This window comes from Triticum aestivum, chromosome 6B (assembly GCF_018294505.1).
Source record: "Triticum aestivum cultivar Chinese Spring chromosome 6B, IWGSC CS RefSeq v2.1, whole genome shotgun sequence".
Lineage (NCBI taxonomy): Eukaryota > Viridiplantae > Streptophyta > Magnoliopsida > Poales > Poaceae > Triticum > Triticum aestivum.
Window position 1 is genome coordinate 78,863,359 of NC_057810.1, and position 72,089 is coordinate 78,935,447.

At 44.4% G+C, this 72,089-nt stretch overlaps 1 protein-coding gene across 1 annotated transcript; it reads right to left on the reverse strand.

Annotated features, from left to right (window-relative positions):
* Positions 1 to 30,151: 30,151 nt before the first annotated feature.
* On the reverse strand, positions 30,152 to 30,733 carry LOC123138858 (GDSL esterase/lipase At4g16230-like). The gene is made up of 2 exons (XM_044558713.1): positions 30,582 to 30,733; positions 30,152 to 30,375 (listed from the first exon to the last, which is right to left on the reverse strand). The coding sequence occupies exons 1-2, from the start codon at positions 30,655 to 30,657 to the stop codon at positions 30,152 to 30,154; spliced, it is 300 nt and encodes a 99-aa protein (XP_044414648.1). The 5' UTR covers positions 30,658 to 30,733.
* Positions 30,734 to 72,089: the final 41,356 nt, after the last annotated feature.

A 72,089-nucleotide genomic window follows, 5' to 3' on the forward strand; every position in this document is an offset into this window, starting at 1 on the left:
AATGTCACCTAGATACTCCATTGTCACCTCAAGTATCCATGGGCATGATTATACGATATGCATCACATAATCTCAGATTCATCCAACCAACATAAAAGTACTTCAAAGAGTGCCCCAAAGCTACTACCGGAGAGTCAAGAACGTGTGCCAACCTCTATGCATAGGTTCCCAATGTCACGAAACCCGCAAGTTGATCACCAAAACATACATCAAGTGGCACCTGATATCCCATTGTCACCACAGATAATCACGGCAAGACATACATCAAGTGTTCTCATAAAAGACTCAATCCGATAAGATAACTTCAAAGGGGAAACTCAATTCATCACAAGACAGTAGAGGGGGAGAAACATTTGAAGATCCAACTACAATAGCAAAGCTCGGGATACATCAAGATCGTGCCATAGAGGGCACACGAAGGAGAACACGAGAGAGAGAAAGAGAGATCAAACACATAGCTACTGGTACATACCCTCAACCCCGAGGGTGAACTACTCCCTCCTCGTCATGGATAGCACCGGGATGATGAAGATGGCCTCCGGTGATGGGATCCCCCTCCGGCAGGGTGCCGGAACAGGGTCCCGATTGGGTTTTGGTGGCTACAGAGGCTTGCGGCGGCGGAACTCCCGATCTAGGTTCTGTTCTGGAAGTTTTAGGGTACAAGAGTATATATGGGTGCAGGGGGTACGTTGGAGGAGCTACGTGGGCCCCACGAGGCAGGGGGACGCGCCCAGGGGGGGGACCACCCTCGTGAGCAGCCCGTATCTCCCCTAACGTGCACTCCAAGTTCCCTGGGTTGCTTTCCTTCCAAAAATAACTTCTCCAGTTGATTTCGTTCCATTTTGACTCCATTTGATATTCCTTTTCCTCGAAACACTGAAATAGGCATAAAACAGCAAATCTGGGCAGGGCCTCCGGTTAATATGTTAGTCCCAAAAATAATATAAAAGTGGATAATAAAGCCCAGTATTGCATAAAACAGAAGATAAAGTAGCATGGAGCAATCAAAAATTATAGATACGTTGGAGACGTATCAAGCATCCCCAAGCTTAATTTCTACTCGTCCTCGAGTAGGTAAATGATAAAAAAGAATTTTTGATGCGGAGTGATACTTTGGCATAATTTCAATGTAAATCTTCTTAATTGTGGTATGAATATTCAGATCCGAAATATTCAAGACAAAAGTTCATATTGACATAAAAGTAATAATACTTCAAGCATACTAATCAAAGCAATCATGTCTTCTCAAAATAGCATGGTCAAAAGAAAGTTATCCCTACAAAATCATATAGTCTGGCTAAGCTCTATCTTCATCACACAAAGTATTTAATCATGCACAACCCCGATGACGAGCCAAGCAATTGTTTCATACATTAATAATCTCAAACTTTTTCAACTTTCACGCAATACATGAGCGTAAGCCATGGACATAGCACTATAGGTGGAATGAATGGTGGTTGTGGAGAAGACAAAAAAGGAGAAGATGGTCTCACATCAACTAGGCGTATCAATGGGCTATGGAGATGCCCATCAATAGATATCAATGTGAGTGAGTAGGGATTGTCATGCAACGGATGCACTAGAGCTATAAGTATATGAAAGCTCAACAAAAGAGACTAAGTGGGTGTGCATCCAACTTGCTTGCTCACGAAGACCTAGGGCACTTTTGAGGAAGCCCATCATTGGAATATACAAGCCAAGTTCTATAATGAAAAATTCCCACTAGTGTATGAAAGTGACAACATATGAGACTCTCTATCATGAAGATCATGGTGCTACTTTGAAGCACAAGTGTGGTAAAAGGATAGTAGCATTGTCCCTTCTCTCTTTTTCTCTCATTTTTTTTGGTGGGCTTCTTTGGCCTCTCTTTTTTATTTTGGCTTATTTTGCCTCTTTTATTTATTTTATTTTCATAAAGTCCGGAGTCTTATCCCGACTTATGGGGGAATCATAGTCTCCATCATCCTTTCCTCACTGGGATAATGCTCTAATAATGATGATCATCCCACTTTTATTTTTCTTACAACTCAACAATTACAACTCAATTCTTAGAACAAGATATGACTCTATATGAATGCCTCCGGCGGTATACTGGGATATGCAATGAATCATGAGCGACATGTATGAAAATTATGAAGGTGGCCTTGCCACAAATACAATGTGAACTTCATGTTCATGCAAAAAGCAATATGACAAAAGTGGGTGTATGAAAGTTGCATGGCAATATATCTCGGAATGGCTATGGAAATGCCATGATAGGTAGGTATGGTGGCTGTTTTGAGGAAGGTATATTGTGGGTGTATGATACCGGCAAAAAGTGTGTGGTATTAGAGATGGTAGCAATGGTGGAAGGGTGATAGTGTGTATAATCCATGGACTCAACATTAATCAAAAGAACTCATGCACTTGTTGCAAAAATTTAGAAGTCATCAAAAACCAAAACACTAAACGCATACTCCTAGGGGGATAGATTGGTAGGAAAAGACCATCTCTCGTCCCCGACTTCCACTCATAAGGAAGACAATCAATAAATAAAATCGTGCTCCGACTTCATCACAAAGCGGTTCACCATACGTGCATGCTACGGGAATCACAAACTTCAACACAAGCATTCTTTAAATTCGTAATCACCCCAGCTAGCATTGCTTTGATATTATCACCTCAATATTTCAACACAATTATCAAGCATCGAACTTATCTTAGTATTCAACGCACTCAAAAGAAAGTTTCACATATCTTGAATACCAAGCATATTAACATTAAGCAAATTACCATGCTATTAACGACTCTCAAAATAATCTAAGTGAAGCATGATAGTTCAATAGTTTCTTCAAAACAAATCCACCACCGTGCTCTAAAAGATATAAGTGAAGTACTAGAGCAAAAATTATCACACTCAAAAGATATAAGTGAAGCACTATGAGCAATAACAAAAACTACTCTGAAAGATATCAGTGAAGATCAATGAGTAGCTAAATAATTATGCAACTAAATGAAGGTTCTCTCTCATTAAAGAATTAAGATCTTGATACTTTATTCAAACAGCAAGCAAAGCTAAACAAAACTACAATGCAAGGATAGCACAACTCATGTGAAGAAGCAAAAACTTAGGCTCAACCGATACTAACTGATAGTTGTTGAAGAAGAAAGGTGGGATGCCTACCGGGGCATCCCCAAGCTTAGATGCTTTAGACTTCTTTGAAATATTATCTTGGGGTGCCTTGGGCAGCCCCAAGCTTGAGATTTTATGTCTCCTTAATTCCTCTCATATCATGGTTTCTCTTCTTTTTATGAAAAGCTTCATTCACAACAAACTCAACAAGAACTCGTGAGATAGGTTAGTATAAACCAATGCAAAACCATAACATCTTCTACTGTAACAAATCACTAACATTATTATTCAACATTGCATACTAAATGCCTCTGCATATTTAATACTCCTATCCTCAAATAGAATCATTAAACAAGCAAACATACGCCAACAATGCAAACATAACAGCAATCTGCCAAAACAGTACAGTCTGTAAAGAAAGCAAGAGTAACAATACTTCCCAGACTCCAAAAATTATGAACTAAAATTCCCACTGTAATAAATTTATCAGAGCTTAATATGCAAAAAGATTCAATGTTAGACCATCCTCTGACTTTTCTGAGCAATTTTTGCAACAGCGGTAAACTTTCTGTTTTCAAACAGGAACATGTATACAAGCAAAATAAGCATGGCAAAGGCTATCCTTGACTTTTTTTATTGAACCTAAAGATGCAAAACATTATTCTAACTAACAGCAAGCAAAAACTAGCAAAATAAAATGACGCTGCAAGAAAAACACATAGCTGTGGTGAATAAAAATATAGCTCCAAGTAAAGTTACTGATGAACGAAGACAAAAGAGGGGATGCCTTCTGAGGCATCCCCAAGCTTAGTTGCTTGGTTGTCCTTGAATATTACCTTGGGGTGCCTTGGGCATCCCCAAGCTTAGGCTCTTTCCACTCCTTATTCCATAGTCCATCGAATCTTTACCCAAAACTTGAAAACTTCAACCACACAAAACTCAAACAAAACTCGTAAGCTCCGTTAGTATAAGAAAATAAAACCACCACTTAGGTACTGTAATGAACTCATTCTAAATTAATATTGTTGTGAAACCTACTGTATTCAAACTTTTCTATGGTTCATACCACTTAATACTAGCCATAGATGCATCAAAATAAGCAAACAACACAATGAAAACAAAATCTGTCGAAAACAGAATAGTCTGTAGTAATCTGTGTCAAACATATACTTCTGGAACCTCACAAATTCTGAAATAAATTTTTGACCTGAGGAATTTGTCTATTTATCATCTGCAAAAAGAATCAACCTAAAAGCACTCTCCAGTAAAAATGGCAGCTATTCTCGTGAGTGCTAAAGTTTTTGTTTTTTACAGCAAGATCATAAAGACTTCACCCAAGTCTTCCCAAAGGCTCTACTTGGCACTTTATTGAAACAAAAGATATAAAACATGATTACTACAGTAGCATAATCATGTGTACACACAAAAACAGTAAGGATAAATATTGGGTTGTCTCCCAACAAGCACTTTTCTTTAATGCATTTCTAGCTAGGCATGATGATGACAATGATGCTCACATAAAAGATAAAAATTGATTCATAAAAGGAGCATCATGAAGCATATGAATAGCACATTTAAGTCTAACCCACTTCCTATGCATAGGGATTTTGTGAGCAAACAACTTATGGGAACAATAATAAACTAGCATAGGAAGGTAACACAAGCATAACTTCAAGAATTTAAGCACATAGGGAGGAAACTTGATATTATTGCAATTCCTACAAGCATATGTTCCTCCCTCATAATAATTTTCAGTAGCATCATGAATGAATTCAACAATATAACCAGCACCTAAAGCATTCTTTTCATGATCTACAAGCATAGAAAATTTACTACTCTCCACATAAGCAAGATTCTTCTCGTGAATAATAGTGGGAGCTAACTCAACAAAATAACTATCATATGATTGAAAATTAAGATCAAGATGACAATTTTCATGGTTATCATTATTCTTTAAAGCATATGTGTCATATAAATAATCATCATAAATAGGAGGCATGCTTTCATCATAGTAATTTTGCTCATCAAAGCTTGGGGGACAAAAAATATCATCTTCATCAAGCATAGCTTCCCCAAGCTTGTGGCTTTGCATATCATTAGCATCATGGGTATTCAGGGAATTCGTACTAACAACATTGCAATCATGCTCATATTTCATGCCAAGCATTCTATGTAATTCTTCTTCTAGCACTTGATCACAATTTTCCTTTCCATCATACTCACGAAAGATATTAAAAAGATGAACCGTATGAGACAAACTTAACTCCATTTTTTTGTAGTTTTATTTTACAAAATAAACTAGTGATAAAACAAGAAACAAAAAGATTCGATTGCAACATCTAAAGATATACCTTCAAGTGCTAACCTCCCCGGCAACGGCGCCAGAAAAGAGCTTTATGTCTACTACACAACCTTCTTCTTGTAGACATTGTTGGGCCTACAAGTGCACAGGTTTGTAGGATAGTAGCAAATTTCCCTCAAGTGGATGACCTAAGGTTTATCAATCCGTAGGAGGCGTAGGATGAAGATGGTCTCTCTCAAACAATCCTACAACCAAAGAGCAAAGAGTCTCTTGTGTCCCCAACACACCCAATACAATGGTAAATTGTATAGGTGCACTAGTTCGGCGAAGAGATGAAGATACAAGTGCAAAATAGATAGTAGATAAAGGTTTTTGTAATCTGAAATAATAAAAACAGGAAGGTAACAAGTGGTAAAAGTGAGCGTAAACGATATTGCAATGATAGGAAACAAGGCCTAGGGTTCATACTTTCACTAGTGCAAGTTCTCTCAACAATAATAACATAGATAGATCATATAACAAGCCCTCAACATGCAACAAATAGTCACTCCGAAGCCACTAATAGCGGAGAACAAACATAGAGATTATGGTAGGGTACGAAACCACCTCAAAGTTATTCTTTCGGATCGATCTATAAAAGAGTTCTACTAGAATAACACCTTAAGACACAAATCAACCAAAACCCTAATGTCACCTAGATACTCCATTGTCACCTCAAGTATCCGTGGGCATGATTATACGATATGCATCAGATAATCTCAGATTCATCTAACCAACATAAAAGTACTTCAAAGAGTGCCCCAAAGCTACTACCGGAGAGTCAAGAATGTGTGCCAACCCCTATGCATAGGTTCCCAATATCACGAAACCCGCAAGTTGATCACCAAAACATACATCAAGTGGCACATGATATCCCATTGTCACCATAGATAATCACAGCAAGACATACATCAAGTGTTCTCATAAAAGACTCAATCCGATAAGATAACTTCAAAGGGGAAACTCAATTCATCACAAGAGAGTAGAGGGGGAGAAACATCATAAGATCCAACTACAATAGCAAAGCTTGGGATACATCAAGATCGTGCCATAGAGGGAACACGAGAGAGAACACGAGAGAGAGAGAGAGATCAAACACATAGCTACTGGTACATACCCTCAGTCCCGAGCGTGAACTACTCCCTCCTCATCATGGATAGCGCCAGGATGATGAAGATGGCCTCCAGTGATGGGATCCCCCTCCGGCAGGGTGCCGGAACAGGGTCCCGATTGGTTTTTGGTGGCTACAGAGGCTTGCAGCGACGGAACTCCCGATCCAGGTTCTGTTCTGGAAGTTTTAGGGTACAAGAGTATATATGGGTGCAGGGGGTACGTCGGAGGAGCTACGGGGGCCCCACGAGGCAGGGGGCGCGCCCCCCACACTCGTGGGCAGCCCATATCCCCCCTGACATGCACTCCAAGTTCCCTGGGTTGCTTTCCTTCCAAAAATAACTTCTCCAGTTGATTTCGTTCCGTTTTGACTCCGTCTGATATTCCTTTTTCTCAAAACACTAAAATAGGCATAAAACAGCAAATCTGGGCTAGGCCTCCGGTTAATAGGTTAGTCCCAAAAATAATATAGAAGTGGATAATAAAGCCCAATATTGCCTAAAACAGAAGATAAAGTAGCATGGAGTAATAAAAAATTATAGATACGTTGGAGACGTATCAGCAATTTTTATGAAAGTCTTCTAAGAGGGGTGTTTTGAAGACAAAAAATAGAATTGAACCTATAGATATGCAGCGGAAGGTAGACTACACTAGACAAGCCATAGTCAAGTAAGCAATGAAGTGAAAGCACAAAGACTATAAGCAGCTAGGTAGTATGGATCGAGATGGAAGATAGTATGAAGCCAAACAGACTATGGTCTTCACATGGTGAAGTCAATCAGATCAAGCAAGTAAACAAAGACTTCACGAAGATAAACTATAAGTAAGGTGAGAGAGGTAGGATAGAACCAGTTGCTCGGAGAGGACAAGAGATTTGTTGGACCAGTTCCAGTTGCTGTGACAACTATACGTCTGGTTAGGGAGGCTGAGATTCAACTCAGAAGACCGCGTCTTCACCTTATTCCCCTTGAGCTAAGAACACTTAGTCCCCGCCCATTGAAAGGGATCGAGAAGAGGTGTCTAGAGGGGGGTGATTAGACACTAAGTAACAAAAGTTGCAGTTTTAAATTTCCTTAAGTTGAAGTGGAGTTTTGGCACAAGTTTAACAATCTCAATACATATCAAGCATGCATGCAAAGAGTTTATGAGCAGCGTAAAGTAAAGCATGCGACTTGCAAGAATGTAAGGGGATGGGATTGGAGTGTGCAAACGCAATTTGGAGACACAAATATTTTTGAGCCGTGGTTCCGATAGGTGGTGCTATTGTACATCCACGTTGATGGAGACTTCAACACACGAAGGGTAACGGTTGTGCGAGTCCACGGAGGGATCCACCCACGAAGGTTCCACGAAGAAGCAACCTTGTCTATCCCACCATGGCCGTCGCCCATGAAGGACTTGCCTCACTAGGGGTAGATCTTCAAGAAGTAGGTGATCTCCTTGCCCGTACAAACTCCTTGGTTCAACTCCACAATCTTGTCGGAGGCTCCCAAGTGACACCTAGCCAATCTAGGAGACACCACTCTCCAAGAAGTAACAAATGGTGTGTTGATGATGAACTCCTTGCTCTTGTGCTTCAAATGATAGTCTCCCCAACACTCAACTCTCTCTCCCAGGATATGGACTTGGTGGAAAGAAGATTTGAGTGGAAAGCAACTTGGGGAAGGCTAGAGATCAAGATTCATATGGTAGGATTGGAATATCATGACCTCAACACAAGTATAGGTGGTTCTCTTTCAGAAAATGTAAGTTGGAAGTGTATGCATGTTCTGATGGCTCTCTCCACGAATGAAGAGGGGGTGGAGGGGTATATATAGACTCCACACAAAATCTAACCATTACACAGAACTTACCAATCTCGGTGGGACGGAATTGAGAAACTCGGTCGGACCGATTTTGCAAATCTAGCGACCGTTAGGATTTTCGGTGGGACCGACATGCAACTCGGTAGGACCAATATGGTTAGTGTTAGGGCATAACGTACTCTCGGTGAGACCGATTACACAAAATCGGTGAGACCGACTTTGGTAATAAGCTAACCAGAGAGTTGGTCAGGCAAACTCGATGTGACCGATTCGCTCATCTCGGTGAGACCAAAACGTTACGAAAAGGAAATAGAGAGTTTGCATTGTAATCTCGGTATGACCGATTACTCAAACTTGGTGGGACCGATTTTGGAAATAAGCTAAACAGAGAGATTACAATCCCATCTCGGTGAGACCGAGATCCCTATCGGTGAGACCAATTTGCCTAGGGTTTGTGGCAGTGGCTATGATATCTGAACTCGGTGGCGCCGGATAGAAAGAATCGGTGGGGCCGAGTTTGACTTCCGTTCTAGGTCATAGGTGTATGTGAGAAAGTAGTTGAGGGCTTTGGAGCATATCACTAAGGATTTTGAGCAAGAACCTCATTAAGCAACACTTCATCCCTCCTTGATAGTATTGGCCTTTCCTATAGACTCAATGTGATCTTGGATCACTAAAATAGAAAATGTAGAGTCTTGAGCTTTCAGCTTGAGCCAATCCTTTTAACCTTAGTACTTTGAGGGGGTTCCACATCCTCTAGTCCATGCCACTCCATTGTTGAACTTATCTGAAACATACTAGGAAAAGGTATTAGGCCAACAAGAGATATGTTGACATAAATTACCAAAATCACCCAGGGAGCACTTGTGCTTTCAATCTCCCCCTTTTTGGTAATTGATGACAACATACATCAAAACTTTAGATAAAGATATAGAGAATAACAAGTAAAGCTTTGGAAAGACATGTAACAAGCATAGGCTCCCCCTACATGTATGCAATCATGTAAATATGGAATATATGAGCATCTGAATGCATAAGCATGATAGAGAAAGCAACGTCTTACATGTATCTTGGCTATACGCATCAGAGCAACAGATGTGAATATGGGAAATGTACCATCATGCTCATGAGTCCCTCTGGAAAATAGTATGTACATCAGCAAGAGATCCTCATACACATGATTGTGATGCATATACTTACCTTGTGGTCTTGAGTTGGCTTAGGATGGAATGAACCTGTGAAAATAAGGTTAGATAACACAGATACACCTACTGTCTAGAGCAACCAAAAGAAACCACAAGAGTACCAAGACTGGGATGACATGTAGAGAGTCAGTACTGAGTACTCCATTGATATAGACATGTCCCCAAAGGTAAAGATGTGCAATGGATTCAAGGAATTCCTTCCCTTAGATGTCTTACTCCCCCTGAATATAGCATGGGATACTGGGAGAAGATAGGGAATAGAAAATCAGAGCTCAAAGAAAAGAAACAGAGCTAAGTAAATAAACAAATATGAGCATGTCTTTCCCCTCTTAAAGACATGTGACTTCTCTCCTATTAAACACCAAGCATCTGGGATCCTTGAAGATTACTCTCTCTCTCTCTTTGAGTATTCTCTCCCCCTAAAGATATGATTAAGCTTTGATGTGATCTCTCTCTCCCCCTTTGACATCAATTTCCAAGAAGGGTCCTTCTGGAATTTTGTGTTACAAATGGGTTTGGTCCTTGAGTCACAAAACAAAGTAGCAAGTTGAATGTGATGCTGGTAGAGGACAAGATTCATTGAGTGGAGTTGGATCGAAAGAACACAGGAACAAGTGGCAAGCTATTTTTCCTGTTGTGAAATCGGTGGCACCGAGTTGTATGCTTCGGTTGGACCGAAAGGTTTCGGTGGGACCGAAAATAACAGGACGGTGTGACCGAGTTCATGACAAAGAAAACACTTGTCACCTCAGCTCACTAGAGAAGGAAGATCCCACAAGGATTTGCAAGGAATTGTATGCAAGGAAATGCCGAACAAAGAGAAATAAAGAAATCTAGATGAAGTTTTTTTTCAAAGAGGGAACAGATATGCAAGAGCCAAAAGCAAGAGCATAGAAAAGAGCACGAGAGAACTTCATCTAGAATTGGTCGGTGACAAAGTCACCTACGTTAGAGTATATTGACATAGGAGTCAAGTGAGATCACTTGATCATAGGTCATACTCATCGTTTAAGCTCAAAATGGGGTTACCATTTTTCGTTTAAGCATTTTGATGTATTCACATCTTGTTGAGTTGCTTTGACTCATGTCTTGGAGTAAAGCTTCTCTAAGATGGAATAACATACCTTGGGTGGTGGTGTTGATCATGTAGTTGAACTTATGTGGATTGCTCGAGGTTGATGTAGCTCATCAAGAGTTGGGAGCACCACTTGGAGTGTGAGTTCATCTACGTACATGGGTTAGTTTTTGCAAGGAATAGCACTTGTGTATCCAATATGACAATCATAGAGTTCAAAATAGAATTTGTCAAAGGATATGTTGAAGGGTTCCGTGCTTCCTTGTCTTCAACCACCATTGTGTAGAGACTTGGTGATGTAGAGATTGCTCAAGACGTGAGTGTGTTGCAATCTCATAGATTTCGATTCATCCAAGCAACTATAAGGGTTAGATAGCATGCAAGGGTGCAAATATATCCAAGACATAAGATTATCATCTTAAGAGAATATCAAGGATTAGTCATAGGCTCAAGCCTTGCATGCATCCGAATGGAGTTCCTACTCCAAGTTTGAAGCATCAATAATGTTCAATTCACCTCTCAACCTGCAAAACACTTTCTCATCAAGTGGTTTAGTGAATATATCTGCTAATTGTTTATCTTTGCGAACATGCTTAAGATCAATGTCCCCTTTGGAAACATGATCTCGAATGAAATGATGTCGAACTTCAATATGTTGCATAGGATTGTGAGCAATCTTGATAGCACTTTCATTGTCACATAGTAATGGAACATGTTTCACATATATCCCATAATCCTTAAGAGTTTGAGTCATCCAAATTAATTGGGCACAACATGAACCAGCGGCAATGTATTCTGCTTCGGCGGTGGATAAAGATACCGAGTTTTGTTTCTTGGAAGACCAAGACACAAGAGATCTACCAAGAAATTGACAAGTACCCGAAGTGGACTTTCTATCAACCTTGTATCCGGCATAGTCCGAGTCGGAGTAGCCAACAAGATCAAAAGATGACCTCTTTGCATACCAAATGCCAAAATTTGGTGTATGAATTAAGTATCTCACTATCCTTTTCACAGCCTTAAGATGACATTCTTTAGGAGCAGCTTGATATCATGCACACATGCACACACTTAGCATAATTTCGGGACGTGAAGCACATAGGTATAAAAATGAACCAATCATAGCGCGATAAACCTTTTGATCAACTGGTTCACCATCTTTGGTCAAATCAAGATGTCCACTAGTAGGCATGGGTGTAGACATACCTTTGCATTCTTGCATATTGAACTTCTTGAATAAGTCCTTGGTGTACTTCGTTTGAGATACAAAGGTTCCTTCCTTAGTTTGCTTAATTTGCAAACCAAGAAAGAATTTGAGTTCACTCATTATCAACATCTCAAACTTCACCGACATTAGCTTCCCAAACTTTTCACTAAAATGTGGGTTAGTCGAACCAAATATAATATCATCAACATAGATTTGGCACACAAATAATTCTCCATTAACCCTTTTAGTGAAAAGAGTAGAATCAATCTTTCCAATCTCAAAACCTTTTTCAATAAGGAACTTGGTCAAGCATTTATACCAAGCTCTAGGAGCTTGTTTAAGACCATAAAGAGCTTTGTGAAGTTTGTAAACATGATTAGGTTTGTTAGGATTGATAAAGCCGGGAGGTTGCTTAACATAAACTTCCTCCTCTATTTCACCATTTTGAAAAGCACTTTTGATGTCCATTTGGTACAAGGTGATATCATGGTGATTAGCATAGGGAAGTAAGATGCGAATGGACTCATGTCTAGCAACAGGGGCATATGTCTCACCATAATCCATACCTTCGACTTGAGTGTAGCCTTGGGGGACGAGACGTGCTTTGTTGCGAACTACTTGTCCATCTTCATCTTGCTTGTTGCAAAACACCCATTTGGTACCGATGATGTTGTGGTTGTTGTCGGGCTTCTCAACCAATGTCAAAACTTGGTTTCTCTCAAAGTTGTGTAGCTCTTCGTGCATGGTGTTTATCCAATCCGGATTTTCCAATGCTTTTTCAACCTTCATAGGTTCAATGCTAGAGATGAATGAATAGTATTCACAAAAGTTAGCCAAATGAGTTTTAGAATGAGTGATTCTCCCAGTTTCGATATCATTGTAGATTTTCTCGACGGGATGGTGTCTGGCAACTCTTGCTCGAACTCGTGAAAGCCTTTGCTTGGATCTTGGTGGAACATCTTCTTCATTTTGTTCTTATTCTTGGCCTTCTTCATTGTTGTTGACATTGTCGTTCTCTTGTCGTGGTGGAGAGGGAGGTTGTTGATGTTCATCTTGGTGTACTTCCTCGTTTTCTTCATCTTGGTGTGTCCCACTTGTGGATGCTTCCGTATCAACTCTTCGTTCACCTTGTCGTGAGGTATAAGCTTCCACTTGGACGGACGAGGTACTCTCCTTCACCTCCGTTGGACGAACCTTGCCAATAGACAAGTCTTGGATTGCTTCCGAAGAATCTTTGTATCCTACATCAATTGGCAATTGCTCTACTTGCGAGCCATTAAATTCATCAAACTTCACATCTACCATGTCTTCAACCTTTCGGGTGAAATTGTTGTAGACATGGTAAGTGTGGGAGTTTGAGCCATAACCAAGTAGGAATCCCTCATGAGACTTAGGAGCAAATTTAGAACGATGATGCTTATCAAGAATGTAGCACTTTGAGCCGAATACTCGAAAGTATCCAACTTGGGGTTTGTTACCGGTGAGGAGCTCGAATGCCGTCTTGCCGAGTAGCTTGTGAAGATACAAGCGATTTGTTGCATGACAAGCTGTCTCAACTGCTTCCGCCCAAAAGTGCTTTGGCGTATTGTACTCATCAAGCATCATTCTCGCCATTTCGATGAGCGTCCGGTTCTTCCTCTCAACAACTCCATTTTGTTGAGGTGTGTACGTAGCCGAGAACTCATGTGAAATCCCTTCTTCGTCAAGAAAGGTGTCCACATTTGCGTTTTTGAACTCCGTTCCATTGTCGCTTCGAACCTTCTTGATCTTCACTTCAAACTGATTTTGGGCTTTCCTCACGAAGTTTTTGAAGATCTTTTGGACCTACGATTTATCATTGAGAAAGAACACCCACATAAATCTTGAAAAATCATCAACTATGACTAGACTAAAAGAATTTCCTCTGAGACTTTTGTAGGCGTTGGGACAAAAAAGATCCATATGAAGTAGCTCGAGTGGCCTCCTTGTGGTCATGATGTTCTTCACGGGATGCCTTCCTCCCACCTGTTTACCTGCTTGACAAGCGCTGCAAAGTCTATCCTTATCAAATATGACAACGTTAACGCCAAGGATATGATTACCTTTAATAAGCTTGTCAAGGTTTCGCATGCCCACATGACCTAATTGTCTATGCCATAACCAACCTTTAGAAGATTTAGCAATGAAGCAAGTTCTAGGTTGAGCCTTTTTAGTGAAATCAACAATGTATAGATCACCTCTACGAATGACGATAAATACCATTTTATGATTATCTCTACGAAACACTTGGCAATCTATTTCAGTAAATAGGACATTGAAACCGAAATCAGCAAGTCTAGATACTGAAAGTAAATTGTATCCAAGAGATTCAACGAGCATGACATTTTTTATGGAGCTATCATGTGATATGGCCACCTTACCGAGGCCAACCACCTTACCCTTTGAGTTGTCACCGAAAGTGACAAACTTTCGAGGACCGTCGATTTCAGCAAGCTCACAAAACATATCTTTATCTCCGGTCATGTGATCAGTACATCCACTATCAAGAACCCATTCCTTCCCACCTGCCATATATCCCCGAAGATTTTCCATAAGACCAAAGTGTCTCATTGCATCATCAAGATCAAAGTCATCATCATCATCCTCATCATAGTATCCATGTTCAACATCGTCATGTGGTGGATCAAATCCTAGTGAGGGTGAATCCTTAGATAAATGATTTTGACAATAGTCATCTTTATGAATTCTAATGGCTTCGGAGATAATATCACTAATAATTCCAACCTCTCCTTTGGCACGCATAAGATTTGTAAGTTCAAATAGACAATCACCAAACATAGGATCATTGGAATTCCTCTTACTCAAGGCAATAGATTTATGGAGAATTTCATCTAGATTTTTCAAGGAATAATTCGGAAATCGTTCCTCAAGAAATTTCCATATAGTGTATCCACAATAAAGAGTAGGCAAATTTCCAATCAAGTTTCTAGGCAAGCCTCTAGTGATAAGATTAATAGTTCTAAGATTGCGAATCATGTCAATTGACTCATCAAGGGTAGGATGCATAGGATCAGCATGAGGTGCACAAGGACTAGAAATGTACTTGTTCAAATGATAGTGATTGAAAATCACAAGAATCTCATTTTTCCACTCATGAAAGTACTCTCCATCAAGTATAGGCACTCTATGTCTAAGACTCCCCAAAGTAGACTCATCCATCTTCCTCCAATGGTGATTAAACCAAAGTAATGGAGACCAATGATCTGATACCAATTGAAAGGGATCGAGAAGAAGTGTCTAGAGGGGGGGGGTGATTAGACACTAATTACCAAAAGTTACAGTTTTTAATTTCCTTAAGTTGAATTGGAGTTTTGGCACAAGTTTAACAATCACAATACATATCAAGCAAGCATGCAAAGAGTTTATGAGCAACGGAAAGTAAAGCATGCAACTTGCAAGAATGTAAGGGGATGGGATTGGAGTGTGCAAACGCAATTTGGAGAGACGAAGATTTTTGAGACGTGGTTCCGATAGGTGGTGCTATCTTACATCCATGTTGATGGAGACTTCAACCCACGAAGGGTAACGGCTGCACGAGTCCACGGAGGGCTCCACCCACGAAGGGTCCACGAAGAAGCAACCTTGTCTATCCCACCATGGCCATCGCCCACAAAGGACTTGCATCACTAGGGGTTGATCTTCACGAAGTAGGCGATCTCCTTGCCTGTACAAACTCCTTGGTCCAACTCCACAATCTTGTCGGGGGCTCCCAAGTGACACCTAGCCAATCTAGGAGACACCACCCTCCAAGAAGTAACAAATGGTGTGTTGATGATGAACTCCTTGCGTGCTTCAAATGATAGTCTCCCCAACACTCAACTCTCTCTCACAGGATATGGATTTGGTGGAAAGAAGATTTGAGTGGAAAGCAACTTGGGGAAGGCTAGATATCAAGATTCATATGGTAGGATTGGAATATCTTGACCTCAACACAAGTGTAGGTGGTTCTCTCTCAAAAAATGTAAGTTGGAAGTGTAGGCATGTTCTGATGGCTCTCTCCGCGAATGGAGCGGGGGTGGAGGGGTATATATAGCCTCCACACATAATCTAACCGTTACACACAACTTACCAATCTCTGTGGGACCGAATTGAGAAACTCGGTCGGACAGATTTGGCAAATCTATTGACCGTTAGGATTTTCGGTGGGACCGACATGCAACTTGATAGGACTGATATGGTTAGGGTTAGGACATAACGTAATCTCGGTGAGACCGATTGCACAAACTCGGTGAGACCTATTTTGGTAATAAGCTAACCAGAGAGTTGGTCAGGCAAACTCGGTGTGGCCGATTCGCGAATCTCGGTGAGATCGAAATGTTACGAAAAGGAAACAAAGAGTTTGCATTGTAATCTCGGTAGGACCGATTACTCAAATTCGGTGGGACCGATTTTGGTAATAAGCTACACAGAGAGATTACAATCCCATCTCGGTGAGACTGAGATCCCTATCGGTGAGACCGATTTGCCTAGGGTTTGTGCCAGTGGCTATGATATCTGAACTCGGTGGTGCCGGATAAAAAGAATCGGTGGGGCCGAGTTTGACTTTTGGTTTAGGTCATAGGTGGATGTGATAAAGTAGTTGAGGGCTTTGGAGCATATCACTAAGCATTTTGAGCAAGAACCTCATTAAGCAATACCTCATCCCTCCTTGATAGTATTGGCTTTTCCTATAGACTCAATGTGATCTTGGATCACTAAAATAGAAAAGGTAGAGTCTTGAGCTTTGAGTTTGAGCCAATCCTTTTGTCATTAGTACTTTGAGGGGGTTCCACATCCTCTAGGCCATGCCACGCGATTGTTGAACTTATCTGAAACATACTAGGTAAAGGTATTAGTCTAACAAGAGATATGTTGACATAAATTACCAAAATCACCCAAGAAGCACTTGTGCTTTCACCCAATCACTCTGGTATGTCTTCAAGGGATACTTCCAAACCTTCACAAACTTCATTCACCGGCAATCCACAATGACTCTTAGATGCTCAGAACGCGACGCCTAACCGGCTGGAAGATTCACAGTCCTCAAGTGTAATAAGTCTTCAGATCACGCGGACAGAAAGACTTCAGCACTCTGAGCTTTGGAGGTGGGTTGCTCTCAAATGACAAAAGCCGTCCACAAACTCTGAGCAACCACCAATTTATGGTGTAGGGGGTGGGCTATTTATAGCTAGGAGGCAACCCGACCTGATTTGTTCGAAATGACCCTGGGTCACTAAGGAACTGACATATGTCCAACGGTCAGATTTAAAACGCACGCGGCATCTTAACTTGGGCTACAAGCCAAGCTGACTCATCCAACTCTGGATAAGATTTGCTCTCATTGTCTTTTCTCGAAGACATAGGATTTGATTGAGCATCACTTCAGTCACTCTGACTTTGTTCACTTGAACCCGACTTAGCAGTACGGTGGTTCCTATGACTCAACAAAGAAGAAAAGAAAACTACGAAACAACTATGTCTTCGCACTCCATAGTCTTCACACAATGTCTTCTCTTGTCATAGTCTTCAATGTGATTGTCTTCACAGACCACCATTGTCTTCAATGTCTTCACACATTTTTAGGGGTCATCTCTAGTAGATAAACTGAATCAATATGGGACTACTGCCTGTGTTATCCTGCAATTCTCACAAACACATTAGTCCCTTAACCAGGTTTGTCGTCAATACTCCAAAACCAACTAGGGGTGGCACTAGATGCACTTACAACTAGATCAGCTAGTATTGTAAATTGATACATCAACAACATTAAACTAACTATTGCCATGTTAGTTTGATGTCAACAATAGATCTGATGTGCTTTCTTTAAATTGATGTTGTTGTTGTAAATTGATGTGCTTCCTGAAACAAAACACTACAGAAGCAAACAATAATGTTTAGTTTTCAAAGCAGTGTCCATTGAATAGTCATGAAGAGTAGATTGCATCAACAATGCATAATTTGAAATGCGGAATTACTAACATAATCAAACACAACAATCAAGGCAAGGGTACAAGTTAACTCACCGTATGGGCATAGATCATATTGACTTCACCAATGTCTTATGCACATTACGCTAACTAACATGGTCAATACAATACCATCTAGCAAATATTTTGGGGATGGAAGTTAAACAGTACAGAAGCATAACAAGTCCTCTACTAATTAGTCTCGTCAATACCATTATCATGCATTATTACAAGTTTGGTTGAACTCTATTCTCCTAAGGTGCTTGTGGTAGGAAGGCGGGAATAATTTATGTGGATATTATGTTTGCGAGTTCATTCACCACTCAACCTCTGAGCGGGGCTACTCTAACAAACAATATTAAGTACGTAAACAATATTCATAATTTTTTTATTACCATCAATTGTGTTGAGTTTCGTTCATATATATGTATTGACCCCCGTCTTTAAATTAGATCTGGCAGATGCGGGATGAACTCCTACCACATGATTGCATACGAGCAATTCAAGAGAAATTGGCGGGATTCTTTCTTGAACACACCATAAATGAAAAGGGAGAATACCATACGCAAATTCAATGGGAGTTTGGCGCTTGATGATGTCAGGGATGTTATATTGTATATATGTAGTAGCTTCGGATAGATATACGAAAACTTGTTGTTCGACCAAGCATGGAGAAAGAGAGGTCACTTCTCTCTATATATGTTCATGATGATCTTGTGTAATTAATGGTTTCCTTCATTTGCTTACTAGCTAGCATCGAGTTCTCTCTATATGTAGAGTAGCTAGCATCGACCAAGCACGAAGAAAGAGAGGTCACTTCTCTCTATTAGCTAGCTAACACAATATGAAAGCCCTAAACCCTCCAACCCTCCACCCCCTTTCAAAAAAAAAACCAGCGCCTGCGAGCTGCTGACATGTGGCTGTCTTTTAGTCCCGACTGGTGTTACCAACCGGGACTAAAGGTCCTCCTGCCTGGGCGCCCCACAGCGGCCACGTGGAGCTCCTTTAGTCCCGGACCGTAAGCCAACCGGGACTAAAAGGTTGTGGGCATTAGTCCCGACCATTTTGTCCAGGTTGCAGAACCGGGACTAAAGGCCCTCTGGAACCGGGATAGTGCCCTGTTTTCTACTAGTGACTTACACTACTTGTAGAAAGTACAAAATACATATACCAACAAATCCTGCTGATACACCGTCCTTCAATAATATTAACTATATCGGAATTCGAAAAATTCAGTCATGTAATTTCATTAATAAATAGCACACCAACATGGTAGAACGCTAAGCCCATGGCACCACTACCAAAGAATGTAGATGTAGCTGCAGTTGAATTACAATGCTTGCAGTTGCATGTCTAGCGACATGCAACATGCCTAACAACCCTCTTATATGTCCTCTTACAGTAGCTTTCCCCTTTTAGTTGTAGTCGGGTTATAGTGCATGTAGTTGTATATCTAGTGGTGAAAATGCACATGACTCAACTAACACATCTCATCTCCTAATGTAGTCACATTGTGGCATGTGGTAGATGTAGTTAGATTACAGTGCTTGCAGTTGCGTGTCTAGAGGTGGACATGCAAAGAAGTCGACATGGAGCTGGACTGACAACCCTCTTCTGACACTCAGTTACAATCGGGTTTTTTTGGGCTTGAAGTTGAACTCGGCTTACAATATTTGTTGTTGCATGCCTAGTGGTGGAGATGCAACTGGCCCAACAACCCCCCCCCCTTCACCCTAGTTGTCGTCGCTTTGTGACACTATATATAGTTGCATATATGGTGATGGGCATATGGCTCGCCCGACAACCCCTCGCTCCCGTCCTCACTTGCAGTTACATTGTTGTTCGTGCAAGTTACAACCAGGTTACAAACACTTGTAATTATGTGTATAGTGATGGCATGTAACTAGCCTGACAGCCTCCTCCTTCCCCGGCCATAATTGCATTGTGGTTCGTGCAAGCGTGGTCGATTTATAACAGTTTCAATTGCTAGACTATGAAAGACACTTAGCTGGCCCAATAACCCAATCCCTGGATGCAATTGTATCGTGAAAAGAGGTCAAAATGGAGACCAAAATAAAAAAAAGATGCGAGAAGAAAAGGAAGGAAAAACAGAAATACAAAATAACGACCAAACGACCGCTCAAGCACCGTCGGGAGCGGGTATGTCTTGCTTGTAGCGACTCACATCTCTTGAAGGGGGAGCACGTTGTTGGCGACCTAATAGGGATGTTGGTCAACACGCTTACGCCATGCTGAGGTCCCTCAAATTTATATATTGTTCTTCTCTTTTTATTTTTAATTTAAATGCGTATAATTCAAAAACTTAAATTTACTGAACAGGCTTAAAACCAAGAATTTGAACAAGTGTTAACACAAATGTTTAGCCCACTTTTGAATTTTTGAAATTGTTTTGTATCACTAAAAATGTATGTGACATTCTATTGAAATTTCCAGTGTTTGAGAAAATGTCCATGACATTTAAAAATGTTATATACAATGTTAAAACAATGTTTGCACAAGTTAATTTTTTATTTTTATTCAAAAAATGTTTGTGACATTATAAAAAATATGCATGTGCTTCCAAAAAATGTGTAAAATTGTAAAAACTGTATATATAGTGTACAAAAAATGTTCGTCTAGTCTAAAAAAATTATTGCTATTGAAAATGTACTGCATTTGGGAAATATTATCCATGTATTCAAAACATGTATCTTTAAAAAAATGTACATGATGTATTCGAAAAAATGTGCAATGGTGTATCGGAAAAATATTTCACATGTGCTCTAAAAATGACATTGTGTACTGAGATAGATCAACTTGCTCAGCTTGTTTGAAAATACTATCATTACTACCAACAGTAGAGGAATTACCTCGAAAAGTAGATGGAACCTCAACATGTTTCTTCCTTTGGTAAGCAGTATCCCGTGCGAGCCAGTCTAGGTCGGGAGTTCCAAACAACTGGAAGGGATCGGTCAGTCTTGTGACTGGGCTAAGATGGACTTAACACTGGGCCAAATACTTAATGTATGCTAGGCCCGAGTGCCCAGGGGCCAGCTCCGCCCCTGGTTGCACGCAGCTGGATAACAACTGGCATCACCCTATTGGTGGAGATGTCGTTAGATGGATGAATCACCCCGATGACACTAAATGTGGTGAATTCATTGTTTCTTAGATGGGAAGGCAGAAGACTATTAATGCCACACAACTGGATGTAATTTTCCATATAAATGACGTTATCGGTTTTTGCGAAAAGATCCTCAGATCTATTAGCCATAGATCAATAGTACAAGTCAACCTTGAAAATGGAAGATATTACAATCAGGTCCCTAGGAAGTCCCACGCCTCCATCCTTGTGGGATGTGATTATGGCGCACCACCGCAGCAACTCATGCAGCCATCCCACTGCCAACGAACCTTGTAGATTGGCATGCCCGGAAGGTCATCACTTCCAAACAACCTAGAGGATAATACAAGGTCGCTGAATCTGAGACCATCGGTGACAGAAATTGTGCTATGGAAAAATAAATGCTTTCCTTCTTAGATATGGAAAGTTTGGAGGGGAAGCCGCTAGCAAATACGTGATAACACAGGAGGTGGCTGGGAAAAGTGGCACCCACAACAGCCTTTGATATCCGACCGACTGTGATTTAACCTGGGTGTTCATATCGTGAAAGTTATATTTTTAGGGTACCTAGTATAGCACTCGAAGATCTTCCTGAGAGTTATATTTTTTCGAGTACGTAGTAGTATAGTAGTGTAGTTGGTGCCAAATTGCCATCTGCTTTTGATTGGCTATTGTTGTGCTTGACTGCACTTGTTATGTTGTGTACAAACTAAATTAACTGTGGTATATGCGTATGTAAAGATTCTAAGGCCTTACATTGATTTCTTTATTGCATGTGCTATGCTTGTTATTAGCAACTGCCAACCTAAATTACCATCTCTCGGTTGTCATGCTATTTCTTAACATATCTATGGGATATTGAGTTGTTATGACGTTGAAATTGTCAGGTCTCAAGTTGTACCATTGTGATACATTATTGTAAATATGGATTTTTTAGAAAGTTTGTTTGGTATTATTCTTCTCAGCCTTCTGGATGTGCAAGCATATATGGTTGTGCATCTCAAATCTACTGGTGAACAAAATTGATTGCAGTGTTTAGTGATTGGATTGTGATGTAGTAATATGGTTCAATGTTTTCTTTTCTCCAGGAGCTACGTACTATTGAACCTGCTAAATGCCGATTAATGACTGTGGATGAAAAGCAAGAACTTGTTCGCGAGTTATTGAAGAGGACACAAAGTGCTCCTGACAAACTACGGCCATGCAGTCGCCGTGATATTGTAGAGATTCTTTGTGCTGATCTCGGAAGGGAAGGGAAATATATTGGATTATCTAAGCGAAGAATGCTGGATTATCTCTTTAGGGTGGTGACTGCTAGCAAATCATCTAGCCCTGTGGTGCATGTGCAAGAAAAGGAGCCAACTCTTGATCCCAATGCAAGTAACCGTCAGTACCCTACGAAACGTCAAAGGAAGAGTGACAATCCATCACGACTGCCAATTGTTGTCAGCAATCCGCTATCTGCTATTGTACCGTGCCAGTTAATAATGTGTGGTCTTGCCGAAGTATGGAATGCTAGAGCGATTCTTAACCTGGAAGATAAATTTTACACACGCTATACATGCTGCATATGTTTCCAGTACCATGACAACAAGGGCCTTGCCCTAGCTATGGTTGTTCTGTAGTTTAGAACATCCCATACAAAAAGATTCTTTCGGGTTATCATGTCATCTTGAGTGTTTGTGACAATGTTTATCACAGATTTGAAAAATATTGATAACTTTCCAAAAAGTGTTTGTCACAATGACAAAATGTTTCGGTGTTTCAAAAAAATGTTTGCGATTTTTTTTCAATGTGTATAGAATTAATGTAACAAAAATGTTTCGTACCACTAAAAAATGTACGTGACATTTTATGGAAATATTCCCTTGTTTCAGAAAAATGTTCATGACAATTAAAAACTGTTATACAATGTAAAAAAATGTTCGCATAGGTACAAAAAATGTTTATTTCCATTCAAAAATTGTCAGCGACATTATAAAAAATATAAATGTGTTTCCAAAAAGTGTCTGCAAATTTTTCAAACTGTTTTTACAATGTAAAAAATGTCTGCCTAGTTTAGTAAATGTTTATTTCCATTAAAAAATGTACAATGTGTATATGGAATATATTACCATGTATTCAAAACATGTATTTTTTAAAATGAAAATCATGTATTAAAAAATATGTCTTATCGTGTATCGAAAAAGTATTTCACATGTGCTCTTAAAATGTATATTGTGTACTAACATAGATCAACTTGCTCAATTTAAGACTATGATTACTAAGAATAGTAGAGGAATTACCTCGAAAAGCAGATGGAACCTCAAGATGTTTCTTCATTTGGTAAACAGTATCCTCGGCCAAAATCTTTACATTGTCATGATTTCTCGCATTTGGCTTCTGAACCAAGACAGGGGGATCCATTTCTTGTAAGAGGTTGCTGTCGTAGTTTTGAGCTTCTTATCAAACTCATTCTCTAGAGACACCATCAGGGATCTTTTGCAATTTTAAATAGTCATCATTTCCACTTCTTCATGAGGCAAGGTATCCATGTCTTGCCCACAATATCAACATTTTCATCATCAGACTCAACCACATCCACTAAATTAAGAAAATTAGCACATTAATCCATGTTTTTTAGTTGCACCCCTTCCGAACTCAGATTTAGAATTCACACCTTTCCTGGATTGGGAACCACCTCCTCAGATTGAGCAACTAACATATTTGGATCACACAACACTTGTTTCTTAAATTCCACCATAAAAACTTCATGACTATAGTTGGACAAAGCGGCATGTGGAAATTCAGGTCTAGCATTGACTTTCTTTGAGGAGGATCCCCTACGAGGACCCTGTCCATAGTAAAATTGGCTTTGTCTAGATCATCAATGAAACGACCCCCATCTTTAAACCATTCCATATGAATATCATCCACGGGATCATTCAGCTCGTCAGTCTTCTTATCATCATCGCCTGGGTCATCATTTTCATCCTTATAAGGGTCAAATGTATCCACTTTTGAAAACCTTCCACAATAAATCCAAGCAGGGAAAGCTTCTTCTTCGTCTCAATCAATCTCTCAAAGGGAGTATTAGTAGGATCTCTCAAGGCCACTTTGGTTCTGATTTGAGGAAAGACGTTTTTAAACATGCCATTTCAATCAACATTATGGAATGCCACTTCCGTTTTGACTTGAGAAAACGCATTCCAAGTGTTGGTGGAATGGCATACATAACAATCTAAGCTTCAATGAGTCCATCGAAAGCATCAATGACACGATTCCATTTGGTCACCTTGATAGTAACCCAATCAACTAGTAAATCAAATGCAGGAAAATCAAACAGATCATCGGCCTTCTTCCACGGGGGAAACTGGATCAGGAAACTTTTGTTGGACAATTCTCTGACTTGCCAGAACCACTGACACTGCTTGCTGAAATAGTAAATAGATGTCCAACAAATCTTGCCGAGACACTCTCATTCGATGATATTAACTACATCAAAATTCCAAAAATACAGCTAAGTTGTTTGATTAGCAACTGGCCCATCAACATGGTATAACTCTAAGCCCATGGCAGCACTACCAAAGAATGTAGATATATGATGGATTTTAAGCCAAGCTACACCATTATTCACATTGTGTCCTTACTGAGAAATAAAGCAAGATTTTATGTTCAAACTATTCCCAACATAATGTCCCGTATCACCACAATTGAAGCAAATCATATCACTGTACCTAGGATCTAATACTTGTTCAATTTCTGGTGTAGGAGCACCAAGAGCATTGTTCACCTGAGTTGTGGGAGAGGATTCAGAAGATTTCTATGGATCTTCTTGAAGTGGATCCCAACCACAGTTGGGCTTGCTTCTAGGCAGCCGGTGGATTTGTGCTCAGAGGATTCTTCTGATTTTTTCCAGCCAACAGTATGTGCACACTTATCAACCATCTTCTTCCTGACCACTTCTGCAAATGATAGAGATCCTGGGCCTAATCCTTCATTAGTGATGCGAAAGAATAGGGATAGGATCAAAAGGAGAACAATGACTGGCAAGGAAGCAAACAACCACCAAGAATGACTTTGATATGAAGAGATCCTTGTGAATCCAGGCAAGCTTGCTAGCCCTAGTGGGAGGTGGACGTTTTTGTGAACTAGATGATACCCCGCGCGTTGCTGCGGGATGGCTTGATGATTTTTTGGAGAAAAGTCGATATCCAAATTGATGCAACAAAACTATACAGAAAATGCACGAACAATATCAAATATCAACAATTGACGCAAATACATGCACTCCAGTATGATATATTTGAAGTCTTGTACCACTAAAAGAATCTAGAAGTGTGAGAATGTTGCCTATAATAGGTGGCGATCAAGGCAGCGATTATGTATACTATACATGGCATGGAGGGAACTGAAGCATGTATCTTCATTGTGCCATAGCTTGATGGTGCCCTACATGGTGTAAAATTTGTAGCATTGTTAGGAGGGTATTAAGTGGATATTATAGTGAGTTTGATCATTGTAAGTAACTTGTTCAATTGTTAGATTTATGTAAAGCATAATACCTTGAAAGATATTATTTTCCTTGTGGCAGTACTCTGATGTCCTGAAATGTTAGCAATAGCTCTAAGTAGTCTTCCCTTAAAACAACATTGAAGCACTATGGTAAGATATCTCTATGTAAAGTGACATCTTTCAGGTTATTTTACTTCCTTTTTTGCGGGTAGGTTTTTAATTCAAATAGAGTATGTATCATGTAAACACTTTTGGGGCTAACATATTTTTTTAGAAATAGGGTGGCAATTGATAGAAGAGGCTCGCTAAATCTTAAACCCATGGAACTATAGTGGTTACCTATTTATAAGAACACAATAAAAGACTGAGGTAATTTTGGTGATTTAGCAAAAATATATTTAAAAGAGACTGACGTAATTTTGCTGATTTACAGATAAAATATTTAAAAGATGTGTCCTTAGCTCCCATGCATGAGAATAAGAAGCAAACGCCATGGCCATCATCATGGAAAAAATTGTTAAAAAAATCTAGTATATGATCTTCAAGGTTTCATCATTAGAACAAACTGATGTAGAAAACCATCATGAACTGGCAGCTACTGTATTGGAGACGTTTCTCAGCAAGATCAAATTTATTTTGTGCTGCTCATGTTAAATAGTGGGAATAGAAGGTAATGTCGAATCAGAATATGTATTTTAATTTTATTCAATAAATGTAGGGAGGAATGGGAAGATTTACATGGCAGGACATTCATTTATTGATTTTCTATCAATCATGGTGACTTGTACGTATTCATTGTTGTGGGTACTTGGTTGGTAGTAGAGGAATTATTAGATAAATATATGGTACACCACAGGGTATTGAAGTTTATTATACGATTGGAATTCGCCACTAGCATCTTCAGTAAAATCGGTTTTTTCCCTCTGTACCGGAGTTCATGTGAAAGAAAATTTTCTGTTGGACTATAATTTAGTCAAGGTATTAATTAAGTATGTAGATTTATGAGCAGTACTTCTTTCCAATTCTATTCTGTATCATCAGAAGAAGCTACACTAACTGGTGTTGTATTGTCTTGTGAAATCCCTATGCTAAGGATAGTTGGACTATAAAGTAGTGTTCATTAGAAATATTTGCGGTATTAATTGAAAAGAACTGCAACTTTAAATTAAAGTATGACAACAAAACCTCTCAATAATTGTGTGGCTGGAACCTAGAACAGACAACATGTCCTTGCTTTGCGAATTGAGATGCCTCAAGATATTTCGTTGTTTAAGTTAGTATTTATGCAGGCTGGAGATGGGATTCGTAATATGAACATTGACTCTCTCTACTAAAGGAAAGCAAGGAATAAATGATCAATGCGTCAATTGCATGGCAGTAATCTAAAAGCAAAGAAGCAACATGGTTCATGAAGATTGGAAAATGGAGGAATCAGGGAGAACCTCATGCAGAGAGGTGATTGAAACAGGATGAAGGCGGCTTCGAGGGCGCAAATTTGACCCAGCCTCGGAAGTTTCCTACCTCTGCCTGATGATTGCAAAAGCATCGGTAGAAAAAATATGGCATGGATATAATTCCCATTCAGCACCATGTAATATGTTCAGGCTGGAAAAAAATTGGAACAACAACTTGTTAACTTATTGGATGACTAAAAATAATGTATTGGTCAAAATAAAGAGATGATAAAGCATGTTTCTCTAGTTATCAGTTTACTTGACACAGTTCTACAAACTCAATCAACAAAACAATTTTCAGTTTTCTAGATTTAAGAACCGGACCTGTAGGCACAATGAGGAGGGGACATGACGTAATCACACAAGCCAAGATTGCAACGGTGGCGGCCAAGAGGAGGTTGCTGAACCATTCTCGTAGGACAACAGGGTCGGCGAGTGTGGTGAACGCGTCCAAACATGACGCCAGCATCCCCACGAAACCAATCATCTGCTTGGCGTCCCGCCGGTTCACTTATGTACCTACATGGCTACATGCACAGACGCCGTAATAAGAGCACAGATCCAGCCGACGTCAGACGCCGCTGTAGGGCGGGTGAGGCATGGGAAGTAGTGTACCTGATGGACTTGGTAATCTGATGGGGAACGCGAGGACAAAGGCGTGGAGCGGGCAGTCCCAAACACGTCCGGATAGGTGAAGCGGGCGCTGCCGTGGGCGGTGGCTGTGCGCCGGAGGCAGCACCTCTCACCAACAGCCGGCTGGTTCTTGAAAGTTCTAGCCTCCGCCTCCTCTTCGAGACCTGTACCATTAGGTGACACGCGTGGAACATCAGGTGACAGGCGTGGAGTGGTATCTAACTAATCTTCAGGAACTAAACCTGAATGCCTCGTGAATCCTCTCATGCAGATGAGGAACTTGTTGTATGGAGCGCAACTCCATCTACTCCTCCATTTATTCCCTCGAGAGGAAGAAAAGGCACCGGCGTATATGGAAGATGGAGAGATTGATGGAAAATCAATCGGCGGGGTGTTAATTAGTGAGATGATAAATGTGGGCGTCCGTTATTGGGCTGAAAAGCCAGCGTGCAAAATGCATCGGTCACAAATATTTTCCCGACTCAATGGTACGTGTGCAGAATGAAAGCCATGTTGGATTTCCAGTACACCGTGCGAACGTAGCACAAAGCGAGCGACCTGCAGCGACAACATTTAGTGGTGACGTGTCTTCACCATAGGTGAGCTAAATCAAGAGAATTGCTGATGTGGCTAGGCGATGATGTGGACGTGCTGCATGTTGAGAGAATTGATAGTACTGGGGATCAACTATTTAAGAATGTAAGATGAGGGGGAAGGTGGCGGCAAAAGGGGGAGGGGAGAACCCACAAGTGTCCAATTATATCCTCCACCACCTCTAGGTCATCCAAGAATGCGCCTGATGAGAATCCTCTTCCTTTGGACTGTTGGGGAATGTAGTAAAAAAATGGTGTACGATCAACCAGGAACACTATGAAGATGCAATACAAGTTTGGATTGGATCCTTAACAACTCTGAGTTCCGTCGAAAGAGGAAGAGTTGGTCTAAATCATACTTGAAGTCCCTCGAACCGTCAATGAATGATCCCTCGAACATATGACCGAAAGCATGACCTCTCCATGGATAGCAAGCGTATAGTCTTCACAATCAGACAACACTTCGCCGTTTAGAGTTAGTCAGCGCCGAAGAGTTAAAGGGAGGAGATTAGAACTACATCGGGATTATAATTATGAGGATTAAAGGATCTAGGTCTAGCTCTAATTAGGTCAACTAGGATCACCTAGAACTAGAACTAGAGAAGTAGAGGAGGCTTCAAAATCCTTGTGTTCAAAAGTGTCAAAACTCTCTAGTATATATAGGTTGGAGAGGGGAGAGATTTAACGTTAAGGGGTCCGTAATCAGCCTGTGTTTGTCCGTGTGTTTAGCATTTTCGTATAATAAAGGAGTGCAGTCTTTTGTAGCTGGAGCTCCACGGTACCCTATATCTTGGCCGTTCAGTATGGCATCCACTGCATAGGGATATGTGCATAGTGTTAAAAAACTGTAGTGGTGTCAGTGCAATTAGTGCTTGATTCTCATGCTTGTGACCGGCCCTGCCTCTCTCCGTCCTACACTACACCCATGTGAAATTCTGACAACACCCTCTCTCATGCACAAAGATTCTTTACATGCAAATGAAATCTGCATGCATAGTCTCTCGCTCACCTCCAGAGCAAAGACTTTTCTCTTGACAAATCGTGTCTCTCGTTTACGTAAAAAAAGTCACTAACACAAACGCTATCTCTCTTTTAGAAAAGTGTTCTTTCTCACAGTATTTTATTTTCAAAGTTCTCTCTCACCGTCACAACGTTGTCTCTCCTCAATCCATTTTTTTTCTTGTGGAATGCCCGCACAGCTTCTCTCAATTACTCAAAAACTTACTACATTTTTTTCTCTAGGATTTGTCTCTTTATTTAAGTCTGCCGGGTCAACTGCAGAATGATGCACCGTTCCATCTTTTTTTAATCGCTGGCAAACAGGGCAAAGCAACCAGCTGTGGCAGGCTAGTGCCAGAGACCTAGCATACGACAAACAGACCAGCCACTCCAGCAGGTGCTCGTGCTTTGTATTACTGTTTACGTAGACAGGACAGCTCCTCCTAATTGATAAAACAGCGAACAGATGCATGGCCTGAACTGCACATATCACAAGGCAAACTGAGGGTTCAGATAGAAGGTGTTGTGGAGCTCGAGCTATGAAAGAACTTTGCGATAACAAAGATAGCAAAAGGAACCAGGGTTTTGGGTTGGGGCTGTTACAACCATGCTGATATTCAACGAATCACAATTGTTAGGGGTTTGGTCCACCAAATCAATGGCCCGGTGTTTTATTTTTCATGAAATTGATTGCACATTTTTCATTTTACTTGTTGAGCGCCGTCTACTTATATACTCCCTCAGCTCAAAAATTGAAGAGATTTTGGATAATTTAGATGGTCTCCAGTACTCAGGTCAGTGTGCACGAGAATCGATCGATGACTGACTATTGTGTGTCTGCCCCCCAATTTGGACAATCGGCGCCAGTTGTAAAACTTTCGCCGCCACGGAAGGCAAAGACCAAGATTTTGACTTGGATCGGCCCCAAAAACACAAAACCACGTTTGAGGCTCTCTCATGTCGTGGAATATTGATACAAAAATGCACTGATATTTCCCATGCTGCGACGCTACGGCTACGTCTCGGCCAGTTCCCTGAAGGTGATCGGGCCGACGAACCGTGCCGGCCCGTCGTAGAACGCTCGGCCGGCGAGCCTGGAGGTGGCCTGGGTAGGGTGCAGGAAGTCCCAGAAGAGGAACTTGCCACGGTCGCTGCAGTAGCCGGCGCTGGGGGTGCACCCTCCGTCGGCGTTGAACCTGCCGCCACGTCCAGAGCACGCGCTCTTCAACTCCGTCAATCCTGCACGCAGCACAGCGAGCCACGTTAATTCTTCGTGCAAGCATGAGCGATGTACGAATTACGATGTACTCCCTCCGTTCCAAAATAGATGACTCAACTTTATACTAACATTGTACTAAAGTTAATATAAAGTTGAGTTATCTATTTTAGAACGGAGGGAGTATCTGATATCAGCTTGATATTAGAATGCTGCGATTTATTTTTACCTGCAGACTGCGGGTCTTGGACGATGCGGGAGACGAGCTCGTAGGTGCTGCCAATGGCGTACTCCATGCCCTGCATCTCGCGGACGAGGCCGGCGAACAGGTCCCGGATCCCATCGTTGAGGCTCTTCGCTAGCCGGTTCAGCGGCTCGACGCACTCCCCGGACGGGTTCCGGCTCCTCCAGTACGGGCAGCACCCGAGGGGCGCCACGTCGATCACCGCGAACTTCCTCGCCCCAAGGTTGTACAGCGTCTGCACAGCCATGCAGTTGATTTGATTCAGAGTTGAACATAACACAGTGAGTTTGGCTGAGTTGAAGCCTGATGGAACTGATCATCACTGGTCAGGTCTCTTACTATGACATGGCTATCGTATGTCGAGACCACGGCTTCCCTGAACTGCTGGAGTGCGGTGGAGTCCGGCGATGTGTCTTGCGAGAAGAAGTCGATGTTGTCGTTCGAGCCCGCGCTGATGAGGAAGATGGACTTGGAGAGGAAGGCCGATGCTCCGAAGGCACCCAATCTGGCTGACAGCATCTGGTCTTTGAGATCCGAGAAGTATTCGATCTGCTTCGTCATGTTGATCGTGTCTCCCTGGTAATGTGATCATCATCTGGTTGTCAAATGTTGCCGGCACTGGCTGAGGGTGTCAATTGTAGTACTTGCTGATTTTTAATGCAGCAAGTGGAAAAGGCCAGATTTTAAATTGTGTGGTGCATGACACTAAAGAGAGATGGAGTATAGGAGAAAGTTGTTGCTTTGACTGAACAATTGAAGAATTTTCTCAACTTTAGGTAGTAACGAATCATCTACTCCACCTAAATTCTTCCGGTGAACATTAAAATATAGAACAAAATTTCAAATGTACTTGGGGTTAGTAATCAATTCAATCGAATTTATGTCTGGACAAAAAGTAATGAATTGACGACATGTTTCTACTAAACAATAGGTCAATAGCTATATCTGGTAAAATGGAAAAACAGAATCAGAAATGTTACAGCAGATGTGGCTTGGACGTACCGTGGAGTCAAGAACACCGGAGCATCCAGAGGCAAAGCTGGCTCCTCTCATGGAGGCAGAAGCGGCCACCGGCTTCTTCGTCCTCGTGTTGCCCAATGCTTCGTCGCTGCCGACGACGAGAGAGAGGTATGGCGGCGGGCTCCCGCTGAAGCCCATGTGGACAGCTGCAAAGCTCACCACTGATCAGACAGACAGCCGAGCCGCCATTGATTCAAAAGAGTGTGATCAGTTGGCTTGCTCACCCAAGAAGTCGGCGCCAATGAAACCGTTGCTGAACCTGCCCGTCGGCTCACCGCCGGGGAAGTCGACGCCATTGTGAGGGAAGTCAGCTCTGGCACTGGTCCCCGGCAGGTAGTTGTTGTTCCCGACATCGGCAGTGCAGTCGCCGAACACAAAGATCTCCGGAACCACCCGAGGTACGGTGCTGCTCACCACGGCCACAAACAACAACAGGATCACCGCAGCCACGAACAACAACTGGTGTGCCATTGAAGCTCGTCCCAGCGCGGCAATGGCTAATTCCGGTCACCTGACAAAGAAACAACTTCCGATACTTTGCTAGCAAGTCTAGCCAATTTTTTCTGATGGAAGAATGAAATGAACCCTGGCAGCATCTTTGCTGATGTTACAATGTGACAAGTTACAAAGGCAACCACTGCCAATCAGCAGAGCATTTCCTCCATAAAGTTTTTGCTGAGCATTTGGTCTACTGTTTCACAATACATTGTTTTCTCATCAGCAAAAACTCAGCATGTGCTCAGCAAAAGATTGTTCATAATACATTGTTTTCTCATCAGCATGTGCTCAGCATTTCCTCCATAATGTATTGTTCATAATACATTGTTTTTGCTGAGCATTTGTGCTGATGAACAATACAACGAAATTTTGCCAACTGTTTCACAATACATTGTTTTCTCATCAGCACAAATTTTGGTGCTGATGTAAATTTCAGGGGACAGTATCCCTGTAATGACAGATGCAAAGATGATTCGGACATCACCCCTTTAACGAAGACAAGCAAGCATGTTTGCTTCTTTGGTAGACACCATGTGATTACCAACTGAGTCATATTAGGCCTTCTTCCTAGTGATTCTGTAGCCAGATGGAAATCATGTCGGTCAAACAATTGATGCAAAATGTGGAAAAGAATTGCAGTGATAATTGACATATATGGAACTTGTCTAGAAAAACGTGTAGATCATCATGGTGCATGTTAACTTGCTGTTTAACAACACTAACATAATGGGTTATTCAGATCTAGACCAATTTCGAAATTTTAATATGAGGACTTACCGGAATTGTTATATGTTGGTTCTGGCCTGATTTAAACTTGCTTTGATGTGATGTTCTTGTATGCATCTTCTCTTTCCATGAGGAGCATTATATAGCCTTGTCATGCATCATACCTGGTTGAGCGTCATGTTTATGTGTTGTGTGTTTACCGTGTTGTTTGCTTCTTTCCGGTTGTGCTTCTTCTCGATAGTTCCTATTTAATTGTGATCATGAGGATTCGTTCGACTATGCTTGGTTCGTCTACGCATGTTCATCTTCTTCATGGACTCGTTCTTCTTCCTAGCAGGATTTCAATCAAGGCGGCCGTCACATTGGATCTGATTACTATCATTGCTATGCTAGTTGTCTCGATGCTATCACTATGTCGCGCTTCCTACCACTTGTTTACCAAGCCTCCCATTATGCCATGAAACAGTGTCTAACCTTTTCCACCATCCCAGCAAACCGTTGTTTGCCTATGTTACTGTTTTGTGTAGCCCCTCTTATAGTGTTGCTAGTTGCAGGTGTAGTTGCAGGTTCTTCCAAGTTGGGAGATGGATATCATGGGATATCACAATATCTCTTATTTAATTAATACACATATATACTTGATAAAGGGTGGAAGGATCGGCCTTTTGCCTGGTGATGATGCCATAGACCTAGGGTAGGGTCATAGACTTGACCTATATACGCCCTACAGAAGGTCAGAACCCTAGAGTCAAGGACATCCAAGATATAGCAAGGGGTACCGACAGAAGCCATCGAGTGCAATCCACTCAACCAATCACCTCACTCGGGTACCCCCAAATTCACTCGACCAAGATGAAGCCATTCGACCAGACAAGAAACCACTCGCAGTATGGAAGACCTAGAGTCACTCAGGATGGCAATGGTCGGGAGTTCACTCCGTAGTCTTAAAGATCATTAAATACACTTTATAGCTGGCGCTACCAGTAACGCCCTGTCTTAATGTACATTGATCCCCTGTAACGGAGGTGGGCTGGGGTCCTGACGCACTCTATATAAGACACCCCCTTTGTAACGCCCCGAATCCGATGTGCCAGGTGTCTTCCAGTTATTCATCGTTGTTGCCATGTCATTTGCTTGCGTGTTGTTTTTTGCCATGTCATCATCTGCATTTCATCTGCATGTTTTCCAAAACTTGCATCCGTTCGGGTTCCCCCAGTTCTCTCCGCATGTACCCGTCGCCCCTCAGACCTTGTTTCGTGAGTGAGAGAAAAACATTCTCAGAATGGGCCGAGATTTGCCGAGTGGCCTTGGTATATCACCGGTAGACCGCCCGTCAAATTTCGTTCTATTTGGAGGTCGTTTGATGCCCCAACGGTTAACCAGTTAACCGAAAGCCCCTCTCTCTTTGCATACCAACACCCCTTCACACAGCCCACCTAGCCCATCTAACTCCCCTCCATGCTCTGCGTCGTTCGATCACGATCGTGTGGGCGAAAACCGCATCTCATTTGGCTATCCTAGCTCCCAGAATCTATATAAAGCCCCTCTCCCCCGAAATTTTGGGCAAACCCTAGCAATGTTCCTCCTCCCGCAGCTGGACGTGTCCACCCCGCCGTCGGACGCATCCACCATCGCCTCCACGTCGCCCGGGCCAATCTGGTGCCTCCACGTCTGCCCCGCCGCATCCTGGATCAACCCCGCACCGCCAAGTGTCGCGTCGTCGTCCTCCCCGCGCTCTCCTCTGTCGCGGCCCGCGGGAGCCGACAGCCGGCCCACTCCGGATCGCATCTGGGCCCTGCCGGCCGGCCCGTCGCCGCCAGCCGCCCGAGTGCCCGGATCCCGCCTCCCGCTTCCCCAGCCCCGCCGCCAAGCGCCACCCGTCGGCGACCATGGCCGCCGGCCACCCTGACGCCCAGGTCGACGCGCTCGACCTCCCTCCTTGCTCTCCTTCTCCCTCACGCGCTCTCCCTCTCCCCTTCGTAGATCTGCACCGCCCATTGAGGCCACCGTCGCCACTGTCGGAGCTCGCCCGAGACATGGACGCCGTCGGACCCGCCTCTGTTTGCCGTGCCACCGACGGATCCGAGGTGCCCGGCCGTTGATCCGCCCATTTTCCCTCGCTCCGCCCTTCGCTGCAGTTCTGCCCCACGCTCGCCGGAGAACCGCGCCGCCGTCCCGCGCTGTCGACCTCGCCCCACGTCTGGAGGACGACACCCTCGCCCCCCCTAGGCCTCCTCCTGTCGCATGGACCTCATGGGCCACGGCCTCGGCCCACTGCATGGCCCAGCTCGTCGGCCTGCTGCCTCTCCTTCCTCTCTGGGCCGAAGCCCATGGTGAGCAACCCCCCTATCCCTCTCCTGTGCATAGTATTGCTACGTTGCGCCCGTTCATTTTTTCTTACGAAAACTGCTAAGTCCTGAAATTGCTACATCATGTGTGCATCTTTGACCTACTATAACTTCATGCATAGTGCTCCGTTTTGCGTGTATAATATATCAAAATGTTCATTGTGAGATAGTCGTCATTTCATTACATTGTGGCATGCTTGTTTGAGTCCATTCTGATTCCCTAATCATTGACGCAAAAGTGCTATAAAATGTTTACTGCTGTTACTTATCACATTATGATGTTTTGTCATTTTTGTTGCATTTGATGTGTGCATCATATGAGCATGAGATCTACATGTGTTTTGAACTATGACATGCCATCTTTACAAGGGTGCTAATATTGCATTTTTTATGATCTATGTGGTGGCTAGCACAAAGCATGCAAACTAGGCTTCGTGATGTTGCTGATTTCAGTGTTGTCAAGTCCTTGTTCTGCTATTATTTTGATGCCATGTAAACTTGATGCTACAGTGATATCCATGCTTGTTTTGGGATACTTCAGTAAGGATTTTCTAAACATATGGTTATGATCTATTCATCCATGTCCCACTTTGCAATTATGTAGTGATCTAGCATGTTTTGTTCTTGCTCTAGTTTTGCTATAAAATGTTCCTGGCAGAATGTTAACATGTTAATCCATACTGCCATGGTTGTTGCTAGTGATACATGCATCCTATGAACTTGCTCTTGCCATGATTAGCTTTATGAACATGTCATCTTGCTGTTGGTATGCTTATTTTGTCATTCTGTGCCTTGCGGTGAGTGGCATGAGCTCACAAAGTTGCCTTCATAATTCTGTTTATGCCATGCTCTGTTTTTCTGCTAAGTCTGAAACTGTTAATAAAACTTGCTATGTTTACATGGGTGTCATCATATCTTCTGTTCCTTTTTGGCTCATGTTCAGTAAGGGACTTTTGTTGCATGTGTTTAGTAGATTCATGCCGTGCCTTGTTTTGCTATGATATGTTCCTGTAGCATGTGGTTTGCTTGCTCTAAACATTGCAACCTGATGTTATTTCTGTCATGTCCAGGGAATTTCTGTCAAGTGTGTGAATCTGTTATTATTTGCAATATTGCCATGTCCTTTTAAGCATGTTGTAATGGTTTCTAGAGATAGCTTAGTGTTCGTGTTTTGTTAAGATTCATTTGTACATAATGCCCATGCCTATTGTTTTCATGTTGGGATGTTGTAGCATATTTTCATAATGCTTGCAAGATGCCTAGGTGCTGCTTTGGACAGATTGTTGTTATATCTTGTTTGGAGTGTATGGGTTGCATTGTTGCTCCGTTTTGAGCATGCTCTATATGAAACCTTCTTAGAATTGCATGTAGTTTCATATTATCATGTTGCATCCATGTTTTGAGAGTGTTTGCTTGATGTTTGAATGCATTTTGCATAATTGCCATGTTTGACTTGTTTTGCTCATATCTTCTAGGCCGTAACTCCGAACTAAATGAACTTTATATGTAACTTGACTAGAATTTCATGTAAATCATCTTCGTGCTCTTTAACTTGCTGTTTAACAACTTTAACTTAATGTTTGTTCAGATCTGGACCTATTTCGAAATTTGCATATGAGGACATACCGGATTTGTTATAGGTTATTTCCGGCCTCATTTAAACTTGCTTTGATGTGTTGTTCTTGTTTGCTTCATCTCTTGCCATGAGTAGCCTCATCTAGCCTTTGTCTTGCATCATACTTGGTTGTGCATCATGTCATTTTTATGTGTTGTGTGTTCCCCTTGTTGTTTGCTTCTTTCCGGTTGTGCTTCTTCCCGATAGTTCCTGTTTCGTTGTGATCGTGAGGATTCGTTCGTCTACGCTTGGTTCGGCTTCTTCCGTTCGTCTTCCTCATGGACTCGTTCTTCCTCCTAGCGGGATTTCAGGCAAGATGACTGTTACCATGGAACTCACTACTATCATTGTTATTCTAGCTGCTTCGTTCTATCGCTATGCTCCGCTACATGTCACTTGTTTTTCTCAAGCATGCCAAATTGCCATGTCAGCCTCTAACCTTTTCACCCTTCCTAGAAAACCGTGCTTAGCTATGTTACCGCTTTGCTCAGCCCCTCTTATAGCGTCGTTAGTTGCAAGTGAAGTTGAAGGTTGCTTCATGATGGACAGGATTATGTTGGGATATCACAATATCTATTATTCAATTAATGCATCTATATACTTGGTAAAGGGTGGAAGGCTCAGCCTTATGCCTGGTGTTTTGTTCCACTCTTGACGCCCTAGTTTCTGTCATACCGGTGTTATGTTCCTTGATTTTGCGTTCCTTACGCAGATGGGTTTATGGGAACCCCTTGACTGTTCGCTTTGAATAAAACTCCTCCAGCAAGGCCCAACTTTGGTTTTGCATTTGCCTAACAACCTATTACCTTTCCCTTGGGAGTAATTAACCCGAGGGTCATCTTATTTTAAACCCCCCCAGGCCAGTGCTTCTATAAGTGTTGGTTCGAACCGAGCAACCTGTGGGGCCACCTCGGGGAAACTTGAGGGCTTGTTTTACTCGTAGCTTGACTCATCCAGTGTGTGCTGAGAACGAGATATGTGCAGCTCCTATCGGGATTTGTCGGCACATTCGGGCGGTCTTGCTTGTCTTGTCTTACCATTGCCGAAATGTCTTGTAACTGGGATTCCGAGACTGACCAGGTCTTTCCGGGAGAAGGAATATCCTTCGTTGGTCGTGAGAGCTTATAATGGGCTAAGGTGGGACACCCCTGCAAGGTTTAAACTTTCGAAAGCCATGCCCGCGGTTATGTGGCAGATGGGAATTTATTAATGTCTGGATGTAGAGAACTTGACACCAGATTCGAATGAAAATGCATCAACCGCGTTTGTAGCCGTGATGGTCTCTTCTCAGCGGAGTTCGGGAAGTGAACACGGTTTTGGGTTATGTTTGAACGTAAGTAGTTTAAGGATCACTTCTTGATCACTTCTAGCTTCTCGGCCGTTGCATTGCTTCTCTTCTCGCTCTTATTTGCGTAATTTAGGCTCCATATATGCTTAGTCGCTGCTGCAACCTCACCACTTAACCATTCCATTCCCTTTTAAGCTTTCCTAGTCTTGATACCCATGGTTATGGGATTGCTGAGTCCTCGTGGCTCACAGATTACTACAACAACATTTGCAGGTACAGGTAATGTGATGATCATGACGCGAGGGCAATGTTTGTTTGTTTTTTTGGAGCTCTTCTTCTACTTCTACTTCGATCAGGGGATAGGTTCCAGGTCGGCAGCCTGGGGTAGCAGGGTAGATGTCGTTTGAGTTTCTATTTGTGTTTCATCCGTAGTCGGATGTTGCTCTTATGTATGATGTTGTATTCATGTGGCATTGTATACCTCTTGTATGTATCCCCAACTACTATGTAATGGTACGTTGTAATGATATCCACCTTGCAAAATCGTCTCCAATATGCGCTCCTATCCTTGGTGGGACCTTCGAGTTCCTTTAGGATTGGGCCGCATATTGGGCGTGACACCCTTCCTCCGGGACAAGGGTTCGCACCCCCTGTAACACACACACCATATTCCAGTCGACCGCCTCAGGGCACCGAGACATAGGGCTTTTACCTCCTCCGAGAGGGGCCTGAACTCGTAAACTCGTGTATACAACCTCGCCGTAGCTAGGGCCTCACCTCCTCATACGTATCCCCTATTCTTACTATCCGACTTAGTACCACGATAGTTGGTGCCCACCATGGGGTTACGTGTCTTAGCAACTTCCAGCGAGGTTGCGTTTTCTCTGATCTTCATCAGCATGGTTTCGGGTGGCGTTTTGGTCATGGGCCGCGAGTTCCGACTCGGTGCGCTCACTTTCGTCGCCGACGACTCCGCCTGGCTTCAGGAAGCTCCCCTCGACGTCGAGGCTCTCCCGGTCCGCAGATCTTTGCACTTCCGTGCGAGTGCTTGCGGCGTCCTCCTACGACAGCCGTCGACTCCGTATTGTTCGGCTTTCACGTTGCCTACTCACTCCGCTGGACGCCGCCGCAAGCGATCCGGTCGGTCGTGGCTCCAGTGATGGGTGAGGCATGAGGTGGCTCGCTATATGGGCACCCTCCAAGTCGTAGCAATCGAGCCCAACGAAATTCACCGCGGTCCAGTCGACCTGTTGACTGGGTCTGCGAATACTCTTTCCGAGAGCGGGAGTTGTGACCCCGCGGCAGATGTCCTCATGGTCGATCCCCGTCGCAGCCCGTCTGGTTTTCGCCATAGCGGCGGCAACGGCGGCGGCGATGGCGCGTCGTTCGGCCACGAGGAGTACGAGCCCCAACCTCTCAATTCGCAGCAAAGGGAGGAGCTACACCGCCGCAATGTGGAGGCCCTCCAGACCCCCATCATAAGGGAAACCGCCAAGGCTCGGGCCTTGGAGGCGGTGCGCCTGGCCATGTTGGCTGAGCGCACTCGTTTGGAGAATCTCAACATTCTCTCGACGAACGTGCCCGCCGACTGATCCCCGAATCCATTCGGCGTCCACGACAATTGTTTCCTCCTGAAACTTAGGTATTCCGTACATCGATCCAGAATCTGGTAGCTGCTACACGTATAGCAGAGTCTCTTCAGCCGTCCTCTTCAGCAGCTGGGAGGGGTTTGGAGCAGATCTGAGTGCTGCTCCGAGAATCAGGAGAGCTGAACTCAGCTATTTCTCAGTCGCGGAACATGATCCACAGTAGGTCTTTAAGGGCAGGTACAGTCCAGTCGGCACACAGTCCCGGGTCGCCTTTGCGGTGCGAAGAGTGCGATCACCGCCGGGATCAGCACCTGGGAAGAGCTCATGAGAAGTTTGATCGTGAGTACGCCCGTGACCATCACTGTCGATTGCCTTTGCCTTTTCCGAGGGGCGGGTCGTATGCGTCCCGGCAGTACGACGATAGGCGCCCGTATGGTAAGACCGCAGAGTTCCAGTCGACCCAAGAGATCCTGGATTCGATGCAAGGTCAGTCCTTGTTCAGGGTTTGGTTGATCGAAACAGAGCATACAGGGAGGGGCTGGATAGAGACAGGCCCAGTGGAAGCAGAGTTCATGTTTCTTGCCCTGAGTGTTTCGGAAGAGCCATCCGAGCCGCTGAAATTCCTCACAACTTCAGACTAGCGATAGGTGTCAGCAAGTTCACAGGGGAGTCGAAGCCCGACACTTGGTTGGAGGATTACCGAGTAGATGTGCATATTGGTGGCAAAGTGATGAGGTGGCCATGAAGAACCTCCCTTTGATGCTCGAAGGTTCTGCCAGAGCTTGGCTGAATCAGTTGGCCCCTGGAAGTATTCTCAGTTGGGATGAATTGGCCCGAGTGTTTACCAGAACATTTGAGGGCACTTGCAAGAGACCTGCTGGTTTGCCGGAATTACAGCATTGCATGTAGAAACCGAATGAGACCTTGAGAGATTCTATCCAGAGGTGGATCACTCTGCATCACACAGTGGAGAATGTATCTGATCACCAAGCGGTTTGTGCCTTCAAGGAAGGCATTCGTTACAGAGAGCTCAAATATGAAGTTCGGTCGGACTGGAGATATGTCTCTGGCTCGGATGATGGAGATTGCCACCAAATATGCTAACGGCGAAGAAGAAGACCGACTGCGGAGCGGCTAGCACAAGTCAGTTGCCCAAGACACCGGAGGTGGGAATTCCAGTCGGAAGCACAAGCGAAAGGCTAAAACAGCAGGCCCTACTGAGGTAGAAATGCTAAACTAGGGAAAGTTCAAAGGGAAGCCCAAGGGGCCCTGGAACTATAAGAAAGTGAAGGATCAAGATGGAAATGATGTACTTGATTTGCCGTGTCATGTACACAGTAAGAAAGATGAAGAGGGGAATCTGATTCTCCCCAAGCATACCACTAGACAGTGTCGACTCCTGATTCAGAGATTGCACAAGAAAGGGCATCCTAGTGAAAAAGAAGAAGAATCTGATAAGGAAGAAGACCAGGAAGAGGATGAGGACGGTTTCCCCAATGTCAATACCACTTTGATGATCTTTGCTGACGTTGAGAGCAAAATTCGACTGAAAGGGATCAATAGGGAAGTGAACATGGTTGCTCCGGCAACAAAGACATACCTGAAGTGGTCAAAAAACCCCATAACATTCGACCAGTCTGATCACCCTACACACATTGCTACCTCTGGGCAGCAAGTGTTGGTGATCGACCCAGTCATTGGGGCCACTCGACTGGCCAAGGTTTTGATGGACGGTGGTCGTGGTCTGAATATCCTGTACGCTGAGGCCCTCAAAGGGATGGGCAGCCTGATGTCCAAGCTCAGTGAAAGCAACATGTGATACCATGGAGTCATCCGAGGAAAGAAAGCTGATTCACTCAGTCAGATCACTCTTGACGTTGTTTTCGGCGATGAGAAGAATTATCGCAAGGAGAAGTTGACCTTTGAGGTAGTGGATTTCAAAAGTACGTACCATGCCATTTTGGGCCGGTACAAGTTCCCCGCCATTGATTCAAAAGAGTGTTATCAGTTGGCTTGCTGTGACGCCCCCGATTCAATCGTACACTAATCATGCACGCAAACGTGTACGATCAAGATCAGGGACTCACGGGAAGATATCATAACACAACTCTAAAATAAAATAAGTCATACAAGCATCATATTACAAGCCAGGGGCCTCGAGGGCTCGAATACAAGTGCTCGACATAAATGAGTCTGTGGAAGCAACAATATTTGAGTACAGACATAAGTTAAACAAGTTGCCATAAGATGGCTAGCACAAACTAGGATACAGATCGAAAGAGGCGCAGGCCTCCTGCCTGGGATCCTCCTAAACTACTCCTGGTCGTCGTCAGCGGCCTGCACATAGTAGTAGGCACCTCCAGTGTAGTAGGAGTCGTCATCGACGGTGGCGTATGGCTCCTGGGCTCCGGCATCTGGTTGCGACAACCAGGTAGAAGGGAAAGGGGGAAAAGAGGGAGAAAAGCAACCGTGAGTACTCATCCAAAGTACTCGCAAGCAAGGAGCTACACTACATATGCATGGGTATATGTGTGAAGGGCCATATCGATGGACTGAATTGCAGAATGCCAGAATAAGAGGGGGATAGCTAATCTTGTCGAAGACTACGCTTCTGGCAGCCTCCGTCTTGCAGCATGTAGAAGAGAGTAGATTGAAGTCCTCCAAGTAGCATCACATAGCATAATCCTACCCGGCGATCCTCCCCTCATCGCCCTGTGGAAAAGCGATCACCGGGTTGTCTGTGGAACTTGTCTGAGTGTGTTTTATTAAGTATCCGGTTCTAGTTGTCATAAGGTCAAGGTACAACTCTGGGTCGTCCTTTTACCGAGGGACACGGCTATTCGAATAGATTAACTTCCCTGCAGGGGTGCACCACATAACCCAACACGCTCGATCACATTTGGCCGGACACACTTTCCTGGGTCATGCCCATCCTCGGAAGATCAACACGTCGCAGCCCCACCTAGGCACAACAGAGAGGTCAGCACGCCGGTCTGAATCCTATGCGCACAGGGGTCTGGGCCCATCGGCCATTGCACACCTGCACGTTGTGTGGGCGGCCGGAAGCAGACCTAGCCTCCCTAATACAAGACCAGGCGTTCCAGGCCAATCCGGCGCGCGCCGCTGTGTCACTGACGTCAAGAAGGCTTAGGCTGATACCACGACGTCGAGTGCCCATATCTTTCCCGCGTAGTTGGTTAGTGCGTATAGGCCAGTGGCCAGACTTAGATCAAATACCAAGATCTCGTTAAGTGTGTTATTATGAAATAACCGCGGACGCCGACCAGGGCCAGGCCCACCTCTTGCCTAGGTGGTCTCAACCTGTCCCGTCGCTCCGCCACAAAGATCCACACAGAGGGCCGTCGGGACAAAGGTCCTTTCAGCCCCCAATCCGTGAATCATTCGCGGGTACACAACGAGCCGACCCAACTTTAGTCACCATCTGTATAGTATGTATATATGTATAGTGTAAGTGCATCTAGTGCCCCTTAGTGATTTTGGTGTATTGAAGACTTATAGGTTAAGGGACTAATGCGTTTGTGAGTATACACAGGTCTATAAGTCTATGAGGAGTTTGATATTTACAGAGAAAGTCGACCCCTAAAAATGAAGTTCTTCAACTGAAGACCTTGATATTCTAAAGACTTTCTGAAGACTTTGAAAGTGAAGAAATTGGTGTGACCTTGAAGACTTGGTATTCATTTGTGGAACATGAAGCGTGAAGACTTTTGTTTTCGTAGTTTCATTTTCTCCTTCTTGAGTCATAGGAAACACCATACCGTTAAAGGTGGTCGAGGAAATACTATGGAAAAATTTCCATGTGATGCTCATCTCAAAATCCTACACCTACCAATCCCTTCGAGTGAAGCCTTTGGAAATCTCATACAGTTCAGTCACTTTCTTCAGTGACAGAGACGAAGTTCTTCTGGTCGCTGATGAATTTGTTCTGACTGAGGAGTTAGGAATTCGTCAGTGCGAATTACCTACATAGTGAGGAACATGATAGCCCTGAGGAATTTGAGAGTCAAATTTCCGACTGTTGCTGTGCTGCGCGCGAGCTGTCCCAAAATATCTTATCCACCTAACGGTCATATCATTGAGGGGCATTTATGTCTTATCATGTCGGGCTGCTCCCTAGGCTATAAATAGCCGCCCCCTACAACCACTAGCTGGTTGGCTGCTCCGAGAGAACTTGACACTTGTCATTTGAGAGCAACCCATCCTCCGAGGACTTTGAGCGAAAATCATCGAGTGAGGAAAACCCAAAACCAAACCCCTACAAACCCAAAGTGATTGAGCATCACTCAAGAAATTGATCCTGTGTGGATCCGACGCTTGTTACCTTTGAAGACTGTGCTTCTTCCAGACGGTTAGGCGTCAAGGTCTAGAGCATCCAAGTGGAATTGTAGATCGCCGAGTGACCAAGTCTATGAAGGTTTGGAAGTCGCCTAAAGACTTACCACGAGTGGTTGGACGAGGTCTGTGTGACCTTAGTTCAAGGAGAATACGGTGAGTACTGGGTGTCCTGAGCTGCGTGCTCAGTGATTGGGTGTCCGGGACTGTGTGTCCTCGAGTTTAAATACTCAGCCGCTCCAACCAGACGTACAACTGAGACAGCAGTTGGAACTGGTCTACCATATCATTGTGTTCACCAACCTAACTGGTTCTATTTCCTCAACCCTTTCATTTCCTCATTACTGTGTTGAGTGTTTGTTCATATCTGTGTTTGAAGACTTTGACTGAAGACTTTCTCAATTTCCTCAGTTCAATTTCTTCAGTCTGTTTGTCTTCATCTTGTGTTATCCTGTGATTACGCTCTCTGTACTCTGTGCTAGTCTTCATTTCATCATGATGACCATGCTTGTATTCTGTTATGCTTACTTCCGAGTACTTATTCCGCTGCTAATAGTTCTTCACTAAGGAATTTCCTCACCGGCAAATTCCTCAGTGAAGAATTCATAAAAATCGCCTATTCACCCCCCCTCTAGTCGACATAACGCACTTTCAATTGGTGTAAGAGCTGGGTACTCCCTTGTTATGTGTGATTTTGGTTTAACCACCTGGAGTTCTAGTTATGTCGACCGCAGGTATGATCAAGGTCCCGGCTAGGTGTCCTACCTTTGATGGGACGGACTACCCCTACTGGAAAAACAAGATGCGAATGCATCTCGAGGCAATTGACAACGATCTCTGGTATGTTGTGGAAAATGGTGTTCCCTCTGTTTCACCCTCACTGAAAGCTACCGATGTGAAGAGATTCAAGCAACTCGATTCTCAAGCGACGAATATCATATGTGGCCATCTGAGTAAAGGACAGTATGGAAGAGTGAGTGCTTTGGAAACTGCTAAGCATATCTGGGATAGGCTGTCCAAAGTGAATGAAGGAGCCTCAACTCAGCGTGACTCTTGAGTTGATGTTCTTCGGAATCTCTTCAACCGCTTCAAAAGACTCGACAATGAAAATGTCCAACAAACCTTTGATCGCCTCACTGACATCTCAAATGAGCTTCAAGCCCTCGGTGCCACTGACATCACTGACCATGAGGTGGTGAAGAAACTGTTGAGATCACTTGATTCCTCATTTGATACTCTGGGTCTGATGATAAAAGAACGGGCTGACTACAAGTCTCTTGATCCTGCCGATATCCTCGAAAGGCTAAGTACTCACAAGTTCCAGCTTGCTGAAAAGAGAGATCTCTATGGTTCGAGCTATGGCAAACCACGTGCCCTGAAGGCCAAGGTTGTGTCTGAGTCTGAATGTGAGGATTCTGGTAGTAGCCTTGGTGATCCTGAAGAATTGAGCCAGGAGCTAGCACTGCTCGTGAAGAAATTCTAGAAGTTCTCAAGATGTGGTCGCTTTGGAAAATCCTCAAGAAGCAGTGATTCCTCATCAAGTGACAATAAGAGAAGGCTGTGCCACAAATGCGAGAAACCTAGTCATTATATTCAAGATTGTCCTCAGTGGGAAAAGGAATTGAAGAATAAGAAATACAAGGATTACAGTTCTGATGATGCGAAGAAAAAGAAGAAATCGTCAAAATCTTCGTCATCAAAATCCTCGAAGTCTTCATCTCACAGGAAGAGCAGCTCCAAGAAGGCTCGGGCATTCATTGGCAAGGAAATGGACTCTGAAGCTGAATCTGAGGAACATGAGGAAGAGGAGGCGTCTGAGGAATCCGAATCTGGTGTGGCGAGTCTGGCCTTCGCTACTGCTTTCGTTAGCAAGTCCATCTTCAACACTGAAGAAACTGAGCCCACCAACAAGCCTGATGAAGATAGTGATGACTACGCTCCCACCTATTGCTTCATGGCAAAAGGTGCAAAGGTACTCAAATACACCTCCCCTGAATCTAGTGAAAATGAATCTAATGAGGATCTCAAGCCCAACTACTCTAAACTTGCTAAGATTGCTGTAAAACAACAAAGGGATTTTGAAAAGGTTCAAAACATGCTAGACAAAAGTGATGATATGTTGGGTGAAGAAATGGATCGCACTAAAGCCCTGACTAAAAATCTTCAGAGACTTCAGTCTAGGTTCGATAACCTTCAAAGTCATCATAACACTCTCTTATCTGATCATGAGAAACTTTCTTATGAATTTCTTCAAAGAAAGCAAGATCTTGAGAAGCTAAGAGTGAGTTATGAAGATCTTCAGAAGGATCGTGATTCATTACTTGCTGAACAAATCAGCGCTACTCAAGAGGAATTTGTTCCTCCATGCTTAAAGTGCATTGAACGTGAATCTGCTAATTCTTCACCTGAATGTTCAAATGCTTCAACTGTTACAAATTCTTCACCTGCCTCTGCTATCACTAATTCCTCATCTGAGGACATTGCTAGTACTACTAATGATGCATGACTGAAGGAATTGTACACAACGGGCATGTACAAAAGCCTCAAGGGGCATCAGATTCTTTGTGATGTGCTTAAAAAGCAGATCCTCAATAGAAACCTAGGAAAGAGGGTATGGCCTTTGAGAGGAAACTTAATGCTGATGGAACATATTGGAAGCCTGAGCAGTACCCCAAAACCTCATGGGTTGCTGCAAAGGGACCTCCAGTTGATCCATCTAACTTATCTGGCTTTACATGTGAATCTCCTCATCCTTCTGATGAGTCATTTGACTCCAACTATAAACTGTTCAAAAATTAGAATGGTGAAGTATTTGCTAGATATGTTGGCACTAACTGCAGGAACGGTTCTCCTATGACGAAAATCTGGGTTCCCAAGAAGTGCCTTGAAAGTCTTCAGGTGAATGTCCTCATGACACCACCAGTGAAGAACAGGAACCCCAGATCAAATTCTTCATATGGATCAAATTCCTCAAATGGATCAAAGTCCTCATATGATTATCATCGTGCTAACAACTTTGTTTCGCAGGGTAGAGCTAAGGGCTATGAATATGCACATTATTCTTCAAATCATTATGTTCATAAGTCCTCGAAGAATTTCTCTGCTTATTCATATGCTTACCCTAACCCCTCTTATGTGAAACGAAATGATTTGGCTTCTATGCCACCATTCTCGTACGGTGCTCGCAGAGTGATGAACTCTTTGCCACCCCTTCACATGTGGGTGGTGAAGAAAAAGAACTAATCTTTTCTGCAGGGTCAGGTCTCCAGACGTGCCTTAACGTCTGAAGAATTTGCTGGGGGACCTGACAAAATTGCATGAAAGGATGCAGGCGAATCATGATGAAATAAACTTTCACATGTCCTCCTACCACTAGAAATACCACTACTAATGGCGCACCTAATATGGCCATTAATGGCGCATCACTGGTGCGCCACTGATAGCACGCCATTAGTAATTTTTACTAATGGCGCACCAGCTGGTGCGCCATTAGTATCTGGTATACTAATGGCGCACCACCTGGTGCGCCATTAGTATATGCGAGGGTGCGCCATTAGTATGCCTCCCAGTTGGCATGTACACCCAGGTGCTTTGGCATACTAATGGCGCACCACCTCTGGATGCGCCATTAGTAACCGCAGCATACTAATGGCGCACTACCCGGTGATGCGCCATTAGTATGCACTGTCATACTAATGGCGCACTGTCGTGTGATGCGCCATTAGTATGAATATTAGGTTTTTTTTATTTTTTTATTTTCTGTTTTTTGCACAGGTTACAAAATGTATAATTTGACAAAATATAGACAGCACACATCAACAATAGATTCATCAAATACAATAGAAGATTAGTCTTTGAATACAATTCATCATATTAGTCTCCGAATACAATTCATCATATTAGTCTCCGAATTAAAAAGACCGAACAAAGATAGAACATTATATTACAAGTCTCGAGACCGCGAGTAGCGAGTTTGTCTTCGCATTACAAGTCGATATCGATCATCTAAACTACCATCACATAGAAGAGAGCTGCGGTCATCACGATGAGCATCATCACGATGAAACTCGTCTTCATCCGGTTCCTCCAACGCTCCCTCCCCTCTCCCGCTAGATAGCGGGCGTATCTAGATTCGGCCTCGGCCCTAGTGGTGTACCCTTTGTAACTGTTACCGCTGAATCGGTGAACCTGTCTCCGACACTCCTCCCAGTCATCGTAGACTCCGGGAACCTTACCCTTGTACACGACATACGTCGGCATCACTATGCACTAGCCAAACGAAACGTTAGTACCAATTCACAGACAATACATAAGCAATATATAATTATGCAACAGAACGATCGGAAGAGAAAAGCAAGACATTAATAGCATCGATTACATCTAAGTTGAACGACTCTCAAAACCAAAGAGACATACTACAAGTTCATTAAAGTTTAATTACAACATGAGCCAATCGATGTTTCAGAACTAGACAACTCGACTCAAGGGACCGGAGCGTGGATGAAGCCGCCGTCTATCGTGGGAGTCATGAAAGAACGGGCGTTGTCATCCTGCATTTGTAGCATTGTGTCGATGTCACTGTTGGACGGTTGATTTCTGAGGTAGAACTGCCCCGAGGTACGAAGGACATCTTGATGGATGATTTCCGCAAACTCCGACTGGATGCGAAAGAATTCTTGTCGGAGGTCCGCGTCCTGGATTGCCGACACGCTCGCGGCCCAATCTTGGAGTTTACTCGGTAGCAGAAGTTGATGATGGTCCCGTACGATCGCCCGCATGTGATGGATGGCGTAGTAGGCACCCTTCTGACCGCCAGGCGGCTGCTTGACGCAGCAGAACGTCGTATTGTGGGAGAACACGTGCTTGCCGTACTTACGAATAGGCCTGGTGAAGGTGCCTCCAGATTGGGCGTAGCCGGGGAGAACATCATCAAGAACCTTCTTGACATTTGTGTAGTCTACGTTCGACTGACGGTCCGGGTCGAAATACGTGGCCATGGAATATTTGGGGCTTAGGAGGATGAGCGTGCAACGTGTGTCACTGCAGAAAACACGGAATGTTAAAAGAAAAACGATCGAAAAGTAAGAATTCATATGTTACGGGCCGGTTGAGGGGAGGACTTACTCGGGAAAGTAAGGCACGAGGAAGTTATCCTTATCTTGGTTTGCCAGAATGACGCCTTCGAGGTAAGAACTCGCGACTTGCCGGTCCCCAGCGCTGCCCAAGATCTTGGCACGCATGTAGAAGGGGTCGACTATCACGATGTCCGGGGTCTTGTCGCGAATGATCCGCATCTCCATACTCAGCGAAAATAGCCGAACGAAGGTGTAGTGCAGCGGATGAAGGTTAAACATAGCAAAGATGTCATCAAACCGCAGGACGATCGTACCCCCGATGTCGCCATCCACAAAGCCCTTGCCCTCTGGCACCTTGGCCACGAAAACCGGGTATGCCACATCCTTCTCTCTGAGACGCCGCTTCTCCAAAGAAAGAACACTGTCGTGCAGACTCCGCATAGCACCGGTTGCAGCATTGAGCATATTTGGTGGTAGCATCGCCCTACCCGCCACATGCACCCTCCTCGAGATATCCTGCGGTGAAGGTGGCCCGTCCTGAGCACGGATCGTACTCGGTGCCGGCTGGCTCGCACCCTTCTTAGTCTTTCTTTTGCGTGCCTTCTTCTTCTCCTGTAATGGGACCGAGTTCTGCTCACAGACCGCCTTCTTGAGTGTGTTGGGGCTGATAATATTTCGCACCTCGCCTATCTGAGGCTCGGTGAAGTCGGCAGCTGGAGGCGTCTCCTGAGAGCTGAACGCCAGACGGCGCCTGTTGCAACTTGGCTTCTCCGCGGTACGAGCTAGATCGCACACGTCTTTTGTTGGGTTTGGTTCTTGAGAAGGAGGCCCCATGAAGTCGCCATCGTACCCATGCTCGGCAAAGTACTGATCGACGTTGCCAAATGTATCATCGTCGTCGTCGTCGTCGTTCTGATCCTGTGCCATATGCATGTTTGGATCCAGTGGCATAGGGATGTCCGGCACCGTTACGGCGGTCTTGCCATGGGGCCGACTTGGCGCCGGCACGACTGGCGGTGTTGTCTTTGGGGTGGTGTCCCCCGCCCCCAAACGAATCTGGCTCTTCGGCCAAAGCAGGGGCCAGCTCAGGCAGGCGCTGAGGGTCATCACGTCATCATCGTCGGCCCCGACGGGTCGAATCGGAGGTAACAAGTCGTCGCAGCCTGGCAGCACCCGAACCAGTTGAACCCTAAACAAGTTGGGTGGCATCTGGGTACCGTGGAACAAGGGGTTGCCCGGTTGAACGATTTTGCCCTTGGCGACATCGACCAACTCGTTGTTCACGAAGTGGAGGAGAGTGCACGGAACGTCGGCGGCGCCCTGCGAAAACATGTAGGGCGTCAGGGATGCCCAGTCAAAGGCAAGGAGATGAAGTCCTCGGCCGAGAGAGGCTTAATTAGTTACCGTGATGATGGCGTCGAGCTCGGCTAATGTCGAGGCACCGCCAACGGCGGGCGTGCAGTTGACGGAGCGGCCGCTTGCTGAAGAGGTGCCGGCCGGCGTACACCCGGGTGCATTAAGCTCCCGTGCCGGCGTCGGAGACACCAATGCCGCCTCCGCCGGAGGCACCAATGGCCCCGCCATCGCATTATGCGAGTTGCTGGCCGTGAAGCTAGGAATCGGGGGCGGCCCCTGTTGGCCGCCCGCAATCCACGCACTCAACCCCGAGATCAAGGTAGGCACAAGGGCGGTGATCGTCGCTCCGAGTCGTTGTTCCACTTGCTCTTGGACAATCTCCGGAATCCGCGCCACCTGTGCCTTGAGTTCTTGAACCTCTCGCGCCTGGCTTTCCGAGCTGGTCTTTTTCTCCTTCCGCACACCAGCGGTATAGTATGACCCCCATTTTGTCGACAAGCCTTTGCCGGCCACACGACCAGCTGACGTCGGCTTACTGAGCTTATCCTTGTTCTTCATTATATTCAACCCCCTATTTAGAGTGGTGTCCCAAGGGTTGCTCTGAGTCGACCCCGCGCTACTGCTTTCAGTCGCCTGCGGAAGGAATGTGAACCATTTAGAAATTCGGCTTCATTAATTAGAATGCAACCATATGGAGCTAATTACGCGGGGGTGTATTCCTTACCAGAACAAGCTCAAGCTGCCTGGTCTTCGGATCCGTGGTAAGCTCCTTTGTTTTCGGGTCCTTCTTGTACCGGGCCCTGACAAAGTTCCTGGTCTGCTTGTCACCGTATTTATCGAAGAGGGGCGGTAGGCCTTGCTCGGCACGGTCCGCCTCCTCCTTGTCCCATATAGGCTCCGCCACTCTGTAACCGCCGGGACCGAGTGTGTGTTCCCCTATGTTCAGCTCCCGCATTTGTTTCCCCCACTCACTTGATTGGGAGCTTGCGGTGCTCGAGCAATTGATCTTGAAGTCGTTGTAGTCATCTTCGGTGATCGAAGGATTTTTCTCCTTGATCTTCTCATAACTCTCACCTTTCTCGATCATTCTCTTCACATTGCTTTTCCAAGTAGACAGGGCCTTGCTCATCTTCGTGAGGGCAGCATTGTTCACTTTATTCCCTTTGAGGCTTGTGTTTTCGAATTCAGCGGGGAACTTGTATCGTTCGTGCAGCTTCGTGAAGAGGAGGTGGCGCAAATTCCCCCGGTCAGGATGCCTCAGGTTCTCGGTGTTGATCGAGACGGTGCTCCGGACAATGCACCCGAGCTGAAGCGAGTACCCCTTGACTATTCGTTCGGGCGCCGTTGGATTCCCGTTGGAGTCCACTTCAGTAACTTCCTCCTTGAGGGTGCGGAGCACGATCGGGCGCCGGTCCTTCCGTTGCCTCTTCGGCTGGCTGCTATCTGTGCGTGCGCCGCCATCATCAGTGGTGGCATCCTCGGCGGCACCATCAGTGGTGGCATCAGTGTGGTCATCCTCGGCGGCACCATCCGTGGTCTCAGGATCGGTGGGGAAGGCGGCGGCCTCATACAAGTGAGGTTGTTCCTCCATCTCCTGGGACAGCTCCCAGAATGCCTTGCCGCCCGAACCCCCGGCCTCATCGTTGTGGGCCATGTTTCTCTCTAAATAGAAACAAAGTTTGGTCAAAAAGTTGGTTATTGTCAAGGAACAAGATCATGGTCTCATCATTTAGGGTTTGTCGACACCGAGGCATCCTAAAATCTAAGCTTTTATCATTGAGGGTTTTTCGACGCCAAGGCACCCTAAAAGCCTAACTTTTCATCATTTCGGTTTTTATCGACACCGAGGCACCCTAAAAGCCATGCATTAGTCACAAGTACGCCGGGGCACTTGATCCTACTTAATTAACTACTAAGATACCCCGGCCCATGCATTAGTCACAAGTACCCCATATGTCCTATTTTTAGCAAAGTCATGCTAAAATTCACGGAAAATTTCAGCATGACCTTTGCTGAAAATAGGACATATGGAGTACCCGAATTTGCTGGAACGGAAGTTAATCGACATTCCAGCAAACTCAAGGGCCTCTCGGGTGGACAAGGCAAAAAAGGCCTCCATCACAACATGGAAAATACATTGGCATGTGGACTGGAATGTGGCTTCATTTAACAACAACAGTTTCACACAGAAAACAGAGCTGAATTCATTGAGATATTTGCATTGCTAGCTACATTTCAGTGCCAAATTTCACCAATTTAAGCAAAACTACCGTTTAGCTAGCTACAGTTCAGTGCCATATTTCACTGGATTAAAATAAGCACATACACATAACTGACAGCACACATACACATCACTGATTTAACGAAATTTGCACACAACTCAGTAGCACTTCATCATCATATAAAGTATATTAGCAGCAGTACAAATAAAGAGACATGATCAAAGTACTTCATAATAAACCCAAGCAACTTCATAATAAATCACTAGTCCTACTTATTGATGGTTTCTAAATCATTTATTTGATCGATAACAAATAGCCTTGTCCTGCACAAAATCTTTGTCCTCAGCTGTAAACTGAACTATTGTCAGGTCATGTTGTCAGGTCATGTTGAAAGTAAAATAGGACCTTGCTGTGTTTGGGACCAAATTGTTATTTGGCTATTCTAGCTGGCTTTTTTTAGCGAATTGTAACTTGTGTGAAGCTGAAACAAAGTTAACTTACATGCTCCTATATGCTCAGCTGAATTATTATAACATGTCTATCCAGTTTGCAGTTATTCTTATAGGCGATCCGTAGTTAGCGTAGCTATTGTGCATCAAGATTCGTTTTTAGTCCTAAGAAAACACAAGGTTGTCAGGGACGGTTTTTCTTTGACTGGGGTTGTTGTCGACCTGAATTAAAGATGCAGTGTTTGGCAGATCCAGTCTGCAAACTTTGTCCTACTTACTGGATCAACAATGTTCTTAATTCCATTACCTAGTGTACATACCAACAGCCATAAACAAAAGAGCAACTAATGACTGAGCCAACCAAGAGCCACAGACGAAACCAGCACATGCTTGCACATGCACTGAAGCTACAACTCTTATCAAGGTAAAAATAAAAGAGAAAATTGCTTATTCTCTCACAGATGTTGGTTTGCCGATCTGCATCAGTAAATGCGTTCTTTTTCATCCGAGGCAAATAAGCAAAAGATTGTACTAGACAGCTAATCGACAGTGTTCTTAATTCCACTAGCATATGTGTAGTTCTAAGTTCATGCACTAATAGTTTGCCTGCAGAGAGCTTCCTAACCAGGTTCGGTGTGTTTTACTATTTGATCCGTTAGGTAGCTATTATGCATCAAGATTCGTCTGAAATCCTAAGAAAACACAATAAGGTTTTCTTTGGCTGGGGTTGTTGCCGATCTGAATTAAGGATGGAGTGTTTGGCAGATCCAGTCTGCAAAATTTATCTTACTTACTAGGACAGCTGACCAATATTGTTCTTAACTCCACTTCCTACTGTACACAGTAGCAGCCATGAAGTGCATCAGTAGCAACGAGCACAGGCGCAACACAGGATAGAGCGCAGCCATGAAGTCAAGTTAACAATATCTGCCAAAACCTAATACAAATGAATCATATGAATAAAAATGATTGATGCAGAATCCAAAATGGCAACTGGCATACATCGCTGGAACCAATTGTGCATATATGGTAATTATGAGTTTTACTTTGTAGATAATTAGATACTGAATTAGAGTTGCGTTTATCTCCAAATACAGCAGCTATATTCATTAAGTTTCCATCTATCTAATGGGGGCTCTTCCTCTTGTTCTCATTATTTCTCATTCTTGTACACTATTCTTCCCTTTTTTGTTTGAAGAAAAGAGATCCCTACATACTCATGACAATGAAACTTATCACAGAACATGATCATTAGCAGTTACATTGGACGAACTCTTGCCCCTCTAGGTTCCATCTTTTCGAAAATAGAACAACACAAAATGCACCAACCTGTGGTGACAAGCCAAGGTTCAGAGCAATATATAGGCCACTAAAATCAGTCTAAACGTGACAAGCGAAGGGAAATTAACATAGTACGGAGTGGTTAAACTGTCACCGGTGCGCAAAATAGAGCAAAGATAGATTCTTCTAAAGTAAGAGATAAATCCAACAGTTTGTTTGCTTCCTGTTAGCGCAACGTCAGGTCAATATTAGCTCTATGTTCATGATAATTTCAGCTGTCTATAGAGATGGTTTGGGAATTTCAACTAGGTTGCTATATTTGACCAAATTATACAGTGACATTTGTCTGACTGCCAACAAACATGAAAAACCAACAACATAGATCCGAGGTGGGGCAAAATGGCAACTGGTGGTGGTGGTGCTGGTGACAAGAAGAAATAGAGATGGGGCTCACGGGGGATGCGAGGGGGATAGGGGGAGAGGAGGAGGGGGAGCTCACGGGGGCGACGAGGTCCGGGTGGTGGTGTGGGTGCTCCGGCGACGGTGGTGTGGACGGGGCGGCGTCCGGGCCACCGGCGACGAGGGCGGCGGGGCGATGGCGAGTCGGCCTGGCCACCGGAGTCGGCCGGGCGAGGTCAACGGCGAGCGCCCCCTCTTCCTCCTCCTTCTCCGTGGGGAAAGCGGCGGGGCGGCGGCGTCGGGAGAGGAGAGGGCGGCGTCGCGGCGTCTCACGGCGTCGGGGCGGCGTCGCGGCGTCGGGGCGGCGTCGAGGCGGCGGGGCAGCGGCGTCGGGAGAGGAGAGGAGAGGGGAAGGGGATCGAGGGCGAGGGCGAGAAGGGGATCGAGGGCCGGGGAGGAAAAATATGGATGGGGGCACAATACTAATGGCGCACCACCCCCCGGTGCGCCATAAGTATATCCACACTAATGGCGCACCTCACCCTGGTGCGCCATTAGTATTTTTTTTTGATTTCTGCTCGAGCCAACAGGTTATCTCCCACCTGACCTGATCCACACCAAGTCCCCTCTACTAGCTCGACTGGTCAGTAGCCAGTTCTCACACCAGGAGGTCCTGGGTTCGACTCCCAGGCTCCACAAATTTTTTTTATCATTTAAAAAGCTGTTTGATACTTATTTATGTTTAAATATGTTCAAACTTGTTTAAATAATAACAGTAATATTTTTTTATAAGACAGTAGCATTTAAAAAGCTGTTTGATACTTATTTTTTTTATAAGACGGTGCGCGGGGTGCGGGGGGTCGGCGGCGGCGGTTGGGTAGGGGAATCGAGGGTGCGGTGGGTCGGCGGCGGCGGCCGGTGGACTTGGGGGGTGCTCGGCGCCGAGGGGGACCGGATCTGGCGAGGTGGGATAGCGGTCGAGATGGAGGGGGATCGAGGTGGGCTCCACAAATTTTTTTTAGCATTTAAAAAGCTGTTTGATACTTATTTGTGTTTAAATATGTTCAAACTTGTTTAAATAATAACAGTAATATTTTTTTTATAAGACAGTAGCATTTAAAAAGCTGTTTGATACTAATTTTTTTATAAGACGGTGCGCGGGGTGCGGGGGGTCGGCGGCGGCGGTTGGGTAGGGGAATCGAGGGTGCGGGGGGTCGGCGGCGGCGGCCGGTGGACTGGGGGGTGCTCGGCGGCGAGGGGGGCCGGATCTGGCAAGGTGGGATAGCGATCGAGATGGAGGGGGATCGAGATCGAGTGTCCATGAAATTTAAAAATATTCATGATAGTTCAAAAAGTACCCATGAAATACAATCGAGAAATGAAGGCTACGATTTAATACAATCGATCTTAGCTAGCTATCTGTTCACAATCTTCTTGCCCTTCTTTTTCGCAAATGGAGTTCTTCTGTGGAACGGACGTCCTTTAGGTAGGGTGGTCCTGCTTCTTCTTGTGGTGTATGCTGCTACTTCATCATCGTCGTCATGTTCGATCCTCGGGTCGCCGTACTTGTCGAAGTCTTGCTCATTGGCTACTCCATCCATTCCGATGATCTTCCTTTTGCCTCTCCTCACGACAACACGACTGGGCTTTGGCGGGTCGGTAATGAAGAAGCATTGGTCCACTTGGGAAGCCAGTACCCATGGCTCATTTTTCGCGGTGACGTTTGCGCCCGCGGTCTTGGATTTGGCTTCGGGTATAACCATGGTGGTGAAATACCGGTCTTCTTTTATGACGTTCTTGGCCCATCTGACACGGAACATCGGGACCTTCTCTCCAGCGTAGCTCAGCTCCCAGATCTCCTCGATCCTTCCGTAGTATCTGTCCTTGTCGTTACCGGTGTAGGATTCCATCGTTACCCCGGAGTTCTGATAACCATCGCTCTTCATGTCCTTGGCCTCGGTGTAGAATGTGTAGCCGTTGATATCGTACGCCTCATAGGTCATCAGGTTGTGCTCGGCGCCCTGTGACAAGGCGAATATGAGTTGTTCTTCCGCGGAAGAATCCTCATGTAAAGGGTACGACAGAAGCTTATGCTTGAACCAACGCGTGAAACATGAGTTGTGCTCTTTGAGTATATCTCCGTCCGTCCTCTGTTGGCCTCGGTCATTGTACGTCTTTTTAATAAAGGTTTTGTGCTCTACCAACCAAGGATCGACCACGTCTATGTGTTGTAGCGCGACTAGGTTTGCTCTTTCAAAGTCGGCGAGTCGACCCTCGAAGTCGACATGCATTTCGCGGCGACCCTCACGGTGACCCCATCCAGCGAGCCTGCCGAGGTGCCTGTTGACGGGCAGACCAACGGGGTTCTCGATGCCTAGATAATTCGTGCAGTAGGAGATGCACTCTTCGGTCAGAAAGCCCCTGGCTATGCTTCCTTCTGGACGTGACATGTTGCGAACGTATCCTTTGATGACACCATTCATCCTTTCGAACGGCATCATGCTGTGCAGGAACGTCGGCCCGAGTTGGATGATATCCTCCACTATATGGACCAGCAGATGCACCATAACGTCGAAGAATGCGGGCGGGAAGTACATCTCAAGCTCGCATAGTATCACCACGATCTCGTCCTGTAGCCTTCTGAGTTGCCTCACGCCAATCGACTTCCGAGAGATGACGTCGAAGAAGTTGCATAGGCCAAATAGCGTTTCACGGACGTGCGCGTCCATGATCCCACGGATTGCAACTGGAAGTATCTGCGTCATCAGCACGTGATAGTCGTGAGACTTCATCCCGCTGAACTTCTGCTTCGCTGGGTCTAGGTATCTGCTTATCTTCCCCGCGTAACCGTAAGGAAGTTTTACTCCTAGGAAGCACGCGGGAGGGTAGTCATTTCCGGTCTTCTTGGCCTTTTTGCCTTTGCGACGACTTTCTGTGTCCTGCTTCGCCTCATCATCATCATCATCATCATCATCATCATCATCATCATCATCATCATATATAGCGTGAAGCTCCTCCCTGATGCCCATTGATTTCAAGTCTGCCCTTGCTTTCGGCCCATCTTTGGTCCTCTCTGGCATGTTGAGCAGGGTACCAAGCAGACTCTCGCACACGTTCTTCGTGATATGCATGACATCAAGGCTGTGAGGCACACGGTGGATCTTCCAGTACGGCAAGTCCCAGAAAACAGACCTCGTTTTCCATACCTTCAGCAGCGGCTCTGGCGCCTTTCGCTTCTTTCCCGGCTCTGGCGCCTTTTGCTTCTTTCCCGGCAGTGGGCAGTCTTTCCAATTTTTCAACAGCTTGTCTATTTCCTCGCCGCTCCTCGTACACGGGCGTTTTCGGGGTTCGGTTTCACCATCGAACAGATCCTTGCGTTTCCTCCACGGGTCATCGTCGCGAAGCCACCTTCGATGTCCCATGAACACGGTTTTCGAAGACCCGGGATCTCTATCTAGCTGGCGATACGTTGTGTCATCCATGCACCTTACGCATCCAGAAAATCCGTGGACTACCTGCCCCGCAAGATATCCGTAACCGAGATAGTCGTGCACCGTCGTGAGCAGTGCGGCTCTCATAGGGAAATATTCTTTCTCTGCGGCGTCCCACGTATTGGCTGGCGTTTTCCACAGCGTGTCAAGCTCCTCTTTCAGCAGCCCCAGATACAGATTGATGTCGTTCCCTGGTTGTTTCGGCCCTTCAATTAGCATACTCATGTGAATGTACTTCCTCTTCATGCACAACCAGGGGGGAAGGTTGTACATCCACACAAACACAGGCCAGGTGCTATGTGTGCTTCTCTGGCTGCCAAACGGATTGACTCCATCGGTGCTCGCGCCCAGCACGATGTTCCTTGGATCGTTCCCAAATTCTGGGTATTCGAAGTTCAATGCTTGCCACTGGCTCGCATCCTTAGGGTGACTCAGCATCTTGTCTTTTTTATCTATCTCCGGATCATTTGCGTCATCTTCTCGCTTCTTCTCCTCCCTATCCGCGTGCCAACGTAGGAGCTTTGCTACCTTAGGATCCGCGAAATACCGCTGCAGACGAGGAGTGATCGGAAAGTACCACACCACTTTTCGAGGAGCTTTCTTCCTCTTCTTGTATCGAGTGACACCGCACACCGGACATATTGTAGACTCCGCGTGCTCGTCCCGATAAATGATGCAATTGTTCATGCACACATGGTATTTCACGTGCGGTAAATCCAGAGGACACACGATTTTCTTCGCCTCCTCCAAACTGGTCGGGCACTTGTTCCCCTTGGGAAGACGTTCGTGCCAGAATGACATGTTCTCGTCGAAGCATGCGTCGGTCATTTTGTGTTTTACCTTCATCTCCAGGGCCATGAGCGTTACTTTCAGGCGGGTATCCTCGGGCCTGCATCCTTCATACAATGGAGTAACCGCGTCTAACTCAAGTTGATCCATCTTGGCTTTCTCTCGGGCGGCAGCTCTTGCGTTATCCGTCTGCTTGAGAAGCAGCTCTTGAATATGAGGGTCCTGCACCCAGCCCATCGATGGTCCAGCGTCGTCTGCTCCGCCGGCATCATCATCTTCATGATCATGCCCGTCGCCTGCTCCGGCATCTTCCTCATCATCATGTCCTGCATCTTCTACATGATGACTGTGTACAGCATCACAGTCGTGATCATCTCCTGGGGATTCTTCGTCTTCTCGCCCGCCCGAGCCGCGGTGGTTGTCTTGCTGCCCTTCCTCATTTCTTGCCCGGCCCGCATGGACGACTTCGTAGTCATCTTCATCACCTTGCCACCGATAGCCATCCATGAAACCACGCAACAGCAGGTGGTCCCGCACCTGCCCGGAATCCGGGTCCGCAATAAGGCTCTTCAGCTTGCATCTTCGACACGGACATCTTATCTCCGTCTCGTTCTTTTGAAGCATCTCGGCCTTCGCGGACCTCAAAAACCTATTCACGATGCCTTCGGTCATCGTGCGGACCATGGTCGCCTGCGGGGTAGAGCAAAACGATATTTTAGAACCAAACAAAAATTTGGCATGACCTTCCCTAAAAATAGGACCAAAAAGAATGCTTAATGCCAAAATTCTCGCCGAAACGGAAATGAATCAACATTCCGGCAAAATATTGGCAACTATCGCATATCAAATACCGGTACACCTCCAAACACAAACACATATGCAACACCACAAACATATGCAACACCACGAACATACATAGATCTAGCTAGGCCGTAAAAAGTGCATGTGCACATTGTTGTAAGGAGAACAACCTAAATATAGCTTCCCCCTTACTTACCTATTAAAACAAGGTAATTTAACCACTTAATTTGAATGAATCTATGGTGGAAATGAGGTGAAAAAGAGGAGGCACCCGAGACAAGGAGGAGGTGGAGAGAATGAAGTGGGGAGAAAGTGAGTGTGTGGGTAGGAGAGGCTGTCCCAAATATCTTGTTGCTGCCCACTTACTAATGGCGCACCTCTTGCATGGTGCGCCATTAGTACTTACAACTACTAATGGCGCACTTGGGCAGGATGCGCCATTAGTATGTTTGGATAGGCGCACTAGTTCAAAAAAAAATCCTATACTAATGGCGCACCCACTGCCTGGTGCGCCATTAGTACTTACAACTACTAATGGCGCACTTGGGCAGGATGCGCGATTAGTATGTTTGGATAGGCGCACTAGTTCAAAAAAAAAATTCTATACTAATGGCACACCTGCTGCCTAGTGCGCCATTAGTAGTTACAACTACTAATGGCGCACTTTGCCGGGATGCGCCATTAGTATGTTTGGACAGGCGCACTAGTTAAAAAAAAATTGATACTAATGGCGCACCCGTAGCATGGTGCGCCATTAGTTGTTTAAACTCTAATGGCACCATCTTTCTGGTGCGCCATTAGTGTCAATCCCATCTATAGCCATTTTCCTAGTAGTGTACTGGTATATCTGTTTACTGCTTGATGAAATTCATCTGATGAACTTGATATCATATTCTTCATTGATGAAGCATATGAGATTGTAAGTTACACTAATTCATGTGCAGGATGATCAACCCAAAACCACTGAATGAGTCCTCGATAGTGGATGTACAAATCACATGACTGGTGACAAGAATCTTTTGATGGATGCTCCCTTATCACCGTCACATCTGAAGCACATCATCTTTGCTGACAAAGGCAAAAGTCAGGTATTGGGTCTTGGTAAGGTTGCGATCTCTAAGGATAAACACATGGACAAAGTCATGTTTGTTGAGTCCTTAGGATACAACCTCATGTCTGTCTCAATGCTTTGTGATCTTGATATGGTTGTTGTCTTTGGCAAGTATCGCTGTGTTGTGATTATGGAAGCTGACAATTCCAAAGTCTTCGAAGGCTTTAGGAGAGGAGATTTGTATATTGTTGATTTCTCTACAGGACCACAACCAGCCGTGTGTCTACTTGCAAAAGCTTCAGAAGGCTGGCTATGGCATCAACGACTTGGTCACGCAGGCATGAGGAATTTGCACACGCTTGTGAAGAAGAAGCATGTCATTGGCATTGAGAATGTCAAATTCCGCAAGGATCACTTATGCGGAGCCTGCGAAGCTGGAAAAATGACCAAGGCCAAGCATCCAGCGAAGACTATCATGACCACTACTCGTCCATTCGAATTGCTTCACATGGACCTCTTCGGACCTAATCATTACTCAGCTGTCACTAATGCTGCATCTCTATATGGTTTTGTCATTGTTGATGATTACTCTCGATATACATCGGTACACATTGTTACTTACAAACATGAAGTGCAGGAAGTCTTCAAACGTTTTTCCTCGAGGGCTTCAACCAACTTTGGTGTGAAGATCAAGCACATCAGAAGTGACAATGGAACTGAGTTCAAGAATTCCGGTCTTGATGACTATCTTGATGAACTTGGTATTACTCATGAGTTATCTGCTCCCTATACTCGTTAGCAAAATGGCGTCGTGGAGCGCAAGAACAGAACTCTTGTTGAGATGGCTCGCACTATGCTTGATGAATACAAAACGCCTCATCATTTTTGGATTGATGCAATTGATACTGCGTGCCACATCATCAACAGAGTATATCTTCACAAATTCTTCAAGAAGACGGCCTATGAACTCCTCACTGACAAGAAACCCAATGTGAGTTATTTCAAAGTCTTCGGTGCTAAATGTTGGATTAGAGATCCTCACCACAATTCTAAATTTGCACCGAAAGCACATGAAGGTTTTATGCTTGGTTACGGAAAGGACTCGCACACCTACAGAGTCTTCAACATTGTTCTCACAAGATTGTTGACACTGTAGATGTGCGGTTCGATGAAACTAATGGCTCGCAAAGAGAGCACCTACCTTCTGTGTTAGATGAACCAGCACCTGAGGATTCTATCAAGTTCAAGGCAACTGAGGATGTCATTCCTACTGAAGAATTTGCTGAAGAATTCATTCCAGTTCATGAAGAACATCAAGCTGATACACCTGAAGAAAATGCTGAGGAAAATGGTGCTGAAGAAAATACTGACCAAACTCCTCAGCGACAACCAGCTCATCCTCGCGTTGCAAAAGAAGTGCAAGTGGAGAAGATCATCGATGACATTCGAGTGCCAGGTCCTCTCACACGCTCAAAAGCTTCATATTTATCTAACTTTTGTGGGCACTATGCTTTTGTCTCTATCACAGAGCCCACTAAGGTAGATGAAGCATTTCTGGAGCCAGAGTGGATTCAGGCCATGCAAGAAGAATTACATCAGTTCGAGCTCAACAATGTCTGGGAACTGGTCAAACATCCAGATCCTCGCAAGCATAATATCATTGTCACAAAGTGGATCTACCGCAACAAACAAGATGAAAATGGCCTTGTGGTGAGGAATAAGGCACGACTGGTAGCTCAAGGCTACACACGGGTTGAAGGAATTGATTTCGATGAAACTTTTGCACCTGTTGCTAGACTTGAGGCTATTCGCATATTACTTGCTTATGCTAACCATCATGATATCATCTTATATCAAATGGATGTGAAAAGTGCATTCCTCAATGGTAAGCTTGAGGAAGAAGTATATGTTTCTCAACCCCCAAGTTTTGAAGATCCAAAGAATCCTGACAAAGTCTTCAGACTTAATAAGGCCCTCTATGGCCTCAAGCAAGCCTCTCGGGCGTGGTATGATACATTGAAGGAATTCTTCATGAAGAATTGCTTCACATCAGGTTCACTCGACCCTACTCTCTTTACTAAATCTTATGATGGTGAGCTGTTTGTGTGCCAAATATATGTTGATGATATTATCTTTGGTTGTACTGACCAACGTTATAGTGATGAATTTGCCTATATGATGAGTGAAGAATATCAAATGTCTATGATGGGAGAGTTGAAATTCTTCTTAGGTCTTCAAATTCGTCAACAGCGAAATGGAATATTCATATCTCAGGAGAAATACCTCAAAGATGTACTAAGGAAATTCGGCATGCAAGATTGCAAAGGCGTCAAAATTCCTATGCCCACAAATGGCCATCTATGCTGAAAATGGTATTGACTTCGATCACAAGGTATACCGCTCCATGATTGGTTCTTTATTGTACTTATGTGCATCTAGGCCAGATATAATGCTTAGTGTTTGCATGTGTGCCCGATTTCAAGCTGCACCGAAGGAATCACACCATAAGGCTGTGAAGCATATTCTTCGAATGTTCTTTGAAAAGGACACACATCCTAACACGTATGCAAAATTGATGACTTAGATGTGCAACACATGAAGAAACGTTTTTCTTCAATCAATGAAGGATAACACTCTAAGTGTGAAGAAATTAATGAAGAATTTGATTCTCAGAACCCTACGACAATTGTACGCGGTGTCTGAAATCATCATTCTTATACAGTGGGTCACGCCACCACAAAAAGTTGAAAATCTTCAATTTGAGTTTTTCCTCAGTTTTGAAATTCTTCAGTTTTTCAAATTTTTCAACTTTTCAAAATCTTCACTGTTTCCTTCGTTTTTCTTCATTGGCTATATATATATATATGCGTTTATGTCCTCTACAGCATTTACTTATAGCTATTTCTTCAAGTTGCTTTTCTGCTAAGTGAGTGTGATCGGACCCTTCCCCCTCTATGCTATACTCAACCCAATCTATTCACAAATTCTTCATATGCGTTCTATTTGAAACTCGTTCAAAATCTTCACTGTGTCCTTGTCAGCTGAAGGAATTGCGAACGAAACTTTAAAACAAATCTTATCCAAATTTTCGGTTTTGCCGCTCGAACCGTTCCGCATCCCACAATGCATTATTCTATTCACCCACGATCGTACACGATCTTAACTACACAGTACGTGGGTGACACATGTCGCGAGAAGGAGAAAGGGCAGGGGCACGTTCGACCCAAATCTTTGGTCAAACAGTTTTTCACCGTGTCTATAAATACCCCTCTCCACTTCCTCACTTCATTTACTCCGCTCAATCGCTACTCTCTCACTCGAGCTCCTCAAACCCTAGCGCCATCGCTACTCCAACGTCGCCGGTGAGGAAGAGCTTCGCTGCCTCCACCTCGTCGCCGTCGTACTCACGCCGACCGCGGAAATCTTCACTCCGCCGCCGCCGTAGCTGTCTTCCTCTTCCAAGTTAGGGCGTGGGAGATCTAACCTGACAAACTTCATATCTGTTCTTCTCAGTTCGTCGTGTTCTGCACTTTGGTAATTAAAAGTTACTTTTATTACTCACTTTGATTCTCAAACTTTCCTGAAAATCTTCAAAGGTGTTTATTCTTCAAATCTTCACACATATGAACACCACACATCATATGATCTTGAACTGTTTCTCTAAGCAATCATTTTCTTCAAGATTCCCTAATTGTGTGGATCTTCGATCTGTACAACTCTGGAACCTAAGACAAGAACGCTTAGTGAAATTCCTCAAGGTTCATCTGGTCAAATTCCTCAAAACTTGTTCTTTTCGAAAAACCTCCTCAGAACGCATATGACCTCTCCGAATTCCTCGCACATGTACTCTGTTCACAGGTACTCATGTCTGCTGCTGAATCACTAGGTTCTCATCAACTTAACTCATTTGCAGCGTTCCTCGAAGAAAAACTGCATACTTCTTCAGAGAACTCGATTGTTCAAATTCCTCAACTGAAGAATACGGCAGACGGTAAGAAGCCGCAGAAAGGAGGAAAGAAACCTGAGGTTATGACTGTGTTTGAAATCCCTGAGGAAATTTATGCTGACTATTGCACACCTGATGAAGCAAAATTTGGCAAAGAAAACAAAAATCAGCGCAAGGTGCGCATTCAGAGGATTGAACGGAGATGGGCAAGGGAATGGAGGGAATACAGATATGTGACTCCAAAGTACATGAGGAAATTCGCCCTCAATTCTCCATGCCCAAGAGCTCCATTGGCACCTGACCAAGTAGCTGACCCCACAAGCATCAAACGTGGTGAGGACTTTCCTGAAGAATGGGCTAAGCGCCAAGCTAAATTGGCAAGACAAGGCAAGGAGGCAGTGAACAAATTCAATGAGGATTCTGCCACTGCTACTGCTACTGAGGCCTCGGTCAAACCGAGGAAATCCATGCCAAATAAGCTTGCTCGTAAGCCAAGTGCTTAACCAACAGTGCCCACACGACAAATTCCACACACTGCTACAGCTCCACCAAAGTCCTCAACAGCTCCTTCAAACTCCTCAGCTCCTGTGCATCTGGCTACATGTCAAAGGACTGCTGGTTTCTCGATTGCCTCTGGTGTTTCAGCAAGTTCCTCAGCTGCACCAATTTCCTCATCAGGCCCCACACTGTTGAAGACCAAAGCAACAGCTGGACGAGGTCCTTGGCCAAGTCCAAAGAAGAAACATGTCGCATTCCATGTGCCTTCTGATGATGAACTCGCAGAAATCATCAGAGACACATAGGTGAAGGACGCTAGAGCCAAAGGCACATCTGTGCCACTGCTGTTGGATCCGAGAAAAATCCACGATTATATTGATCTCCGGCACAAGGATCCAAACACCCCAATGCCTGATTTTCATCTGACCCCTGGACAAAGTCATATGTTGACCCATTTCATCACTGAAGAGAAATGGAAGTTTGAAAAGGCAAGAGAGATCAAGAAAGCTCAATACAGAAAGGAGAAGCTCCTGAAGAAAAACGTTGTCAGAATGACACATGAGGAACTTCTCCAGGCTCAGTCTGAAATTCAAGCCCTCAGCAATGACTTTGATGCCTACTATGCTGATTGGCAAGGAGCTAAAGTAAGATTCATCAATCTGACGAAGAAATTCACAAATGTTGCAGCCCCATCGCAACAAGAAAATCTTCACGGGCGCGGCACGGGGCGAGCGCGCGGGAGCAAGACGGCGTGAGGGGCCGAGCGGGGTCACATCGGCGACGGCGTTCAGCCGGCCGACCGCGGTAGGCGGAGGCAGGCACCGGAGCTGGGAAGGCCGGCGCGTGCGGTGATGGGCACGGCTTCGGGCAGGGCGAATGCGAGCTCGGTCGAGGGGGGGTCGGCGGAGCGGTGAGTGCGTGCATTTGGTGACGGGGGAAAGAGAAGAGGCTGGGGGCATCACCAAGTAGCGTAGGGCACGGGGCAGTGGGGGGTCGAGGAGGAGGACGGGGCCGGTGTTCCGGCGACGACGGAGGAGCTCCGGCGAATGGCCTCGGCGACGGTGGTTCGTGGCGGCGTCGAGGTCGGTGGACCGCGTCGGGGAGGAGGATGACAAAGACGGCGGTGGTGGAGACGACGACTTCTGGGATGCGGTGACGGCGGTCCTCAGGCGGGGGGAGGGGGCCTCCGGGCGGTGTCTTGGCGGCGGGGTGGGTCGAGCCCCCGATCCAGATCAGATCGGGAGGGGGGCGAGATGGACGAGAGAGTGGGGTGGGGATCGTGCGGGGGAGGAGTGGGGTGACTCAGGGGTTAGGGTTTGGGGTACGAGGCCATATAGGCCAGGGGAGGTTAGGTGGGCCAGTTGGGCTGGCCAGCTGGGCCGGAGCCCAGTGAAGGGGGGGTTCCCTTTCCCTTTTTTGTTTGTTTTGTTTTCTTTTACTTTTTCTTATTTTCCTTTTCTGTTTTCTTTTAGTTCCTAATTATTTTGGTTTTAATAAAACACCAAAGTGGCACCTAAATTGATGTTACAAATTATGTCACAACCACAAAAAGTTTCATCCCAACATAATATAGTTTAGTATTTTACAAAATTTAAAAGGCATTTAATTAATGGTTTTAGCTACTGATTTAATTAGTTTAGCGCATTTACACATATTATAAAGACTTGGTTTCTCCACCAATATATCTTATGAATTATTTGTCACAATAAGGACATTTTAGTTTTGACTTTTCAAAACTTTAATTGTTTGACTTGTTTTTGAATTTGGATTTTGAATCAGTTTTGAACTAACGCAAGATTAGCAACAGTAATCGAGGTGACGTGGCATCATTAGCAAAGATTACTGTAGCTTGATTATCCGGGCATCACAATTCTCCTCCACTACAAGAAATCTCGTCCCGAGATTTAAGAGGTAGAGAAGGGCGGAAGGTCTAGTTACGAAATTCTAACGGATCTTCTTGGCCTTGGTTGCTCTTCTCGAAGAGGTCGATCCATTACATTGACGTCTGCATTTCTCTGCTTCAGGTCATCATGGTGAAGTCGTCCTTTTCTTTGGGAACTCCAACGTACTTACGAATCGGTATGGGGCAGCTCGTCTAAGACAATGCTTATGAGGGAAACAATCTGGGGTTAACCCATGAATGAGCATAAGAGTATCTCTCGAGTTGAACATATAAAATACATCGAGAGTAAGGTACGAAGGTACAATAAGAGGTTCCAAGCGGATAGATAGTTGCTCGAAGTTTGAACCAGAGTGAGAAAGGGGTTCAAAGCAGCAAGAGTAAGTATTGCGTCTGATACCAGAATAGAGCACTAGGAAGGTGGCCCGTGAATTAAATACGAAGCCAAGTGTGAGGAATAACCATTATAAACAGGGTTGTACAGGAGAGTCAAGTTTCGATCCTGTGGGACCGTGGGTTATGGGCCCACCATGTGGGTTAAAAGTAGGAAGCGCGGAGACGTCTTGTGTGATCATGTAAGGAAGGCATGTCAGAGGATAGCCTGCCATTTATGTCGGCAACCACATCGGTACCAAGGGCGAGGGACAAAGAGAACCATTTTCCTGCTCGTTAGGACGAGGCAGACCAATAGGCAAAGTTCTCGTCCATCGATGGTTATCAGAATGTCGTCAACAATAGTAACAGGGTCTTACTGATAGAGTTGTACACCGAGGTGTTTACATAAGCAGGAGAATATTATTTCTTAGATCATATAGATCAAAAGAAACGTTAAACCAACCAGTGGAAAGGAAAATACGATTATCAGATTAAACAGAACAATGGAGAGGAAAATGTGCTTAAACACATATTTCAAGGGTATATCCTTCCTAAAGACAAGCAGAGCATGATATCCATGACAGGATATCATGTAGAAAACTCTTTAGGTAGGGGAGAGAATTTTCATGACATTACCAATACAGCGGTGTTTGGATAATTGAGCAGGAAACATTTAGCATTGGGCTTCAAATGTTCCTGTTGAACATCGGAGTACCATAGACATGCTTCCAGCTAGCATTGACATGGTCAACAGGTATAGATCAGACTTTGGAAACAAAAAGGATCCATCAGGAACAACTTATGAATAAGTCTTACAATTTGCTCATGGAAGAATGACTAACCTTGCAAAAAAGGAAACTGTAACAATATGTCCTCCGACCAGGTGTGCTAGGCATGACATCATCTTACCGGGTCATATAAAGACCAATGTTATAATTCTTGGGAATATGTTCCAACCATTATATCTGACCGAGATCCAGATCCGATTAGCATCAGGATATCGCAAACTCAGGATGCCTGAGAAGAGAGGTGCAACCAAATTGTCGAGATGACATCGTAAGATTCTCTGGAATTGAACAGTGGGAGCGAGTTCCGAAACAAGAGTTCATCATTAATTCAAGGAGAGGTGAGGAGGTGGCTGATTGTCTCAGCGACAATTCATTGAGATTTTCAAAAGATGGATCTCCACAATTATGTGAACAAGGAGATAACATTTAACAGATCAAATGATAGAATGATGTATGCTCAAGGGAAACATACACAATTAATCACTGGTTGAAAGGTGCACCCGAAATATGGGCTTAGGTAGCAGGATCAATGTTAGAATGGTGATTCGATAACCAATGATCTAAGAATGAAATGTCGACCATTAACTTCAAAGCAATAGGGTTGCTAGAAGTACATAATCCAAGCAGCATGGTTCATGTGTTGGTATCCCGATTAGAATCAACACGGGGACAAAGAAAGAATGGTGAGGGTGAGAAGTAGCACAATACCAAGAATTCCTTAAGAGGTGGAGCAGTCCTCACAACATCCTTGACATAAAAGATGGTAATACTCCAAGATAAAGAAGAACAAATGCTGGATAGCAAGGAACCCAAAGGTATAACACAAAACACAAACATAAAGAAGAACAAATGCTGGATAGCAAGGAACCCAAAGGTATAACACAAAACACAAACAAGTTTGTGTTGGAGGGAAGGCAGTAGAGTGGTCGATGATAACACTAATCATCGAGGGAAAGGATGGTCTTTCTCATCATGAATTCAATTGTTATCCTGGAGGAGCTCAAGATGATGATGATGATCACGACACATTTGTCGAGAGATTTCATGAAGATGTAATCGATCAGCGATGACATCAAGTCAAAGGAACGATGAAGTGAAAGGTTATTGGAACCATGAGTACGACACAAACTCGAAATCAAGCTTGCTGTTCAAGGCGAAATGATATGATGAGGAAAATTGACAAAAGCTCAGCTCATCGTCGAAATTGGTGCTCCGGGAAGAAGGACCAGGTAGCACTATTAAAATTTAGCACAATAATGATATAGCCGATTAGGCTAGGAATGACTTGAAGGATTATTAAAGTCATAAGCAACGACAATTACTTGGGGTTATCGAACCGGAATGCGGAATCGGTTCACATATCGGTGTTCTCGGTTGATGACAACCCAGAACCCGGGGGAAATCTGAAATCGATGAGAAGCAATACTAGTTGAAGACTCATAGGGAGCAACACAGTTCTTTGATATTCTCGAGATACCGGGGGTAATACTCGACGACAAATCAAAGTAGAGGTTGGACTAGGGTATTGCTCTGCAGAAGACAAGTGCTTAAACTTGCACAAGAAATGGTATTTAAAGGAGAACATGGTCGGATCCACGATTGCACAAGACCAGATCCCAGATAGAAGGATGAACTTATACCAAAGGAATAATTAATTTAAGAGAAGCTTTAATGATAAGTTCTACATCATATCCATGGGCATGAACACTAAGTTCAAGGTCGACTCCCACTTCTCCAATGCATAACCTTTCATTCACTTCTCACTTTCGAAGAAGTTGTAGTGTTGAAACTTTATCTGGCAAAATACCAGAAGAATATGACTCGTGAAAACTCTCGGGTTCCCACAGATTAAGGAAGGCATAGGTTCAACCCATCGGGGCATCTTAGGAACATATACCACAAGCTTCGAGAGTAATTATCACCAGCTCGAAGGCAGAGCATGGTTGACCAAATCCGAGAATAGGATTTACCAATGGCATTTTGTATCAGGGAAAGAACTTGTCAAGGTTTTTGTGTACGAAGGACTCTGTCGGATGATATTTGAACAAAGGATCCGACGACCCATAACAGAGCTGATGTGAGCATCGACACACAACCAGATAAAGAAACAATGCAAGGGCATCTGATTATAGAACATTTGAATAATTCGATGCTTAGATAACAAAGGAATTATGATTTCCAAAACGGAGGATCAGAAGCAGATGCTCTGATTAAGAATGGATAAGTTAAGCAGTCTTAGGGGTACAATCGACGGCAATTTGATTGGTCGAGAACCAGCTCATGTTTAGAATGACATCAGAGCTGAAGGGGCGAATTCTATGACCTGATTGAGGATTGTGAGCATTCGCAAAATAATGAATCAAGGGGAGTGAAATGATAGTGACAAAGGATGTCAATGGAGATTGCTAGAAATATGGAATTAACCATAGTACCGGAAGGAAAGGAATTCAAGAGCAATAGGCTCCTAAGGATTTTCGGAAAACCGAATAGTATCCTGAAGAATTTAGTGAAACACGAAAACAACTAGGAATGAAGAAATCCTCGATAAGGGTGAGAATTTATGCGCCGGTGTAATCCTGCAGAAAAGAGCTGCAAGGCAGCAAGCACGAAGGATTCTCGGAATAGCGGGAAGTTGTTCAGGGTATCTTGTAGTAACAAGAGTAATCGAAAATGAAGGTAAGGGTGGCAAGTATACGTAGCTATCCAAAGGGATGTCTCGGTGGTAGGGTTGCAAACCCGATGAGCACGAGTTCTCTGAAAAACATCGGAGAGTATCTTCGGAACCCTACGGTGCGCCAAGCAATCGTCTGGAGTGACGGGCTCTCTGGGAGAAAGTAATTACGAGATCCTAGAGTTAGAGTTGGCAAAATCATTTTAACCCGAATAGAAGAGAGATCAGAGTCCCAGGAGTAAAAGATCCTAATACCACCCAATGGCGACGTGGGCCCGTAAGCCACACAGCCATGTTAGTAAAAGTTTTGCAATGACTAGACTCAACTTCGACCAAGGAGTTTGGAAGGGGGATTCCTACAGGCAGTCAGCTCTGATACCAACTTGTGACGTCCCCGATTCAACCGTACTCTAATCATGCACGCAAACGTGTACGATCAAGATCAGGGACTCACGGGAAGATATCACAACATAACTCTAAAATAAAATAAGTCATACAAGCATCATATTACAAGCCAGGGGCCTCGAGGGATCGAATACAAGTGCTCAACATAAATGAGTCCGCGGAAGCAACAATATCTGAGTACATATATAAGTTAAACAAGTGGCCATAAGATGGCTAGCACAAACTGGGATACAGATCGAAAGAGGCGCAGGCCTCCTGCCTCGGATCCTCCTAAACTACTCCTGGTCGTCGTCAGCGGCCTGCACGTAGTAGTAGGCACCTCCAGTGTAGTAGGAGTCGTCGTCGATGGTGGCGTCTGGCTCCTGGGCTCCGGCATCTGGTTGCGACAACCAGGTAGAAGGGGAAGGGGGAAAGAGGGAGAAAGCAACCGTGAGTACTCATCCAAAGTACTCGCAAGCAAGGAGCTACACTACAAATGCATGGGTATATGTGTGAAGGGCCATATCAGTGGACTGAACTACAGAATGCCAGAATAAGAGGGAGATAGCTAATCATGTCA

Bases quoted from the DNA above. Each gene is read 5' to 3' on its own strand.
- LOC123138858 (XM_044558713.1), bottom strand. From the start codon at position 30,657: ATGCAGGGCATGGAGTACGCCATTGGCAGCACCTACGAGCTCGTCTCC. The intron at 30,376-30,581 runs GTAAAAATAAAT...TGCTGCGTGCAG, and splicing joins CCAAGACCCGCAGTCTGCAG to GATTGACGGAGTTGAAGAGC.